The sequence below is a fragment of the Mixophyes fleayi genome, chromosome 1 (genome assembly GCF_038048845.1).
Source record: "Mixophyes fleayi isolate aMixFle1 chromosome 1, aMixFle1.hap1, whole genome shotgun sequence".
NCBI classification, from domain to species: domain Eukaryota; kingdom Metazoa; phylum Chordata; class Amphibia; order Anura; family Limnodynastidae; genus Mixophyes; species Mixophyes fleayi.
The window spans coordinates 211,083,548-211,155,636 of NC_134402.1; the positions used below are offsets into that span (position 1 = coordinate 211,083,548).

General features: G+C 41.9%; 1 protein-coding gene across 4 annotated transcripts; it reads right to left on the reverse strand.

The window, feature by feature from the left end:
- Nucleotides 1–5,541: 5,541 nt before the first annotated feature.
- Nucleotides 5,542–29,071, reverse strand: MAP2K2 (mitogen-activated protein kinase kinase 2). Of its 4 annotated transcripts, none has more exons than XM_075204855.1 (12): nucleotides 28,791–29,066; nucleotides 25,047–25,107; nucleotides 23,277–23,376; nucleotides 22,061–22,271; nucleotides 19,157–19,303; nucleotides 17,765–17,894; nucleotides 17,503–17,627; nucleotides 17,008–17,221; nucleotides 16,830–16,894; nucleotides 6,908–6,969; nucleotides 6,503–6,548; nucleotides 5,542–6,234 (listed from the first exon to the last, which is right to left on the reverse strand). In XM_075204855.1, exons 2-12 carry the CDS (start codon nucleotides 25,060–25,062, stop codon nucleotides 6,124–6,126), a joined length of 1,227 nt encoding a protein of 408 aa, XP_075060956.1. In that variant the 5' UTR covers nucleotides 25,063–25,107; nucleotides 28,791–29,066; the 3' UTR covers nucleotides 5,542–6,123. The 4 variants fall into 4 exon arrangements, 3 of the variants coding, with proteins under 3 accessions (XP_075060956.1, XP_075060957.1, XP_075060958.1); XR_012690863.1 differs by having other exon boundaries at nucleotides 6,220–6,234; nucleotides 6,879–6,969; nucleotides 28,791–29,071; XM_075204856.1 differs by lacking the exon at nucleotides 25,047–25,107 and having other exon boundaries at nucleotides 28,791–29,062.
- Between the last annotated feature and the right edge of the window lie 43,018 nt (nucleotides 29,072–72,089).

The following is a 72,089-nucleotide window of genomic DNA, read 5'->3' on the forward strand; positions in this document are numbered from 1 at the left end:
TTTACATGACATTTTGAACATGTGAAATATTTTGCCATTGGGCCCTTTCCCTTGTCTGACATTTCTAATAAAGGAAGGCACACCAAACACACAGACTAGAGAGAGAGATATAAATGTGTGGAGAGAAAAGAGTAAACTACAAGAAACAACTGATCTAAATATAAAAGTTGTACTTGTAATATTTTACACAAAATAATACTTAAGCAGGTAGGAGAACTATAAAATAAATCTACTTCCTAGCAAAAATGATTCCCGGGGTCTCAGATCTATATGCTGGAGATGTCAGGGAGCTTTGGACACTCCATTACATACCTGGTGGGATTGCCCGGCAATCAGACCCTTTTGGGATACGGTTATTCTCATCTCCAAAACGATTGTGGGAACTGAATTACCACATTGCCCAAGGTTCTGGCTACTTAACGACACGAATATGCCAGTCTACAAATATAAAAAGTCCTTGGTAAAGTATATTAATGGCGCTGCAAAGGCGGTGATACCGGTACACTGGAGGTCACCGCTGGTCCCTACCATAAAAGAATGGTTTACACGGATAGATTTCTATATGGTAATGGATGAAATAATTTATGCGGCAGAGGACAAAAATAGAGCATTTTACATACTGTGGTCGGAATGGATTGAGTTTAAAAATAAAGTGTTGCTTATCACATACCCCCTCTCTCTCCCATAACCACCCTCCCCCCGCTCTCCTTCTACCTCTTCACCCCCTTTTTGCACAATTATTTCACCCTATTTTATTGTATTTTCTCCTTTGAGAAAAATTAAGCAAATGTACCTCACCATGGGTGAAAACGCAACTGCTGAAGTGCAATGTAAAGTTTGAAGTATTGGAATTTTGAGTTAACGTTATTGCATATACTTGTATACGATGTTAAACTTCAATAAAAACAGATTATATAAAAAAAATAAAAATCTACTAGCCCACTTGTACACAGCAATATCAGAAAATGTTTAAATAAAATCAGATACTCAGCCCATAGTCCAAACAGGGGAGAAGTTCAACAGCAGTATCCTGGTGCCTGCTCCCTCAGCTCTGTTCTCTCTTCCCGGGTTTCTCCTTGGCGCCAGAAGACTGGGACAGACCATCTCTCTCTCTGGAAGGAGGGGGAGCTCTATGTGTTAACTACCCCCTTTAGCAATGCTGCTTCTGCAGCGACTCCAAAATAGAAAGAAAGTAAAAAGTATTCTGTGGCAGAGTAGTGGAGACCTCCATGGGAGGTCTCAGCAGCGGAAGATACCCGATGCCCACTCCTATGCATGAGGGGGGATCCAGGTATAGCCCCCTTCTTTTGCCTGCAGCGCCTCTGTGCCCTTCTGAAAATCCAAAATGGCCACCGCCATATGAAACATCCAATAACCGGCACTCTATGCCTGCAGTGGCAGCGCCGGTTATCGGGGAGGCTCCAGAAGCGACAGCGGTCCTGTGAGACCGCTTGTCACAACCAATTCAGACACCCGATCTTCCTGTCCCTGTCAGTGAGATCCGCTGGCTCCCAACTGACAGGGGAGTGTCTGCGCTGCTACTGCTGCGAGTGTGTTCTCTATAGTAGAACACTCCAGCACTGCCGCCTGTAAAAGGAATAAAAACGAAGAGAATGAAATAAAAATGAATAAAATTATACTAAAGCACTAAAAAACACTGCCCAACTCCGCGGGCACCTAAAAAAACCTGAACAAGAGGGGGCAGGGGGATTGTAGAGGGGAGGGGTCTGTCGGCAGTACTAAAAGTGAACTAGTTAGGTGCCAAATCCCCAAGTTCCCTCCACAACCCATGGTAAGCAGTGTCCCCCAGACTGGATGAAAGAGAAACACAGATCAGCAACATAATCAAGAATTTATTAATTGGCTGTATGGAGAACATGTCTTACAAACAGAGTCAATAGAGGACAAGACATCCAGATGATGACTAAAGAGAGATATACCCCAGGTTAAATGCCCATGCAACTGTCAGAGCATCTATTCCAATCTGTACCGGGATTCTTTTGCCAAGAGAAAAACCGGGGTACATTGGTATTTTTGCTTGTTGCCATAAGGTATATTTGAGGAAGCAAGAATTTTGCTATTAGTAGCTGGAACACTTCCTGAAGTCCACTCCCCTGAAAAAAAACTTTTTGGACTAAAGGTAATCAGCTATTATGCTGAAAGTGCTGAATTGTCTCTCACACTGCTGATTTCTAAAACAATTTTATGAAGATATTTCTCGTTTCATGACTATGCCTATTTGTGTCATCTATTTTCAAAGGTGGGCTCCCCAGCCTGTGTCACTGGATTCTATTTTGAGTATTACCCACTCTCGTTATAAAAGGGACTTTAATTTTGGGATTTGCAACCAATTAAGATACCTCCCGGTGGTTCTTGACAGTGTGACTGAGAAATCTGCTTGTGATCACATTGGGCTATCAGTTCCAGCTGGAGTTTTTGTTTGTGCCATCTTGGCGAGGAAATGATCTTATGGTGGTGGAAACCAATCCCTTCCTTACCGATAGTTGGTGACAAGGCTGTAGCTGATGTCCCAGGAACTGAATCTTGATACAGTTGTCCCCTAACCGTTTATTCTGTCTGGTGTTTATCTGTACCCCTAGAAACTATTTATTTGTTGTGATGGGATAATTTAACTTTTGTTCTGTTCACAATCCAGCAATGTTCCTGCAGAAAGGCCATCACTATCCTGCTGTTGACAAAGTGCTCAGAACTGACGGTAAGTAAACTGAAAGTGCTGACCTGTGAACTGAGGAATTTCCTGTTATGAACCATAACAGATATGAAAATAGGCATTCTGAAGGTCTATGGATGTGAGAAAATGCCCTTCACTAATGCCTGGTACAGACAAACTTGTTGAGCTTCTTCAAATACAACACATTGCAAAATGCTCCTGATCATTTTCTGACAAGGAAGAGTCTGGAATAAAAATCTGCACCTGGCTGGTCTGAGCAAGATAAAATTACATGAGCCTTTCTTAAGGTTGCAGACTGTTTTGCAAGGCATCCAACTCTATTAGGGTTGGCAGAGTCCTGAATATACAAAGAAATTACCAGAGAAACTTATGAAACGCTATCTTTTACCCATGTCTTACAATGTCCAAAACCCCTGGGTCTTTGATATAGTGGGTCCCTACTGGTGTTAAGGAGTAGAATTGCTATACCGGCAATAGTCATTGTGGAGTCCTCCGATTTATCCACTCTTTTTTTAAGCAAAAATATTTTGGCTAGTGCAGTGGTTCCCAAACTTTTGCAGTTCACGGCACCCTTAGAGTCTCCCAAATTTTTTCAAGGCACCCCTCCAAAATAATTATTGAGCAGTCCTGTTTTAGAATTAGTTGGGTCAAAAAAAGTATTTAGGTCAGGACAGAAATACTTATTTAGTTGTATGCAAAAATGCCCCCTCTGCATCCAGACACTCTGCCCACAGGCACTCTGCCCACTCTGCATCCAGACACACTGCCCTCTCTCACACTGCCCCCTCTGCCCTCTGACGATGTGTCCCCCTCCACTGCCCCTCTCATGCTGTGTCCCCCTCCACTGCCCCTCTCACGCTGTGTCCCTTCTCCACTGCCCCTCTCACGCTGTGTCCCTTCTCCACTGCCCCTCTCACGCTGTGTGCCCCCGCTGTCTCACTCTCACGCTGTGTGCCCCCGCTGTCTCACTCTCACGCTGTGTGCCCCCGCTGTCTCACTCTCACGCTGTGTGCCCCCGCTGTCTCACTCTCACTCTGGCCCCGATACCTGTCACTCCTCTGCCGCGGGCCAGACACAGTAAAAAAAAAACACAGAAACTTACCAATCCTCCTATCCCCGCAGCTTGTTACCGACGTCGATTTTGTGACAGCTGCTGCGGGGAGAGGAGGCTGATGGGTCCCGGCGCCCGGCGGATTGGTAAGTTTCTGTGTTTTTTTTTTACCATGTCTGGCCCGCGGCACCCCCAGTGACAGCGCCGCGGCACCCCTGGGAGCCGCGGCGCACACTTTGGGAACTGCCGGTCTAGTGTATATTCCTGGCGTATAACTTTACTGAAGTGCTGATAAGACGGGGAAGAGTAGAGGTATTTTGACCTTCTGTCCTATGGCAAGTGGTTAGATTTAACAGCAGAGAACTTTGTATCATGGTGTCTAATTTTAACCTGAAAATCAGAGATCCTTAAAATGGGAGATTGGGTAATTATATTTTGATTGAGCATTTGCTGCCCAGTGGTGCAACCAGAGCAAACTCCTAGCCACTGCTGCTGAAGTCATCAACCTTGCTGAAAAAGCAATGGTGTCCAAAGATGCTTTGCTTAAAAATTCTATGCCTCACTGTATAACTTCAATGTATTGTCTGTTCAATTTATCTTGGACATCTCACTTTAAGCCTTGCATACCACACAGAACTTCCTTGGTCACAAAATGGCTCCCCTCATCCAGACGATAATTACTGTCCAGGGAGCTTCCTTTTTTCCTGGCTTGAGAACTACATATTGTCAAAAATCCAAAATTATAGCCCCCCTTCCCCCCCAAAGAAAAATAAAAATACCCTTCAGACTCATTTGTAAAAGGCTGATCATAGGCTCAACATACTCTATGCTATTGTGCTTTGCTCTCTCCAGTCTCTACAAGAGTACTGAAGGACAGTGTACTACTAACTAAACTGAATGCATGAAAAGAAAAAGCACCCCTCCCTTCAGCGTTTACCTAGAGTGGGTGCCCTTCACCTCTTTGGGTATTTACAGAGGCTCCAATCTGCTACAGATCTCAGGTTGCTGCAGTGACAAACTGGGAGGGATCCTTTACTTCTCAGACAGGGAACACTTCAGATTCGTTCAGAGTCCTCATTTAGCCTGAACTCCATCTTAGTTCCCAATTACATAATTTAAATCACTACACCAGACCTGTTAGAAGAAAGCAGGCTTTGTTCCCTTGGTATCCAGCGCAGTACTCAGTTTACACTACCAATGATGCAATGCCGGGCCACAGAGAAGGTGAGCCCTTGCACTTCAGAAAAGAAAACACTACCAGACATCCCTAAACTAGAGACAGGAAAATATGTAGAACAAGTGGAGGAGTTACCTTATATACAGTCTGGGGCATTTTTACTGCACCTGTATACAAGTATCTATCAAGAATTTTACTCACTTCAATGCTAGAACTATAAAGTCCCTTATAGAAAGTTATATCTGTTTGCAAATACATATTTTACAGAGGACATTGCTTTGCATGTTATTTACAGGCCACATTTTGTCTGCACAACATGGGAAAAAAAAACAAAAAAAAAACCTTAACGACTAATATATCTGTCATTATTTGGGGGCTAAAAATAATTTTTTATAGGTGAATAAATTTATTTGGCTCGGTCAGCAATGTTTCTACAGACAAATCCTGAAAATATGATCTGTTGGTAGCTTCTGAGGACTGTGTTCGAGCATCTCAGCTGTAAAGTAATAAGTGTAGTTCAGAAAAGCAAGTATTCAGTTGTACGGCAATATCAAAATTAAAGATTTTAGACATGAATCATAATGGATTTTAAAAGGTATTCACATCAATAAACACATCAAATTGTATTATTAAATTTATTTGTTATTTGGACAACCATTGAATTAAACAGATATGTACCTGCATTGAAGTAGGGAGAAGTCTTGAGAGCTCCTAGATGCACTTTGCAGATGTTAAGTTTTTATGAAGTTTCTTTTAACTTCATGACATTTAAGAAACTTTTGAAGCAACATATGACATTCTTCTCTTCCTGTGGATTCGGACTACTCTCTTGAAGTAGCTGTGGTGGTAGGGATAAACACAACAGGCAGCATAATTGCTCAGAGACCAACTTCTAGGGTCATAATCCTGATCTAGTAACAGACTGCTTAACGTTGATCCACATTTGCTGAAAGTCATGGTGTGCACAGGAGATGGTGATTGGCAGATGTGGAAAGATATACACAAGCATACAGAGCTGGTTTGCTAAAAGCAGAGCAATGTGTGAAAAAGGTGTCCAATGCTCCACATTCCCCCTTCATAATCACTTTAGCTCTTAAAATCCCCCTAAAGAATGAGCAAATAAAGAATAGAGGGGAGGGGTAGGGGGGGGGGAAAGTGGTCAGACAGATGAATAAATGAATGGCAAATGTCATAAAAGGAACATTAGTTGGTGGTGCGGGTTGGAGTACTTGGCTGACGCAGACCTAAAGTTTTGCACAACCAGCCGGCAAAGTCAACTTCCTGGATTTCAGCACGTTTAATAAATGTATGGGTCTGTGGGAAAATAAAAACAAAACAAAACAAAAAAACTATTGATTTGTGCTAAAAGGCATTACAACAGTTATTCCACATCTAGAATATAAAAGAACAGTTTAGAGCTACTGCTTAAAGTATAGCTGTTATGTCATATCTCAAGACAGCTTTCTGTAATCCACCAGGACAATTTTTATTTATTTTAAAGTAAGCATGTATTTATAATATTCTAGCAAAACAATTGGACAGCACTATTACACTGTTCACAAACAGATTAAACATAACTCACCATTAGCATCTTCAGGTCTGCTCGTTCAGCTGGATTCTTTATCAGACTAGAGAAAAGAGCAGTTGTTAATTGGGGAACAGATATGGCACCTAAAACCTTAGTCCTTAATACTAACATATACTGTATTGAGCAAATGCATTTGTAACATCAGGAGTACAGAGATGGATAGTTATTCATGTTAATAAATTATATCCTAAACTGAACACAATAATCCATAAAAATCAGTTTTGTAGTGTTGATCAACTCAACTGATGACATCAGTACTCATGACTTCAAAACCTCTGTTGTGGATCTGTAAGAAATGCATGTTCTATTTTTAAGACACTCTATAGGAACCCCGTTACATCAACATGCAAGTCATGAACAACCAAGTTACCTATTAAACAGGAAATACTCTTATTTTACCATTTATGTACAAACTCTTGGAAATCTGGTGTGAAGACTCCAGATGGGAGCTTAGGAGGAGGCTGCAAAAAAGAAGAAAGACAGATCCAACATAAGTAAACTGTAGAGTGGGAATATATAGATAAAATAATATATAAGATATTAATTACAGTAGGATGCTTGCGCTCTATGAAACACGGTACATTTGCAGTATTCCATTTGAGTTCTCTACTTCTATCTTGTATAGTAAATTGTGTATGCATTAATAAGGAATTCATCTTTTTGGACATTACAAAAGAAGGGGTGAAAGGCTTTGAAAAATAATAAATTCCAGCACTCCAGATTTGATGTTCCTTTATAATGGAGGTTTACATACACAAATAAATCACACACAGTATACATGTGTGAGTGTCATATACTTAACTCCAAATTTGCCTACTGTGAACTTTTTGAAGGGAGGCGATTACTGTATCTTCCGGATTCCAATAATTCATGAAAGCACTGGAAAAAAGTGAATTTCAAGGAAGCAGTGTGCAACTGTGTGGTGATTAATAAGCTGCACCTGGAAAAGGGATGTCAATTCTTTCTATCCTTGGGTAAGACAGGGAACAGAGAAAAATTGTTTACGCTATTGTTTTAACTAGAACAGGCTGGTGTAAAAACTGTTCTTCTGTTTTGAAAGAACCTTCCCCAAAATGTTGCCACAAAGTTGGATGCACAAAATTTTCTAGAATATCATTTGTATGCATTAAGGTTTTGATTTCCCTTCACTGGAGAAAAGGGGCCCAGGCTAGATGATAAATAACTGCCCCAAGACCATTATTTCTCCTACACCATGGTGAAGCGATTCCACTGCTCCAGAGTCCAATGGCTGTATGCTTTACACCACTCCAGTCAAAGTTTGACATTGTAGATGGTGATCTGAGGCTTGTCTACGGCCGCTCTGCTATGGAAACCAAATCTATGAAGTTCCCAGGAAGGACAGTTCGGAACTCTGTAGTGAGTGTTGCAACCAAGAACAGACTATTTTTACACGCTACAGCATTCGGCTGTCCCAGTCTGCAAGCTTATGTAACCTACTGCTCCTGTTCTTGCTCTTAGATTTTTTAACTTAACAGATGGGTAGACTGTGGCCACAAAAGGATGCACATGGTTGGTAACCATACTCCGGTAGGCTGTGGTATTTAAACAATGCTCAAAATGCAAGTTGCAGCAGAAACAGAGATTCATCAGACCACGCAATGTTTTTCCAATCTTCAACTGCTCAAGTTTGGTGAGCCTGTGCCCACTGTAGCCTCAGTTTCCTGTTATTAGCTGACAGGAGTTGAATCCATTGGGGTCTTCTGCTGCTTTAGCCCATTTACTTCAAAGTTTGATGTGTTCAGAGATGCTTGTCAGCATGCCATTGCTACGCACTGGATTATTTTTGGTCTGCGCAACATTCTCTGTAAAGTCTACAGACGGTTGTGTGTAAAAATACCAGTTCCAGGAGATTGGCAATTTCTTAGGTACTCATACCACCCAGTATGGGACCAACAATCACTCCACAAAGTCACTCAGATCACAATTCTCTCCCATTCTGTTCTTTGGAATAGACAATAAGTGAAACTCTTGACCATGTATGCATGCTTTTATGCATGGAGTTGCTGCCACATGATTGGTTGATTAAATATTACATGAACAATTAGGTGTGCCATATAAAGTGTCAAATTACCGATTGGTAAAAACTGAAATCTATGGCAGGCCAAGCAACAATTGATTCTATCAACAGTCCATGACCTAGACTACAACAATCTGTTCAGAAATGCATGAACCACACACTACCTACATTTTTTATTTAATTTAATGTTCTTCAATGTACGCAGTAACAAAAATGGCAGTAGACTGCGCCTATCAACCTAGACAAAAATTACCACTGAAGAACCCCACTATAGTCTGAGGGTAACAGTATATCCCTACTGTGACAGGATATACCACCTATGCCACCATCTGTTGTTGCTAGGAACCAACTAGGCTTACTTTACCTCCGTTCCCTTTCATTATCCCAAATGCGCCCTCTCATCGCAGTAGGAGGGGCTTACAAATGCAATTTCATCTGGATAACTGACGCTGCTAGTGTACCCAGTGCTACTGGTGTACCTGGGATGGTACTCCTGACCTCTTCCTATGTATCAGGTTTGCGGTGTATGGATCCCTCATGGTCTATCACACTGGCCAGAGCTGCTGGGTAGTGGGCAGAGCGGTGGCACTGGATGCTGGGTCCAAACCTCATAAACAGCCGGGAACTAAATAGATTTTGGGTCTAATCTGTAGGTCAAAGGAATAAAGAAGTTGCCAAACAGGTCTTTCAAGCAAGTGATGTTTATTTTATCACCCTGTTTGAAGGTACCGGGGACCACGGCAGATGGAATGAGCAGAACAATTTTCAATACAAGACAGTGCCTTTTATACAGATTTGAACACAGCCTCACAGGTAAGCCAGCCCACTGAGGTCTGAGCTATTTTTAGAATCAAGATGCAATTTGTTTACCCAAACATGGATTTGCAATGTAAAGCTAACAATATTTACAGTTATCTGTGATATCCTAAACTTGCTGTGATTTCCTGCATCTTGTGCTGTGTACAATGTTCAGTCAGGTTCTAACACACTAGACAAAAGGCCACACAATGACGACCGCCTACTGGGCCTTCGGCCAGAGCAGGCATTTGACACTTCATCTCAAAATACTTAGTTAGCATTTCCTTCTTTCAGACTGTGACTACGCTCCTTCTGGGTTACTGTCGCTGCTAGTGTACTCCTGTGCCGATAGACTTGGGCTGGCACCCCTGACTGCTTACTATGGATCAGGATGCGGTGGATGAATCCCCACTGGCCTATCACACTGGCCAAAGCTGCTGGGTAGCAGCAGAGCGGGGTACTGGAGAGCTGGGTCCAAACCTCAGAAACAGCCAGAGAACGGATTAGATTTAGGGTCTAAGCTGCAGGTCACAGGATTACAGCAAAATTGAAGAAATTGTCAAGCAGGGTCTTGAAGCAAAGAATGATGTTTATTTCGCTCAGATGCCCGGACAAGGAAAGTTCCCCTGATTAAAGGCATCAGTGGTCAGGTCAGATGGAACATCAGAATGATACATTTCAGTTTACAAAGGCTCCCTTTTTATACTATTTTAGACACAGCCTTACAGGCTATTTTTAGAATCTGGATGTAACCCGTTTACCAAAACATAGATTTAGATGCATTGCAAAGCTAACAATATTTACACTTATCGATATCTTAAAACCTTGCTGTGATATTCTGCATCTTAATTTGGTCACAGTGGACATCTGACAGCAAGTCTAATTACATCTTCCTAAATGGGGATAGAGGTAGAGAGAGATGATTGCAAATGCACTTATTTTTTTTATATTGTGTATATTTTAGCAAGAGAAATCTTTATTTCTGAGAATAGGGAAGAAAGAGGATTTTTGTACTTACGTTAAATCCGTTTCTCTGATTCCGTCTGGGGGACACTGCTTACCATGGGGTTGTGGAGGGGAGCATGGGAGTTGGCACCTAGCTAGTTAAGTTTAGCACTGATGACAGACCCCTCCCCTCTACAATCCCCCTGCCTCTTCCTCTTCAGTTAATTAAAAAGCCAATCAACCAAGAGCACACAGAGAAAAAAGCAAAAGGGAGGGATCGCAGTGTCCCCCAGACGAAATTAGACGGATTTAACGTAAGTACAAAAATCCTCTTTTCTCTTTCATCCAGTCTGGGGGACACTGCTTACCATGGGGACGTTCTAAAGCAGCCCCTTAAGGGTGGGACCGCTCTGAAAGCCCCATTCGTAGAGCAGTACGAGTGAGATTTGCATCCGCGGACACATACATTAAACTGATAAAATTTGGTAAAGGTGTGGACAGAACACCGGGTGGCTGCCCTGCAAAGCTGGTCCGCAGAAGCCCCATTTCTCGCTGCCCACGACGCCCCTACCGATCTGGTGGAATGGGCCGTAAGTCTCTCTGGCACAGGACGGTTAGCCCTTATGTAAGTCTGCTTAATGATTGCCGTGATCCATCTCGCAATGGACTGTTTTGAGGCTGGCCAGCCTCTTTTGTTAGAATCATAAAGGACAAACAGAGAATCTGTGCGTCTAACCTGAGAAGTTCTTTTGACATAAATACGGAGTGCCCTAACCACGTCTAACTTTTCCATAGACTGCAGATCAGAATGAGAAGTCGATGAAAAGACCGGAACCACTATTTCCTGGTTCAAATGGAAAGCCGAAACTACTTTTGGAACAAAAGAAGGGAGAGTTCTTAATACCGCTCTGTCCTCGTGAAAAAACAGATATGGTTCCCGGCAAGACAGAGCTCCTAATTCTGAAACTCTACGTGCAAATGCAATAGCTAAAAGAAAGACGACCTTCCAGGTCAGACACCTAAAATCTGCCGCAAGTAAGGGCTCAAAAGGAGGTCCTTTAAGCATATCTAGTACCAGGTTAAGATCCCATTGTGCTGTAGGCGGAACGTAGGGAGGCTGAATATGTAAGACTCCCTGAAGAAAAGTCTTGGCATCTGGGAAATCCGCTAACTTCAGGTGAAAGAAAACTAAAAGCGCCGATACCTGAACTCTTAAGGAACCTAAACGGAGCCCTGCTTCCAGCCCATCCTGAAGAAATGCCAATAAGCGAGGGAGACGAAAGGAAGACGTGTGACAGGACTTATTTTCGCACCATCTGATATAGACTCGCCAAATACGGTGATAGATGCGAGCTGAAACCGGTTATCGAGCTCGCAGCAGAGTATTTACTACACTGGGGGAAAAACCCCTAGCCTTCCAGAGCCTGGCTTCAACAGCCATGCCATTAAACTGAGCTGAGGAAAGTTCTGGTGACGAAAGGGACCTTGCAGAAGAAGGTCGTCCCGCGATGGAAGACGATCTCCTTGTCCTACCGCCATGGAGATTATGTCCGCGTACCACACTCGACGCGGCCATGCAGGTGCTATCAGAATTACCGGCAGACCGCCCTGCCTCACTCGTCTGAGTACGCGAGGAATCATGGGAATTGGGTGGGGGGGGGAAGAGAACAGATACCCCAACCTGAAGTCCCATGACATGGTCATAACGTCCACCGCTACCGCTAAGGGGTCTCTTGCCCTTGAGAACCATTTTGTTGTGTCTGGAGGCCATGAGATCTATATCTGGAAGGCCCCACCTCTGAATTAGACTTCAGATACTTCCGGATGGAGGGACTACTCCCCCGGCATCATCGCATTGCAACTGAGGTAATCAGCCTCCCAATTTTTTATTCCTGGAATGAATACTGCCGAAATTGCTGGAACATACTGTTCTGCCCAAAGAAATATCTGAGCTGCAACTCGCATTGCAGCTGCACTCCTGGTTCCTCCCTGTCTGTTGACATATGCCACAGACGTGGCATTGTCGGACTGACTTCTGACAGGGTGGCCCCGAAGAGCTAAAAGAATTGCCTTCAACTCAAACGTGTTGATTGACAAGACTGATTCCTGAACTGACCAGAGCCCCTGGAGCCGGAGATGCAGGACTACCGCCCCCCAACCTGTCAGGCTGGCGTCCGCTGTGGCCATGATCCATGACCATGGAGCAAAAGACCTGCCCACCGACATGTGATCCGGAGCCAGCCACCTCTGAAGCGATTCTCTCGCCCCCGGGGACAGCGAGATCCTCTGGAGATCCAAACGTAGGTGGGATCCTGACCATTTTGTCAACAGATCCCACTGGAAGCATCGAGAATGAGCCCGAACGAAGGGGATCGTCTTGAAGGAGGCCACATTCTTTCCAAGCAGCCGCATGCACAAATGAATTGAGGGACTGGGAGAGGACAAGACCTGAGATGTTCTACTCCGAATTGAACTGATCTTCTCCGCAGGCAGGAACACCTTCTGCTGACTGGTGTCCATGAGGAGTCCTAGGAAGACCATGCGTTGGCACGGAACCACCTGGGATTTCTTTAAGTTTATCAGCCACCCATGGCTCTCGAGGACCGCTATGGTGAGGGACAAGTGCTGATGTAAGCAAATCTCTGAGGAGGATTTGATGAGCAGATCGTCTAGGTAGGGCACGACCTGAACTCCCTTTAAGTGAAGACACGCTGCCATCACCGACATGATCTTTGTGAAGACCCTTGGAGCTGTGGAGAGGCCGAAGGGAAGGGCCCGAAACGGATAGTGGGAGGCCCCCACTGTGAATCTTAGGAGGGACTGATGACCGCTCCAAATGGGAACGTAGAGGTATGCGTCCTTTATGTCTATGGACGCCATAAACTGATCCTTCTCTAAACCGTTTATTACCGACCTCAGGGAGTCCATCCGAAATTTGTCCACCCGTAAGTGCACATTGAGGTTCTTTAGGTTTAGAATGGGTCGAAAGGACCCGTCCGGTTTCTTGACCAGAAAAAGATTTGAATAAAATCCCTTTCCTTTCTGGTTGTCTGGTACCCTACAAATGACTCTTTGCGAAAGAAGAGAGGCGACACAGGCCTGTATTGCCTGTCTTCTTTGTGGATCTCAGGGTAGCGGGGTTACAAAGAAACAATGTGGTACTGGACCCAGCAGGTCTATCCTGTACCCCCTTGATATAATGCACAGAATCCAAGGGTCTTGGGATGACGCTGCCCACTGCTCCTGAAAGAGACAGACGTCCCCCCACTTGCGCCACCTCCTAGAGAATAGAGTGGCAGTCAGGACGCAGGCTTCTACTGAGTCTTGGAGGCCTGGATGCAAACGAGGACCTGCCTCTGACAGAGGAGCCTCGAGCATTCGGTTGTCTACCTCTAAATGACTGTCCCCTAGGCAAGAAGGTCCCCTGAAAGGGCTGGCGAAAGGAGCTAAACCGCGGGGCCCGGCCCCTACTTGTGTGTAACGGCAAAGAAGTGCTTTTGCCCCCCGTTGCCTGTGAAATATTATCTAATTCCGGGCCGAACAAACCTGCTGCTGAAAAAGGAATGGATTCAAAAGATTTTTTTGATTTTGAATCCCCCTCCCAGGATTTCAGCCATAACGTTCTTCTTGCTGAAATTGACGCAGCTTGAATAGAAGAGGACACAGATGCTGTGCTCTGAGCCGCCTCATAAAGGTACCCCGATGCCTCTTTCAAATGTAAAGCTAGGGGGAAGTAATTCTGAGTCCTGTAAGGTCTCTGCTAGTTGTTCTGACCATGCTTCCATGGCTTTAGCAACCCAAGCTGAAGCAAATGTGGGTCTGAAGGAAGACCCCGCTGCTCGGAAAATAGATTTTAACTGAGAGTTCACTCTGTGGTCAGTGGTATCTTGTAGAGTAGCTGTGCCCGGGACTGGTAGGAGAGTGTGTCGGGCCAAACGGGCTACTGAAGTATCTACTTTAGGGATTCCCTCCCAGCGAGTCACATCCTCTTCCTGCAAAGGATACAGGGAAGAGAATCTCCTTGGAACAGAGAACTTTTTATCAGCTGTTTTCAGGCTCCTTCTGCAATATCTCCGAGTTCTACCGAAGGGGGAACCGAATAACCTTCCTTTTGGCCTTCTTAAAAAGACTTCTGTCTCTGGGACTAGGATCCTCCATTTCTGGGAGGTCCAATGCCTGTCTCACTGCTAAAACCAAATCATCAATAAACTGATATTTAGTGAGTTCTTCCTGTTCCAATGGTTGAACCTGGTCAGGATCAACATTTGTTTTTCCTTGTTATTCTGAAAATCCCTCAGAATCTGAAAGGACAATAAAAGGATTAGCAGATCTAATCCGCTTTCTTTTAGCAGGGGGCAAATCTGGGGATTCAAGTAACTGGGTTTAGTCTGTCCAAACCCTTTATAAATGCTGAGGACCATGCAGGTTCTGTGGGAACAGGGGCCTGGTCCGTAAGCATAGAGGTAGGTCCTGCTATAGCCGTTCCAGTAGAAACTGTGGCAGCAGGGAGCCCCAAGGGTGTAACAGCATTATTAGATACCGCAGAGGCTGCTACACTTGTCAGTAACTGAGTAGATTGAGAGATCATCTGTGCTAAAGAGGAAACCGACTGTGTCAGGGAAGCCACCCAGGCCGGTTCCTCAGTCAGTGGGGCTGCAATGGACTGGGTTTGCGCAGAGGGGGCCCCTCCTTCGCAGTCAGAGCAGAGCGCCAACGGGTCCTTCTGGCCATTTGGCAATTTAACCTTACATCTAGCACATGTAAACTATTTAGCCATAGGGCCTTTTCTCATATCTGACATTTTACAAAGGAAAAGCACACTAACCACACTAGATAAAGAGAGATTGAGAGAGACAGAGCAAGCAACAAGTAATCAACTAATCTGCAATAAAAGTTGTACTTGTATGTGGTTAATAGACAGTGTGATATTTGGGCAAGTAAGAGAACCAAAAAATAACCCTTACTAGCCTCCCTCTTTAAACCACAAAATACAGTTTACTTGTAAATGGTTAAAGAAATGTTTTGGTACTTAGCCAAAAGGGCCACACAGGGGAGAAGTCCAACAGCAGTGTCCTGGTGCCTGCTCCCTCCAAGATAAGTTCCTTCCCAGGCTTCTCTGGTGCCAGAAGACCGGACTGTACCACTTGTGCTGAAGAGCAGGGGAGCTCTGTGTACTAGTTCCCCCTCTTCCGGCATTCTTGTCTTTTTTTTTTTTAAAAGGGAACTTATCTTCTCGGCAGAGTTATGGAGACCTTTTAAAAAGGAGGTCTCCTGCAGCGTTAGGTACCCCGATACCCCCTCCTTTCTTTCTGAGGGGGGATCTTGGTATGGCCCCCGTATCTCTCCTCCTCCTTGTATTCCTCCACGGACCGATGATTCATTCAAACATGGCCGCCAGCATTGTTCCGATAACCGGCACTCTATGCCTGCAGTGGCAGCGCCGGTTATCAGGGGAGCCTACGAGAGTGACAGCGGTCCGTGAGACCGCTTGTCACCCTGCAATCTGACCGCCAATGCTCTGCCATTGAGAGCAGTCTGCTCCCTCTGACAGAGCCCGGTCATTGCTGCCTCGTTTTCTGGGAGTGTGCTCTCTATAATAGAACACACTCCTAGCTCTGCCCCAAAAACCTATCTAATGTTATAAAATAAAACAATTATAAAATTAAAGTTAAAGAAAATTAATAAAATAAAAAACCTGCCCAACTACTTTGGGCACCTAGAATAAACTGAAGAGGAAGAGGCAGGGGGATTGTAGAGGGGAAGGGTCTGTCAGCAGTGCTAAATTTAACTAGCTAGGTGCCAACTCCAGTGTTCCCCTCCACAACCCCATTGTAAGCAGTGTCCCCCAGACTGGATGAAAGAGAAATCTTGTTTGTTTTAACCTTGCTAGAGAAAATGCATTATTTATGATGTATATATTCGAAACAATAAGTCTTTATTCAGGAAGTATTTTGATTATCTTTGTGTAAGGAAACGCCTTATTTGGGATTTTGCAACTTTTCTTGGAGAATTGTTTTCTTTGGAGGAAATGTGTACACTGCAACTTTTTGAAGAAAGGACCCAAGCTTATTAGACCTTTTAAAGTGCGAGAGTCTAGCATCTGAAGGCATAGGAAGATGCAATTAGACTTGCTGTCAGATGTCCACTGTGTCCAAATTAAGATGCAGGATATCACAGCAAGGTTTTAAGATTGCACAGATAAGCGTGAATATTGTTAGCTTTGCAATGCATGTAAATCCACTGCACTAGGATATTCTCAACATGTGATGTGAAATCAGTGCAGGATAATACTTGGTAGCTTGTGAGCAGATTGCAATGTTATGACAGAGTGTTAAACGCCACATTTTCTCAGGTGTTTACACACATGGATAAACCAGGAAGACATTTGCATTAGTATATGTATGTAGTAACCATAGGAAACAGGCTCACACAGAGTTGCTTACTTAGCTGTAACCCTTTCAATAACAATTTCCCACAGAGTAACGACCAGGCTAGACACATAAAACAATAGGAGGAAGAGGAAAGTAAAACGTAACTTGCCTCATTTACAATATAATCCAACAGTTCGAATATAGCCATAGCCGGACGGCTGTCCATACAATGACCTGCAAGAAAAAGAATAAATGAATTATTATATGCAGGGGTCATGTGAAAATAGGGTATAGAGAGTTCATGGTGAATAAAATTGAAAATTAAAAACTGGTATAAGTTTCCCTACCACTGATAGGTCTTCCTGGAGGTCTTAGACGAGGAGAGATACCGTGAGGTTCTCCCTCAGCTCCATCCAGTACAGGTCGTCCAAATATGGCTTCCAGTTCCTTGCCATCAGGTGGTGGAATAGGGTATCTTCCAATGGAAAGTTCTACCAATGACAGACCCATGCTCCAGATGTCAGACTGTACAGAGTAATGTGTGCCTTGCAATCGTTCTGGCTGAGTGAAGGATAAAATCAAACATTTCAATAAAGACCAGTTAGAGGGAATCAATGTGAAGGTACATCCTTGTCTCATATTTATAGATTTGTTTACACATTCAATGCACTTCTAACTGCTACAAGTCTGGTTGAGCTTGTTTTGTGGTCAACTTTCGTTCCCTAAAAGAAATGTATGCTTTACATGCAAGGCATACATTACATTTGGTTTTTCTCATGTGCCAACAGTGCATTTTAATTTTCTACACACATCATTATTTTCAAACAATCTCACAAACTTACAGACATATAGGACCTAGTCCCAACAAAGGAGTTGGCCATCGAGTCAATGAGCTGCCCACTGACACCAAAGTCACACAATTTGATCTCTCCCCGAGAATTCACTAGAATGTTGGAGGGTTTCACATCTACAGAAACAAAGCAAAACATAAAATTAGGCTAAGAGTTGATAATTTGTTTAAACAGATTTTAATTTAACCCCTTCAGTACATTTCTTTGTCTGCACTCTACTTCTCTGAATACTCCCTTTTAACCATTTAATTACCTCTGTGCATGATCTGGTGTTTCTCTCTCAGGTATGCCAGACCCCGAAGCACTGCAATGCTGACTTTGCCTAGAATATCCTCCGGTATACGACGAGCTTCTTTAAGGACTTGGTCCAGAGATCCACCGTCCTGTTGGCACACAGATTTATTTATTTTTATCCACTAGAAACAGACTGTTGAAGGCAGTTAAAACCAATTGGCTCTCGTCCGCCCATTTTAGTATCAGTTCATTCAAACAGTACGCTTTGCTTATCCAAAGTATGTTTAATGTATGCACTTACAAACGTTCAGCAAGTGTTACTGAAAAAACAGTAACAGACATAGTAGATTTTATAAAACATATAAACTACACACACACACACCACTTTGATGTTCTGCTGCTCTAGAATTTAAATTTATTTTGGAGACTATGTCCGTCCTGAACCTTGCTGACCTCATTATAAACCTAAATGTTTCAATCATGTCCCCATTTTCATTCTTCTTTTTAGCTCTACATACCAGGCTGCAAGTCTTTCATGGTAAGCTTTGCATTTAAAATTATGCACCATTTTCATTTCTCTACTTTGGACCTCCTCTTCTTTCACCCCTCTAAAAGACAAGGGGCCTGATTCATTAAGTAAAGTTAAGCAAGAAATTGAGTGCTGCAATGCAAGGGGTTCAAATTAGTTTATTATTTTGCTGTCTATTTTCATGTAGCACACATATACTTGATAGCCTATTTGTACACGGAAATTTAAAGTTGATCTAGAAAAAAAAGCCAGTATTTTCCTTACTTGCAAGATAATAAACCAATATGCATCCCTTGCATTGTAATATGGTTTTGTCCAGGAAAAAACTTAAGTAAAAAAATGAGTACTTTCCTTAATGAATCAGGACCAAGGTCTCCAAAACTAAACACACTACACTGTGTCCAACTAAAGCTGTGTATAATAGTATCAAGACTGCTCTTCTTTTATTGCAAATCTATTTGTCTATGCAGTCAAATTAACTTGGAAGGAATAGATCCATGATACTGAAGCACACAAGTAGCTTTATTTGCTGAAATACAAGAAAAGATTCACACTTGCGGATGTGGCTGTTTTCAGCACCATTTGGAGCAGGTTGTTCTTATCCTGTCCACTTCATATCTTGCTTGTCTGTGTGTGCCCAGTATTTAAAAAATAATGGCAATAGATGCTCTGATCACAGTTAACTGCACATAAAAAAAAGCATAAAACAGATTTTGTTTTCCTTTAACATTTTGTCTGTAATTTTCCTTAAAAAAAATATTTTGCGTACAGCTTGAAAACAATAAGTATTGTTAAACCAGTTCATAAATTCTCTAGATAAGAGATCATGCAATTTTTACTGGCGATTTAGTGCAAGCAATGGGGAAAGTTAATTTCTCTTACCATATGCTCCATGCAGATACTTATCTCTCCATCACTGTAAAAAGCACCATAAAAGCCAACTATATAAGGTGAGTTACACTCATGTAGGACTTGTAATTCTCTAATAATCTGATTCCGGATTGCGGGCTTAATCTCTAGGTGAATCAGCTGTAAGGAAAAAGTTGGAAATTTGGTATGAAAAAGATTTAAAGGAAATACAAATTCTCTAGCGAAAAACAAACAAGGAAAAAACCATCACAAAATAGACAGATGATAAATATGAATAAAATTAGAAATCAATGTGAAAAAGAAGGAGGTGGATTAGATACATTAGATTGCACAGTCATGGCCAAAGGTTTTTAGACTGACAAGTATTTTTCACAAAGTTTGCTGCCTTAGTTTTTATTATGGCAATTCCCATATACTCCAGAATGTTATGAAGAGTGATCAGATGAATTGCAATTAATTTCAAAGTCCCTCTTTGCCATGACAATGAACTTTATCCCAAAAACATTTCCACTGCATTTCAGCCCTGCCACAAAAGGACCAGTTGACATCAGGTCAGTGATTCTCTTGTTAACACAGGTAAGAGTGTTGACAAGGACAAGGTTCGAGATCAGCATAACAGACTGGAAGCTTTAAAAGTATGGTGAGGCTTGAAATCATTGTTATTCCTCTGTTAACCATGATTATCTGCAAGGAAACACGTGCAGTCATCATTGCTTTGCACAAAAATGGCTTCACAGGCAAGGATATTGCTGCTAGTAAGATTGCACCTTAATCAACCATTTATCGGATCATGAAGAACTTCAAGGAGAGAGGTTCAATAGTTGTGAAGAAGGCTTCAGGGCGCCCAAGAACGTCCAGCAAGCACCAGGACCATCACCTAAAGTTGATTCAGCTGCGGGACCGGGACACCACCAGTGCAGAGCTTGCTCAGAAATGGCAGCAGGCAGGTGTGATTACATCAACATGCACAGTGAGGCTAAGACTTCTGGAGGATGGCCTGGTGTCAAGAAGGCCAGCAAAGAAGCCACTTCTCTTCAGGAAAAACATCAGGGACAGACTGATATTCTGCAAAAGGTACAGATATTGGACTTCTTAGGACCAGGGCAAAGTCATTTTTTCTGATGAATCCCCTTTCAGATTGTTTGGGGCATCTGGCAAAAATGCTTGTCCGGAGAAGGTAAGGTGAGCGCTACTGTGACAGGATGGACCGCCTATGCCACACTGTCTGTTGTTGCTGGTAAACAGCTAGGCTTACTTTGCCACAGTTCCCTTTCGTTATTCCGAATACGCCTTTCCTGCCGCAGTAGGAGGAGCCTGCTACCACCACTGGGCTCCTGCTCCTTTATGACACCCAGAACCACGTTCCTTCTGGGTAACTGTCACTGCTAGTTTACTCCCGTGCTGGTACACTTGGGCTGGTACCCCTGATTGCTTACTATGGATTAGGGTGCTATGGATGGATCCCCACTGGCCTATCACACTGGCCAGAACTGCTGGGTAGCAGCAGAGCGGTGGTACTGAAGAGCTGGGTGCAACCTCAGAAACAGCCGGAGAACGGATTAGATTTAGGGTCTAATCTGCAGGTCACAGAAATATTAAAGATGTTTTCAAGCAGGTATTTGAAGCAAGTGATGTTTATTTGCTCTGATTGAAGGTACCAGTGATCAGAATAGATGAAACAAGAAGAACATTTCAGTGTACAAGACAGTCCTTATTATACCAATTTGGACACAGGCTATTTTTAGAATCAGGATGCAATGTGGTTGCACAAACATGGATTTACATGCATTGCAAAGCTAACAATATTTACACTTATCTATGAAATTCGAGAAATGCTGTGATGTCCTGCCTTCAATGTTGGACCTTCACACATCAAAAGATCTAACATATGGGGCATTTCTTCAGACAGTTCAGAATACACATTCCCAAAGAACGTCACAAACACCAAACAAGCCATTTCCCCAAATCACAATACACAAAAGACTTCAATCCATAAAAGACTTATTGTATCAGATATATACCTTAACAAATAATACATTTCCTCTAGAAAGGTTAAAACAGAAAAAAAAAATTTTTCTCCCCCTGGTCTCAGAAATTAAAGATTTTCTTTACCAAAATATACACAATATCAAAAATAAGTGCATGTGCACTTATATAAATAAGCGGCCTGCGCTATTTTCTTATAAATAACTTATGGTATAAATTTATTTAAAGTGATCCAGTCACAGCTACCATCAGTCCTGTGCCCTGCCAACAGTAGACCATCCCGAGACCATTCATGTGTGGGGCTGCTTCTCGGCCAAGGGAGAGAGCTCACTCACAATTTTGCCTAAGAACACAGCCATGAATAAAGAATGGTACCAAAACATCCTCCAAGAGCAACTTCTCCCAACCATCCAAGAACAGTTTGGTGACGACAATGCCTTTTTTCCAGCATGATGGAGCACCTTGCCATAAGGCAAAAATGATAACCAAGTGGCTCGGGGATCAAAAACTCAAAATGTTGGGGCCATGACCACGAAACTCTCCAGACCTTAATCCCATTAAGAACTTGTGGTCAATCCTCAAGAAGCGGGTGGACAAACAAAAACCCACAAATTCTGACAAACTCCAAGCATTTATTAAGCAAGAATGGGCGACCATCAGTCAGTATGTGGCCCAGAAGTTGACTGACAGAATGCCAGGACGAATTGCAGAGGTCTTCAAAAAGGGTCAACACTGCAAATATTGACTTTGCATAAACTTATTGTAATTGTTAATAAAAGCCATTGACACTTATGAAATGCTTTTAATTTTACTTCAGCATACCATAGCAACATCTGACAAAAAGGTCTAAAAACACAGAAGCAGCAAAGTTTGTGAAAAACAATACTTGTGTCATTCTCAAAACGTTTGACCATGACTGCAGAGATTTACCTTGCGTGCCATGATGAGACCAGAGGGTCGATGCCGAACTTTGGTGACTACACCTCCATTTCCAGCCCCAAGTTCACAGATTCGTTCAAAATCATCATCTTTGAGTTCTCCCACTTTTGCCTTTTGCGTAAGAAATGCTTCCAGACGCTTTTTTTGTTGATCATCCAGGTCTAACTCCTCTAATTTCTTTTGAAGGTCTACAAGGTTGGCCCTGTACCAGGAAGTAATAACAACTTCAAAGGGCAGTAATAAATATTTCACATAAGGTAAGAATGGTTACAAAAGGAGTAGAATAACATGGCAATTGAATGCTTTGATGACTTCTAATATTGGATACAGTAGGACTCACTGAAAATTGTTTTTGGTAGACAAAAGACAAAATATGTGCACTTGCATTTCTGGGCTGCCAGAAAATCTGTTCTCTATAGAAATATTTAAAGTTAACGTAACCAGGTCTCTTGGATTAACTATATACAATTTCTCTTTTAACTTAATATATCTCACATTTTAAAGGAAAGCATTATCATAAGATTGTTGTTATGCTACATTCACATTGGAGGTTCATCAAGCACTTCCCAAGTAGCAAATATTGACATAAGTCAGTGTTAATTGGCAAGCTATTTTTGAATTGCATTAAAAAACAAAAAAGATGGGGTTTAAACATATTTTAATTCCATATTTTACATTCCACTTTAAATGAAGTAACTTTTAAACAACATTGGAAAATACATTTTTGCTAGAACTTTTCTTCTGTTACAGCTGGTGTGGGGCACTCCTTTTTTCTTCTTTCATGTTAGAGGTTAACAGTAAAAACTGTCCACAGTGCTGGCCAGACTGAAACGCTCTCCCTCCCAGTATCATAGTGCTAATGGAAAATATCATCATGTTAACGAACAGCAAGTGGCAAATTCAATTAGGTCCAGAGATCTTGGTTATGCTTCGGGTCAACCGAAGAAGGTACTACGCAGTACTGCAAGAGCACCAATTTCCCTTCACCCCCCAATAGAGTTGTGGAGGGAAATTCGCGTTGTTGTGGTACCATATTACCTTATGTAATGCACAGCCGTCACGCAACGCAAACTGCAGATCTAATTGAATATGCCAAAGTTTATAAAGCTGCTGGCTAGTTTGCAATTGATTCTACTGCATCATATTTTATGCTTATGGTCGGTACTCTGGAGGTTTTCTTCTACAGGTCCGTTTTAAGTGCACTTACTCAGATGACCCATCATTCATTTGTGAAGGACCTTCAGCAATTGTTGGTGCTATGTTCAGGGCAGGTAGAACTGGTTTCCTCTTTGCTGGCATCTTATCATCTGCAGGGAGAGAAAAGTCCCAATTTAGAGCCTAAACGTAACAGATACCAAATAGTATTCGCTTCTTACAATTTGCTAAACCCAATTCAGTTTTTAGAAAATAAACACAGTGAAGAAAGCACATAATTTTTCAAATCTGTATTTTTACATATCGGGACATCATTTTCAATCTAGTCCTTACCAAGTCATAAAATTTGATAAATATCTCATAATATTTTAATTTGTCATTATCTGCTCATCCAAAAAAAATAAGCCAACATGAAGCCATGTGCGAAAAGTACTGCTTCCATATCAATAAAGAAGGTAATCTGAGCCAGATGCTGCTAATCAAGTGCACTACTATATGATCCTCATGAAGAGTATATCACATCTAAATACAAACAGAACCTTTGGCAGTTCAGTCACGGCCACTGAGGTTTGTGTTAACATCATTCAAGAAGAAAAGGTCATCTGCAATTTATCTCTGGGATGCAATCAGGTAGTGGACAAAAAGAAATAAGATTAAATAATTAAACAACAATATAAAAAGTTACTTAATAGAGCATTAAACCATGACATGTACGCGCCATGGTATAGAGTCCACCAATGTCTGGAACTGCAAATACAAAAAACAAACCTCAGAACGAAAACATCAGATCCTGAACCTATGGCAGAACTGGAACAACACACACATTTGGAATTTCTGGGATTGATAGAATTGTGATATAAGTGTGTAATGAGAACAACTATGGAAAGTAACCCTCCCCCCATTTTGTTCCGTATGTAATGCCCATAACATTAAATATTTACTCAACTACGCTACAAAGAAACCCTAAATATGCCTTCATTTTATTCCATACCCCAAAATTGGAAAATCAGAAAAAATAAAGTGTGATGCCCATTAGTTATAGTAACATATAGTAGTGCTTATAACAATCTGTGACCAGATGGGTTTACTACCGCACGCGTTGTGTTTTGGATGTGGAAGGAGGGGGGTGGGGGTGAAGGGATGTTCTTCCTGCACAGTTTATCTGGGTTTCTCTCTCACCATCAGTAAATCGACTGGTATTGACCACTCCTACTGGAGTCACCTTGCCACCAGACACTCGGCGACTGCGAATGCCAACTGTTCAATAGTTGTAGGAGAATGCGGCTGCCACCAGTGGCACTGGGAAGCTGGCATAGCTGCTGCAGCCTCTTTGCCGTAGACTGGCTGGTACCCTCTTGTCCACTTACTGTGGCTCAGGATTGTTGGATAGCGGGCAAAGTGTTGACAGACACTGGATTCAACACAGGACAGCCAGGGAACAAATGAGAGTACACTCTTATCTGTTGGTCACAGGATACAGCAGGTAATAGGCCTCAGGCAGAGTCTTCAAGCAGTGATGTTTTATTGGTCAACAGTCCTGACATGGATCTTTCCACACTAGTTTAGTGGAACCAGTGATCATCCAGAAGTACAGATGGAATACTATATTACATGGTCATGGTACTATATTACATGGTCAAACAGGGCTCTTTTTATACAGTTTATAACACACATGTTGGCAGGGGGTAACCCAGCCCCTTGATCCTAGCTGGCACCATGAAGTTTTGAGATATTACATTCAATGTTTACCGACAGGATTTAATATATTCTCTAATCTTGAATTTAACACAATTTACAATCTGTTATTTCCTAAATTACTTGCTTGTTGCATTATCCATGTAGCTCTGTAGTCGAAGGTAATGACCCCCTGCTGTGTCTTCAGGCTAAAAAAAGAGGTGTAGGTCACTTACACAAAAAAGACCTAACTAGCATGTGACCTACATGGCATAGTCTCAGAAAGCAGTACATTTACAATAAGAAAATATATACACATGTGTATTAATCGTTTGTGGTATTTTTTATCTGGAAAGGCAAAGACAATTGAAAGTAATTGATTTCTTCTGTTTAGTAATAAATGTTCTACACTGAAGAGCAGTGCTAAAACAGTGTCACGCATGAGAAACTGTCTGTACCCAGACTGGGTTGTGACTCTGGAGTTAGGCTGGTAACTATGTATACAAAGCTGGGTAGCCTGATTATGTTCTTTTGCATGTAGGTGAAAGAACAGGAACAGGTGGTGATAAAACTAGCAGAGCAGACCAGAGAGGAACTGAATTGCTGAACCCGGAATACTGGATGACTTAACCGGTAATGCTGGAACCGGAACAGAGCTGGAATGCAGACTGCACTGTCTGAACTGGAACAACAGAAAGGATGGGAACCAGTTGGAAATAACGTTGCACTGGCAACAGGTAAAAAGGCTCCAGGAAGTACTTTTATAGTAGTTGATGATTCCTTATTGAAGACTGCGGTCAAAAGCAGCACTCTCAGTTGCTGAGATGGATCAGTTGACCGTATGCAAGATGGCAGCTCCCAGGAGCTGGTTCTGGAGGGAAACCTGGAGTGGAGGCGGCTATCCCCTATTTGGCTGGGAGAAATCATGTGACCAAATTAAAGATGGCAGCACTCATAGCCCGATTCTGGAGGGATCTCTGGAGTGTAGACAGACTGGGCAGCATCTTTCAGAGATATCTGAAACCAGCAGAGCCTGAGGACCGCAGGAACAGCTTAGAAAACCAGCGAAGAGGTAAGTGACAGGACCTGAGAGCCTCGTGTGTGACAAACAGGAGGCTAGTGCCAGGGCTACTGTGGGGAAAGACAGAGCTGATGCGTTAGGCATGGTATTCCAGATTACATTAAGTATGGATTACACTTACCTGTAACTGTTTCCATGAATCCCCACTGATAGAAAGGCCTGCCTAATAATTAAGAACTGTTAAAATGTTAACAACCTGTCCCTACATCTAGTTACCAGTAAAGTACAAGTGAGCATGCAAGCAACCCATAAGCCATATGCAATAACAAAGTGTATTTATTAAGGATACCATTGTGGAAGATCCATAGAATTTGAATTGCAGTTAAGGATAATCTAGAGTTTCCATTACATGCCTATGAGAGAATAAATGAAAGCTATCCAAAGACAATTGTGTCCGAATGGCAGATCCTGACTGGTCAAAGCATCTAACTGGCAATACTTGGTGAAAGTGTGAACTCTAGTCCAGCTAGCTACTTTGCAGATTTTTTTCAAAGAGTGGATACAGCTCTGGTGGAATGGAACTCTATGTTCTAGAGAAGTTTTCATAACTGATGTACAATGCCTGCTTTATATTAAATTAAATCCAAGATTAAAACAATATTCAGAGAATCAAGAAGGTTTATTTTAACCTTTCTACACAACAGAATACTTTCATGTCCTATTATAAATCTTAGATATTAAAACCTTCCTTTGCTCTTTAACAGTGCAGGAATAACGGTGTCCGATAAACCCTTCATTAGTAAGTTTCATTCAACCTCCAGGAATTCAATTTCAACTTCTGAACTTTCAGATTGAATACTAGAAATGATAAACCATGGACATTGTAGAATCAAAGGTTGGAACTCTGATACTTAGAGAGATACAGTTCCTCTTTGGCCAGAATCAGTATATTACAATGATTCTTGCTCTGTCCTTTATTAATTCCTCTAAACAGCCTTGTTTAAGAGACAGAGCATAGATAAGCAAATGCTCCCATTTATTGGAGAAGGCTTCTACTGGCCTCATGACATATTTTTTTCTAATTCAGGGAGCAAAATATTGGTACTTTCTGTTATTCCTGGTAGTAAACAAATTGATCTAGGGATTTTTGCACTTTTCCATAATTTACACAGTTGTTTAAAAAAAACCAAAAAAAAAACCCCCAAAACACTCCCCCGGGCAAGAGATGGTTGACTCAAACGCTTCAGTGTTGTCAATACTACCCTTTAGGTGAAATGCAGAACAGAGGAAAGGAAAAGATATTTTCTTGAGCACAAATTAACATTTTTTGCTACCAGCTTCTGATGACTCCCTGTTCTTTTAAGCTATGCCACATTCATAACACTGCCGGATAGATTTCAAATATTTCTCTTCAACTCATTATCTTTAAAACAAAACCTCAGAACGCCAGTTCTCTGTAGTTTGAAGAAAATTTCTACTCATCCCCTTTGTCCATTGAAATCAGAACACTTCCTGATGCTTTCCCCACCGTTGTAATCACTGTGGGACCTAGAGCTATTTTGCAAGCATAGCACTTAAATCTTTTTTGCACATGGTCCTCAGGCTAGTTACCCACTGGTGTGTGTAACCAAACAAAGGTGATCGTGTTTGACATGTGGTGTGTAACCATAGCTTACACATGTGGGGGGGAATTGGGGTACTGGTGAGAGGACAATGAAGACCTCTACTTCAGTAAGCGCAAGTAACTGTAGTGCTGCACCCATTCACAAGCAAAAAAATGGACACATTTATTGGAGGAAATAGGTTTAGTCTCCATTTGCACTCTTTTACTGGCATTACAAAATGCTAGTAAAAGCATGTGTTCCAATGCAAGTGGGTAACTGACATTAGCCATTTTTTTTAAATTAAGTGAATAAAAATTAAAATTGTGTATGTATCTGGATAGTTGTTTTTTTTGCATCTGAAAATTAATGACACCAGCAGATTGCAAACAGTAAACACCATTCAATGAACAAGCCCTTAAAGGAATGCTGACAGGTAGGCAAGTAGGAGGTTTTCAATGAGCAGGTTGAAAACCAGGTGACAATAAAGAAGGTCCAGGAGTATGAGAAATATAAGAAAAAGTTAAAGGCACAACAACGGTGTTAAAGGACAACATTGCAAGACAAAGGTTTTATGCTGTGAAGGGAGACTAATAGAATGAAGCACTAGTAATTCACAGGGGCAATAGATTAAGAAGCATTGGGGGGAGAAATGTGAATGGATTGTCATCAGGCACCAAATAGCAAAGTTACATTTTATTGATTAAACAATTGACAATAAAAAATGTGAAAGACAGAAAGTAACAGCAGAGGTCCAGTGGAAAATAAGTAAAGGTAAATGGTAGACAAGCAGTGCAGACAGGAGACATACCCAAAATAAATATATAATATATAATTATATATATATATATATATATATATATATACACACACACACACACACACACACACACACACACACATATACACGAAAGAAACAAAATTAAGGCAGATTTTAAACGAGGTGGTAAAGGAGTGGTCTATCAGCAAAATTATTAAAATCATTATTTTGCACAAAAGCAAAACATTCATACCATTTTGAAAGACCATTCATATATCGAGTGTAGTCCATGGTTTTGCGGCCATTTGAACACAAAATGCTCCAGATTTGTCTTAAGGAACATATAGGTTATGATCCAGGTAAGCTCTACATTTACAATGTATGTGATTAGCCACCCGCAGATAATGTAGTGCATTCTCTTTAACTACAGTATTCACTTGTGTCCCGATAGATCCCTACACTCAAATACTGTGTAGAAATGAAACAACACGAATCCACAAGACCTCATACCTGGACTGTTTCTACTTCCGTGTCAAGCCGAGTCCATAATCTGCTGACCAGATCAGACCGCAACTCCAGGCCGCGGCTCCTAGGCCTGGTAGGTCCGGACAAAACCAGTGTAGAGCCAAAGTTGGTTACCTGACGATATAGATGTGTGTTACCATCCCATTCGTGGACGCGCACGCACTGTCAATAGAATGGCTGCTCCTTCCGGCTGGTGGGTCCTAATGCACGTATCAGTATGTGCCCTCATTGATTCAGTGGCTGTGCAGACTGATTGGCGCAAGGCGTACAATTTGCTTTGACCGTTACCCCAAAGTTCTCTGTTCATGTGATACTCTATATGCATGTCAGGAATTGTGGCAGGCACTGTTTATGCATCTTTATTTTTATATTAACCAAACAACAGAGTATCGTTGCTCTTGTTCTGTATGTTAGGTACAGTCCCATGCTTCCAAATATTTTAATTTGCATTCCCAAGCAACATTCAGCAGCTGTGCTGTATAAGGCATGCGTACAGAAATGAAGTGGATCATCAAGGTAAGGCATTTAAAATGGGGCATAGATACGCATTCTGCATTGAAATGAATTCAGCACTGCTCACCTGTTGTGACCAGTCATCTGATCTCGTTGCAGTGCAGCCGTGCAATATGTGTGTTTTATATGCTCTATTTTAAATGAGTTACCTGACAACTCTTCCCTTAAGCACTGTAATGCACGCAATTTGCCATTTGTCACAAATTTCCAGGTGCAGCTGCAACTATACAGTCCCAAAACATATATTATTTTTCTTTATTTTGTATGATTTTAATTATATTTAGAGTATATGTACAAATGAGCATTTAGTACTCTAGGGAAAGCATCAAGATATGATTTAGACCATATCTTTATTTTTTTTAATACAAGAGACAGAAAAACAAAAACATTAGTGACTACTGCAGGTTGGTGCTGATACCGAGGGTAGCTAGAAATGCCTGCTACATGTGTGTTTGTGAAGTTCAATTTTGCATGTAACTTGCTATATCTTGTTTCCTGTCATTTCTGCCACAGTCTATAATATTTAATCAGTCAAGTGTTGGACACTGGCAGAAAAATGAGTGACAGTGCCTTTTATTGCATTACCACTTCAGATCACTGAATTTCAAAGTCCCAGCACCAATAGTTCTTTCATTTTGACATTGAAACGTGTCAGCGACCTTTAACAGTATGATGGCAAGGCAAGACACGCCAACTCAGCACACTGATATGGCCTACTTGCTAATTGGCGCTGTTTTATTTATGAAGATAGGATTTTAAGACAGATGGGGGAGGGGCTAAGGTGTGAGAGGAATGACTTTAAGGGGCATATTCAATTAGCTTTCCGAGCGTTACCGCGAAAAGTGCGCCTTCTTGCCAGTAATACGGTACCGCATTAACGCGGATTTTCGTACGCAACCCTATGGGCTGCGAACGAAAATCCACGTTATTGCGGTAACGTGTATTACGTTTCGCGGCTGTTCCGGCGCGTTACCGCGATTTTAAAAGCTAATTGAATATGCCCCTAAAACTGGCAGTTGGAGTGCAGCAGTTGAAAGAGGAGATGGGGTATGGAAGAGAGCAAGAAAAAGCAGCTGACTGAGAAGAGAGTGTACCCCTGTACTATTGCTTGGGAGCAAAACAGAGGGAGCAGAGAGGCAGGACAGAGACTCTGTGAGAGTACCAGAAATCTGAGAAGAGGGAGCAGTATCTATTAGACCCCTGTATACAGAGGAGCTATATTGGTAAATAGGAGCTGTTGGTGAGGGGAGTACACCCCTGTCAGTTGTTTAAACTAAAAGTGTAATAAAGAAAATAACCCAGAGAGATATAGAGAGAGACACAGTGAGAAGAAGGAAAATATATTTTTAAAAGAGAGAAACAACTGGAGTCCTGACTGGAAAAAGCCATCTCATCAATGGGCTCATCGTTATGCTTGGCCATCCTGGAACCTAGAGATACTGTGTTATAAAGGAAAGGAAAGCACTACCAATATGGCTAATGTGAACTGTGCACAACCATGTCACAATGCAAAAGAGTGGCCATAAATTGTAATTCCAACATTAAACCCAAAAATTCCAAATCACATTGACCAGGCCAAGCACTCCACCAAAATGTGTACAGTACTAACCTTACTATAAATCTTCAAACCATTCCCTAAGGATATGGTAGAGACACTGCAACTGCTGCAAAATATGTCTGTATTTAGAAGCTAAGTCACAGTATGACTCTTTCCACAATCCACTAAATGTCTCTGGCATTTACAAGACACAATTTTCTAATAAAGCACACTGCGGCCCTGATTCGTTAAGGAACTTAGTCCAGACATTTCTAACTTAAGTCTCCTGGACCAAACCATGTTAAAAAGAAAGGGGAGATAATTATTTTGCTATGTTGTACAACAGTTAAATACTGGCTGCTTTTTCATGTAGGCCACAAATAGTTGATAGTTCATTTGGACACTCACATTTATATCTATATATATATATATATTAGTCACAAGAGCCCGCTACTGCTGAAGCACACGCGAACAACTTCTTCCTTTTTTATGTAGTTTTATTGTCAGGGTGGTAAATGTTTTGACACCGTACAGATTTCACAGCAATTCTTGGAGACCTTAAACGCTAGCTAGACATAGCTCAGCTCTCTCAAGACCAGCCAGCTTCCCCAGCGTTGGTCTCAGTGCACAAATTATACAAACAAGCTTTTATACCTGATACTCCTCCCCCAGCCTTAGCTTGATGGACAGGTGACACACCCACCTTCTCTTTAAGAGGAAACGCTCATCCCTGGCTCTGTTTGCACTAACAGACACACCCTGTCTGTTTGCTGAGAGGAAGGATTTCAAATCATGTAAGTTTAACCAAACTTAAACTATTGCTTTTTCATACATAAGTCTTTACATTCAATCTTTACTCTACTTCCCTGCTTTCTCTGCATATTGCCAGCTAAATGCCTCCTTTTGTTACAATATATATATATATATATATATATATATATATGGAAGACAAAAATAATAGAAGCTCCACACATAGTGTATTATATGAGAGATAAACAAATCTCAATATAAAGGTGCAGATACAATAGCCTTGTACCAAAGATCAAATAGAAAACAGCTTATCTGGTATGGTTTCCCAAGTGTCCATATGATATGAATCCTCTCATATGATTTCCTTTTAGTCCTCTGGTATAAACTGAAAGCTCAATGAGAGAACTATTATGGTGCAGTAAATCTGTATATATAATCACCAAATTGATCACACTGATAGGTACCATAATGAACTTGTCCACAAGTAAATATCATATTAAAAGGTTTAATAGCAAAAGTTAAAAAAAATGCCCGTACATAGTATAAGACATATTGGAGCTTATCTGTGAGTTTCCGGATGGTAATAACTGGATCCTAAATCCACCTGGCCAGGGTAAGTATGGCAATCCACGAGGAAACCAACACAGGAAGAAACTATCCCTCTCAACGCGTTTCGTCTGGATGACTTTATCAAGAGATCAGGGATATGTGGTAAAGGGGAGATAATTATTTTGCTATGTTGTACAACAGTTAAATACTGGCTGCTTTTTCATGTAGGCCACAAATAGTTGATAGTTCATTTGGACACTCACATTTTTATATATATATATATATATATATGTGAGTATATTATTATATTTGATATTTGTGTGCTACATGAGAAACAGACAGTGTTTAACTTAGGTGCAAAATAGGAAACTAATTTTAGAACTTTGCAATTTAACCTAGTTTTGTCCAGGATCCTTACGTCAGAAATGTCTTCACTAAGTTCCTTAAGGAATCAGGCCCTACCAGGAAAACTTTTTCGGCCTAAGTGCCTAATGGATTAATTTTCAAAGTACTACAATATGGACCTAAGGGTGAAAATTAAACATGTTCATGCAACACAGAGCACAGGACAATGAAACCTTAGCTTGCACTACAGTCATGGAGTACACAAATCTCGAGACAGACAGATCTAAATGTGTTGATATTGGTCTGAAATGTGTAAATTAAGCAGCCATGTTACTCACTTTTAAATGTTGTAGTGTACTCTGACATTACACACTTGTCCCTGTGGATCAAACTATTTAAGTGTCCTAAAGTATGGCTCGTAGTTTACTCTGTACCTTGGAGTTTGAGGATATTGTCTTGTTGTGGGTGAATGCTTGGGTATGTGTATTATATCCCTCCACCCAAACTTTGGCCAAATTAGATATAGGATTAGCGTTTGTAAACACTTTCCATGGCCATTTTGAACTGAAATGTATTGTAAGACACTATTAAATTATTGCTTGAAGGGATGTAGACTCAGTGTTCTGATGTAACAATGTACTCACACTCGCAAATATGTATGAATTTGTCCAGAAAGACTAATATGTCTACAATAACCAACAACCAAACAGTTATAAATGGAAATGTAATTTAATTTTCATTACACTTCTTTTACCAGGTTAAACAATAATACATTTACTAAAACAAAATAAATATTTTTTTTTCCTTTTGGACCCCTGCTGTTGTGCCTGGCTTCGAGTTACCCGTGATGTGGACGGCTCAGACAAAGCTTCCAAACTCTCTTGGTCTGCAGGTTGTGACCGAGGGTGTGATTTGCATTGGGATCGTACGGAAGATGGCGAGGGGGATAGTACAGGAGATGGCGAGTGCGATAGTACGGGAGATGGCGAGGGCGATAGTACGGGAGATGGCGAGGGCGATGGTACAGTGGATAGTCCTGGGCATGGGGATAGTTCTGGGCATGGGGATGTGCATGGGAGGCAGAAACTGAAGGGGCAGGAGCCGGAGACTTTGAAAGAGCGGAAATCTCATGAGGGTGCTGGTGGTCTGTGGGGGACAAGGAAGTGAATATGGAATGGATTGCAATGGGTGAAGGAGTGACAGTTGGTGCAGGGCATGGGGAGTGGTCAGTATAAATTTGTTGCAAAAGGGTGGCAATAATGGAGAGTGTCGTATTTAATGTGGACATGTGGGTGCCAAAATTTGAAAGGGTATTATTTAACATTGTGAGTTGATGGTCAAATTTGTGCTCCATACGGGTGGGGGTGTTTGAAATTGCAGCTAAATGTGTCTCTTGTGCTTCTGTGGCGGACTCATAATGTTGTCTGATGTGCGCCAGTGACTGCAGCGTCAAGAGTTGGGCACCGTCCATCTGAGTGACATTCACATCATGGGCAGGCACCCCCACTTCAGGACTGGCCTCAGCCCCCTCCTCTGCCTCATGCCCTTCAGCAGTCTCCCGTTCTGTATATAGAGCAAAAGAAAATAGCAAAAATTAGCTTCTAAACTCAACGATACATATTTAGGCTTAGATTTAGATATGAACAACATATTTACACATGTTAAAAACACTGTGGACATTTCATTCCCTATTATGTGGTTCACAGACAGATGAGTATGACTGGAAAGGTTGCATTATGGCACATGCTGATAGAGGTGCCACATGTTTCCAAACACAACATAAACATTAACAGACAGATATATGAAATATTAATAATGTACCTAGGGGAGATAGCGGCCGTGTTAGGGGTGGGTAATAGCCTGTATCAATGCGGCCCACCCCAGCAACTTTCACCTCCAAAATCACCACACTTGCACGCTCCTCTAGGGCTGTGAGGTGGAGCTCTTGGGGAGGCCCCCCGCAAGTTTCTTGAGCATGCCTCCTTGCCGCCGCTAGTTATTTTCTCAGGCGTTGTTTATAGTCTACCCATCTGTCGAAATGTGAAATAAAAATATGCGTTTAAATGCTTTTGTCAGAGATGACCTAAATGGGTCCTTTCTCCTGAACTCCGGCTGCTATGTCTTGTGGGTATCGATCGATAGAGAGACAGACAAGTTCAGATATCAGGCTGAAGCTCCATCTGGTTCTGACCAGCCCTTAGTCAGAGTAGCTCTATTTATACATAGAAAAACAGAAAAAGGGGATAAGAGTACAAAGTCTGTGAAAGCAGCTTGTACATATCAGCAGTTTTGTGGTCATGACAAAGCAGATGTCCTTATCTCAGTCACGTAAGCCTCAGGTGGGGGTTTGTGGGGTCCTGGAACAGAAGTTGCTTGATGTGCACATTTTCTTAAGAATAAACATGTTGAAAGAAGCAGAAGATAAGATAGCATAAGTCATATGATGTCTGAAATAGCCTGCAGCTCTGCAGACTATTTTACACACATACTTAAATTTGTCAATTATACAAAATGCATTATTCAAAAGCTCATAGCATTGATGTCTCTCACACTTTGAGAGCCAAAAACATGCAACATAAAAGTGTCCATTTTCTATTTACATACAAAATGACACTACAACTAGTGAAATGTGTGTGGCTTTTCAAGGGTGGAAAATGGAGTAAACGTGACCTTTTAAATTGTCTAAGTGCACTTGGAGGCAACCATAAACAGACAAATTACTTACACAGACACAATATGTGTCAAGCTCACAGTCATCAGACTTGTACTATGTTTTGAGTCATCAAACAGAAATTGTGGTTTTTAACAAACATTTTCATTGTAACGTTCTTGCACTTCATTCGTCAGACGCCGACAGGGAGCGATCGCGTTTATTTTTTGAGTGATAGCCTCCCATCGGTTAGCTTTTTCTAAGGCGCTCATCCGTCGGATCCCGGAATTCAAGTTTGCGTTGACCTCTTCAACTAAAACTTCCAATTCTGCGTCAGAAAAATTTAATCTGCAGCGGGTTCGCACCCCCGTCCAGGCCTCCAAGCTTGGCCCGGCATCAGACTTAGTTATCTAGAATAGAAATGGAGTGTGATCATTGAAAAATGAAAAAGTCATGTTAAAGTTTGCTAATGTGAAAACCCCACCCCCTTAATTGACTTTATATCATGCTTAAACTAAAGAATGCATTCCACAGACTCCGACCTAGTTTGCAAGCACATTGTCACTCACCGGACCGTGAGTGCCTCTGCTCTCATGCGTGGTTCTCTCTCTTTCCTGCCGGCGCCTGTCCTGAGCCGCGGCCGTCCGCCATCTTGATAGGACTGCGCATGTGCAGGATCCCTGGACTCTTATGACTCTTATGAACTTAATTGGTGGATCAATCACCTCTCCCTATTTAAGGCACCTGTGGCCTTTGTATCGTTGCCTGATCTTCATTCTCACTCCCTGTGAGTCTCTGAAGGTGTTCCCTGTGTCCTGCTCGTGTCTTCGTGTTTCCTGCTGGATTACCTGCTCTGCTCATCGGTGGTTCCCATACCCGCTGCAGACTCCTAGCTCTCCTGCTCGTGTCTTCTGTTTCCTGCTGGATTACCTGCTCTGCTCATCGGCGGTTCCCATACCCGCTACAGCCTCCCAGCTCTCCTGCTGTGTCTGCACCAGGACAAGCCTCTCTACTCAGCAGCGGTATACATACCCGATATAGACTATTAGCTGTTATCCTGCATATCTGCTTTGGACAAGCCTCTCTACTCAGCGGCGGTATGCATACTTGTTATTGACTATTAACTGTTATCCTGCATATTTGCCTTGGACAAGTTTCTTTACTCAGCAGCGGTATACATACCCGCTATAGACTATTAGCTGTTATCCTGCATATCTGCTTTGGACAAGTCTGTCTACTCAGCAGCGGTATACATACCCGCTATAGACTATTAGCTGTTACCCTGCATATCTGTTTGGACAAGCTTCTCTGCTCTCCAGCTGTATACATACAGCCATAGACTATTACTATTACTCTACTTATCCGCACCTGGACAAGTCCTCACCTCCTCGCAGTGGTACAACTTGCTATCCGCAGACCACTGACTTCCCCGCTACCTACCTGCACCTGGACAAGTCTTCTCATCACAGCAGTGGTACAACTTGCTATCCGCAGACCACTGACTCTCCCGCTACCTACCTGCACCTAGACAAGTCTTCCCATCACAGCAGTGGTACAACTTGCTATCCGCAGACCACTGACTTCCCCGCTACCTACCTGCACCTGGACATGTCTTCCCATCACAGCAGTGGTACAACTTGCTATCCGCAGACCACTGACTCTCCCGTTACCTTCCTTTACCTATTCACGTCCACCCGGCTCTTCTTGGTTGATACCTGCCTCTGCACTATAGTTGCAAGTCGCTGACTTTCCTACCATTATAGCTGCGAGTCGCTGACTCCTATCTACTCCATTGACATTCTCTCTCCACCTGCTGTTGTATAACGTTCCTACTATTCACCCTACTGCCCAGAGGATCGCTGTGTAAACCCCGCCCCTCTGGTAAGCATTATCATCTGGTGAATCGTGGGTAGAACTCCTAGTGCCCGTGACACACATGCACCTTAATGTATAAATGCTTGTGATTTCTCAATATACACCTGTAACTTATTAAACTGGTCAAAAAAGTGGTTAATGTAAAGTCAACGAATCATCATTTGCAAAATACTTCCACTAAGTTTTGACTTCATTACATTGTTATTCCCCTGCTAGGTTTTTCAAGCAACTAATTTGAAAAATGGACAAATGCAACACCAGAAAAGATAAAGGAGAGGGTAACAAAAACACCAGCAGTTTACAAGTCCACACATTAAACTTTTTAAACTTTATAGATCCAGGTGTCTGTAATATACATTATCAGCAGACACTTCACAAACAAGTGTAATGGCCCTCCACCCCCTTCTGAGGCCCTGAAAAATGAAGGACAATTGGTCAGTTTCCATTCTTATAACTATGTAATCAGCAGTGTTTGAAGCACAGAGAACTCATCTATCTCCAAGTCAGATTCCGAAGTAGAGTAAATCCAACCAATTTGTTTGGAAATCTAAGGTGAGGTCAAAATAGAGGCATAAGGATGATTGAGAGTGTAGACAATGTTGTACATAAATGGTTTTTGAACACCAAAGATAGTGACAAGATATATTTCAATTAATCTGACCAACAATGCTATAGTCTGCTTTGCCTGTGCATTTTGAGCCCAAGCCCACTTTTTGAAAGTTGCAAGCACAGTAACATTGCTTTATGCCTAACAAGTTTGGTTCCTATTCTTAAGCAAACATGTTGTATCTATTAAAACATAGCACATGAAATAGTACTTACTGTAATAATGTTTGTGAATTCACAGGATTTAACAATATTATTCACTAAAAAGATTTCATATAAACCAGAGGCTGCCTGCCAAATTCGCAAATGAGCAGGAGTGAAGGAAGAGGCCAGGTGGGTTTAAATGCCTGATTTACTTGCTAGCCCAGGTGTACGCTAATGTCTTCCTCATTGCAAAGCACAAAGTACTCGTCTCATCCGCGCCAGACGCCATGTTGTTGGATCTACAGGCAGCCATTTTACACACAGGTGCAGGAAAGATCCGCGTGAGACGTTAGCGCGCCCATTCGTCCTCAGATAACCAATCAGAGTGCAGAGTACTGCAGAGTAGGTTTTGGAGATTTAAAATGAGGACTGCAGTGTTTGCTAGGAGAGAACTGCGGGCTCTGACCGAGGGCATAGACAACATACCTTCGGGCAGATACATCTCCAACGAGGTGAAATTGCGGGCCTATCAAAGGGTCCACAGATACCTCCGCCTGAGATACAACAAGCGCAGGTCTGTTGTACAATTACAGAGACTCTGGAGCGACCTTCGCCGGCGTCAACCACAGCTGCTGAGGGAGTTACGGGAGGAGATAATAAGAAGTGAGTTCTCTATTAGTAGCCGAAAAACGTGTCTAAATTTATTTATTTGGTATACTGTTCAAAATACGTTAACCCAAATCACATGACATGGCCTACCACTACATATCAATCTTCCTCCACACTAGACAGGTAACTCCTTCTCCAATCCAACCTGCTTTGTTGCCTGTCTCCTAATTTTTGGGGCTGAACATTTACTTTCCTCAATGATTGAGGGTCCAACTCCAGAACATTAAAGCAGGTTTTGGATTCTCCAACTCTTGACCCCAGTGCTGTGATGCAGAAATGCTACCCACTAAGGCAACTTGATGACCTTACCTTAAAATCATTTTGCAGATTACAGTGGCAGATGTGTTTTTGTTATTGAAAAAAGATTTGAACGCCATCTTTGAAAACCATGTCCACACTCACAGTTGCCCTTAGCTGAGTTTCACATATTTATAAGGACAAATATTGATAAGGTCACATAAGGTCAAACAAAAACACCTACTATATATATATATACCTAATCAGTCATTCATTATCTGGCTGTTTGAATTGTGATGGGGCCCCAACAAAGAACTATTTCAACATTATTATCATCCTCATCATCACTTCTCTATATAGCGCCCCTAATTCAGCAGAGCTGTACAGAGAATTCATTCACATCAGTCCCTGCCTCATTGGAGTTACATTACAGTCTAAATTCCCTAGCATATGTACAAACACACACACAGACAGAGAGAGACAAAATTACCTAACATATACACACAGACTAGAGTAAATTTTTATAGCAGCCAATTAAACTCCCAGTATATTTTGGGAGGAAACGGAAGCACCCATTGGAAACACACGCAAACAGAGAGAACATACAGATAACTCCACACAGATAAGGCCATGTTCAGGAATTTTACTCATGACCCCAGTGCTGTGAGGCAGAAGTGCTAACCACTAGGCCACTGTGAGATAGTCCACATCCCTAAACCAAAAGAAATCATTTGTTATACGCCATGTGAAGTGGATTCTGTCTGTTACGTTTATATCCTTTGGGAGAACTTAATATTTATCTGTGGTGGTAATTAAAAGGTTCACAATGTCTGATCACATGATTATCGGACTACATCTATATTAAGCAGGTGAATATTTGAACAATACACTAATATTGTTTATTTATTCAAACAGACCATAGACTTCGGCAACAACGCCAGGCCCAGGAGGAGGAGGAGCAAGAGGTGGAGGCGGAGTCCAACTCGGAGGGCGAAGCCAAGGGTGATGCCGAGGCTGAGCCCCAGTCCGAGGCTGAGCCAGAGGCCCAGCTGGTTGGCCAAGTAGAGCCAATGACGGTGCACCAGAAGGAGGAGGTGGTGCCTCAAGTTGCCAAGGCCTTGGGATAGTAAGTATTTTCATTAAAGCATTTACATATTTTTAGATCATTTAGATGTCCATCATACTGGTAATAAATCCACAATGTCACACATGTTCAATCAAAGTTGACATAAATGTCACAGGTTTCCATCATTATAGGCTTACAAAGTATTTTTGGAAAATACACTCTCAACCCCCCCCCTCCCCTGGCCACAACAGAATTGTATATTGTAACAAAGGGAGGCATTTATCTGACAAGAGGCAGAGAAAGAATACAAACAGAATAAAACGTTGGCACAGTTATGCACCTTGGTTGAGGTTAAACCAGGTAAAAACATATGTGTAGTTTAAAGTTTGCTAACTTACATGATTTCCTCTCAGGAAACAGACAGGGTGTGTCTGATTAGTCCAAACAGAGGCAGTGATGGGCGTTTCCTTATAAAGAGAAGGTGGGTGTGTCACCTGCCCATCAAGCTAAGGCTGGGGGAGGAGTATCATGTTTAAAAGCTTGACTGTGTTACTTGTTCAGTGAGACCAACGCTGGGGTAGCTGGCTGGTCCTGAGAGAGAGCTGGTGTATGTATAGCTAGCGTTTAGGGTCTCCAAGTATTGCTGTGAAATCTGTACGGTGTCAAAACATTTACCATCCTGACAATAAAACTACATAAAAAGGAAGAAGTTGTTCGCGTGTGCTTCTGCAGTAGCGGGCTCTTGCCACAAGTGGTGTCAGGAGTGGGATACTCTGGGAAGCAAGTTTCCGCTACCCAACCCGCGCAGACGTCAACATGGAGGAAGTACTGAGAACCCTCGTGAATGTGGCTGCTGCGCAGCAACAGCAGCAAGCTCAGATGCTACGAGTTGCCGAAGCACAGGTGGAAAACACAAGGCTCTTAAGAGAAGAGTTAAGCCAGGTGAGACATCACAGAAATGAACCACTTGGTCCTGTTCTCCAGAAAATGTCGCCAGGTGATGACATAGAAGCTGTCACGAACTAAGTAATTGGAAGGCCTTACCTGCTGATATTAGCGCTGCTACGCAAGGAGGTGCGGAGTCTAACCACGCCCCAGGTCTTCACCAGGGAACCCCGCAAGGAGTTTTGGGCTTAGCTGCTGAGACGTGTCGGTCGCGGTTCTCCCAGGTAGCCACCAGCGAGGTAACGTGAACAAACGTAGTGAACAGTCCGAGGTCAAATCCGTGCAGGCAACGAAGTACAGAAGGATGGGGCAGAAGAATCGTCAGGAAGCCGAGGGTCAGAACCAGGAGATCCAAACAGGAACCAGGGAGAATCCGAAGAGAAGTCAAACAGGCAAAGGTCAAATTCGGGGAATGCAGGCAGGAGAGATATGAAGTAACAGGGGAGCCTAGAGACAAGGTAAGAGACTAGATACTTTGGCACCCTAGTGATGCCAGAGTCTAGTTTCAATAGAAGCGCCAGTCTTGCCATTGGTGGAGTGGAGGTCGGTGGTCAGCTGATCTGACCGCCGACAGGAACTGCTGCTAAGTGTCTCAGTTGCCTAGCAATGAGACGCGATGTACGGGTGAAGCTCAGCGAGCATATATGGATCTAGATGAGGAACGGGCCTCTGATTATTTGTGCCTAAAGTGACGTCCCGTTGCCTAGCAATGGGACGAGCGGGGATTGAGAAGGCGTCCGTCCCGGCACCAGGTAAGAGCGCGGGACGGTGCCTGACAGTACCCCCCCCTCTCTCCGTCGAAGAGGTGCAGGCCTCAAGGATAGCTTCTTGATGAATTTAGCCAGGAGACGAGGGGCATGAAGATCCTCCTTAAATACCCACGACCGTTCCTCGGGCCTGAAACCCTTCCAGTGGACCAGGTACTGGGGGCGTCCATGGAAGTTACGGGTATCCAGAATGTGGCTGATCTCATACTTGTCACCGCTGGTAGTAACAAGAGGTTGAGGAGAAGAGGTCTTGTGGGAGAATCTGTTGAGCACCAAAGGTTTTAGTAGAGAAACATGGAAGGAATTGTGGATTCTCAGAGAGGGGGGAAGGATTAATTTGTAGGTTACTGGGTTGATGACTTGTGTAACCGGAAATGGCCCAATGAATCGTGGAGAAAGTTTCATCGAGGGTACCCGAAGTCTAAGGTTCCGTGTAGAGAGCCATACTTTGTCGCCAATATGGAGAATGGGAACACATCTACGGTGGCGATCGGCCGTTAGTTTATATCGTCGAGTTGCTTTCAACAAGTTTTCCTTAGTAGATGTCCAGATGTGGGCCAGATCCTTAACCAGAGAATGGGCTGCCGGAACCGAAGGTGCTGAGGAACGGGAGAAATCAGGGAGGATGGGATGGGCACCAAAGACAATAAAAAAGGGAGAGGAGTCCGTGGAGTCGTGTATATGATTGTTGTGTGTGAACTCTGCCCATGGGAGCAAATTATACCAGTCGTCTTGATTACCGGAGGAGAAGCAGCGGATGAACATCTCAAGATCCTGGTTAACACGCTCTGTCTGGCCATTCGTCTGGGGGTGATAACCCGAGGAAAACTTTAGGTTAATTCCAAGAATTGTCAGGAAGCCGAGGGTCAGAACCAGGAGATCCAAACAGGAACCAGGGAGAATCCGAAGAGAAGTCAAACAGGCAAAGGTCAAATCCGGGGAATGCAGGCAGGAGAGATATGAAGTAACAGGGGAGCCTAGAGACAAGGTAAGAGACTAGATACTCTGGCACCCTAGTGATGCCAGAGTCTAGTTTAAATAGAAACGCCAGTCTTGCCATTGGTGGAGTGGAGGTCGGCGGTCAGCTGATCTGACCGCCGTCAGGAACTGCTGCTAAGTGTCTCCGTTGCCTAGCAACGAGACGCGATGTTCGGGTGAAGCTCAGCGAGCATATATGGATCTAGATGAGGAACGGGCCTCTGATTATTTGAGCATAAAGAGATATTGGCTCGCATTGGAGCTTCCGGGCCAGGCCGAGCCCAGCACTATCACCAATGGCGCTATGATAAAGAAAAACCGGTCAGAACGCAAGTCTTGATAGATCACTGCATCCGGGGGCTGAACCGCGATTTGCAAAGGTGGGTTCTGCAATCAGACCCACAAACTTATGAAGAGCTTGCCACCGCAGTAGAAAGGTTTTGTGCGCTACAACAAATGACTAAAGAACCTGCATTTGTGCCAAAGCCGCTGCCACGCCAAAAGCCAGGTTTGACAATTCGTGCTACAGGGCCCAATGGCAAAATGGCTAGGGACAGAGGGCCAGGTGCAAAGCCGTCTATTCTGAAGTGTTTTGAATGGGGTGAGCCAGGCCACTTTAAGGCAGAGTGTCCTAAACTACCGGAACCCATGGACTGTTCCGTGGCACATATTGGGCCTGCTTTTCCAAGCTGTTTTACCATGAGTCCCACATCAGGAAGTCCTTGTTTGTTCCGGGTGACTGTGCTAATCAACCAAAACCTTGTTCTGGCCTTGGTTGACTCGGGGAGTGAAATCTCATTGGTTTCCAGCTCTGCCTTACCCGAAACCATAACTTCTCGGTTGCCCAAGGTGAAGGTTCTTTGCATACATGGCACGACAGAAGAGTATGAAAGAACAATACTACCAGTCACACTCAAAGACAAAACTGGTATGGTGGTAGCTGCCATAGCACCTAAACTCCCATATCCACTCATTTTGGGGCGAGACTTCCCACTGTTTAATGATGTCCTCGGTGAGCGGATCCGGCCGGACATGCCGGCAACTGATGCAATGGTCGGAAGCCCGGTCTTAAAGGAGCCGCCTAAGAATCCACAACATCTGGACATCGATCTTTGGGAACCGCCAAACCAGAATGCCATCCTGGAAGTCACAGCAGGCGTTCCACAAAAGCATCCACCTGCGGGGAAACATGGACAGTCCAAACTAGCATTGGTCGGTGATGTCGCAGATGAGCCCACCCCGCCTGTCAGTGAGAATAAGGACTGGTCCGCAATACCAATTTTGTTCCCTCTGCAGGACTTTGCTCGAGACCAACTTAATGATGCCACTTTGGAACATGCCTTTAAAAGTGTGACTGAAGTAAATGGGGTAGCGAAAGCCGCCCAGCCTGCAGAAGGTATACCATATTTTATTGTTAAAAATAATTTCCTATATAGAGTTGCTAAGGTGCAGGGAGAAAAAGTAGAACAATTAATGGTTCCTCAGGTCCATGTAACCCTAGTGTTAAAAGCAGTACACACACATGTCTGTGGGGGACACCTAGGGGAGGATAAAACATGGGAACGAGTTCTGCTTAGGTTTTACTGGCCCGGGGTACACATGGCAGTGAAAAAGTATTGCCGGTCCTGTCCCATTTGTCAGAGAACCTTCCCAAACCCATGTACAGGGCACCTCTCATTCCAATACCAATAGTACAAGTTCCCTTTGAACAGATAGCTATGGACCTTGTGGGGCCACTGGAAAAATCTGCACGTGGGCACCAATATATACTAGTTGTGCTTGACTATGCAACCAGGTATCCAGAGGCAGTTCCCCTACGAAACATAAAGTCCAGCACCATAGCTAAGGAACATGTATTGATGTTTACACGTTTGGGAATACCCAAAGAAGTTCTCACAGATCAGGGTACTCCATTTATGTCTAAACTGATGAAGGACATTTGCCAGTTGCTAGGGGTTACGGTGCTTCACACCTCTGTATACCATCCACAAACAGATGGCATGGTGGAACGCTTTAACCGCACATTAAAGCACATGCTCAGGAAAGCAGTGGCTCAAGAGAAAAAAGATTGGGACACTCTTATTCCCTATTTGATGTTTGCCATCCGTGAGGTACCTCAAACTTCAACAGGGTTTAGTCCCTTTGAGTTATTGTTTGGGAGACAGCCCAGAGGTATTTTGGATATGTTAAAAGAAGGGTGGGAGCAGCAAGGGCCCAGGGAGCCAAATCTGGTCCAATTTGTGTCCCAAATGTATGAGAGGCTAGGAAAGATAGGGCCCATTGTGCAGCAACATGTAAAAGAGGCTCAGGAACGACAGAGAAAAAGTAATGATAAAAGTGCTGTTGTTCGATCTTTCAAGCCTGGGGACAAGGTCCTAGTCCTGGTTCCCACCCAGGAAAGCAAACTTTTCGCCCATTGGCAGGGTCCATATGAAGTTCTAGAGGCTGTCGGTCCTGTCAATTACAGAGTCCGCCAGTTAGGTAAGAGAAGGGAGGAGCAAATATATCATGTTAACTTCCTTAAACCTTGGCATGAGGAGGAAACCTCTCCTCGGGTAGTGAGTACTGCCTTTGAAAAGTCTGAAGTGCCCATAGAGCCAGCTTTGTCCATTCAGCAGAGACAACAGACTGAAGAAATGATTCGCCGGAACAGGGATGTCTTCTCTTCCATTCCTGGGCGCACTACCTTAATCGAACACGACATTGTCCCTGCGCCAGGAGTCATTGTAAAGCAGAAGCCGTATCGGATTCCAGAAGCTAGACGGGTGGATGTGAGAAAGGAGGTCGAGAAGATGCTCCAGTTAGATGTAATTGAAGAGTCCACTAGCGAGTGGAATAGTCCCATTGTGCTTGTCCCGAAACCCAATGGGACAATTAGGTTCTGCAATGACTTTAGGCGCCTAAACAGTATGTCGCAGTTTGATGCCTATCCGATGCCACGTGTGGATGAACTAGTGGAAAATCTTGCTGGTAGCAATTATTTAACAACCCTTGATCTAACAAAGGGTTATTGGCAAGTTCCCCTGACTTCCACGGCCAAGCCAAAGACTGCATTTTCCGCCCCTGATGGTCTCTATCAATATAAAGTCTTACCCTTTGGGTTGCATGGGGCACCTGCCACCTTCCAAAGGGCCATGAATAAATTGCTACGACCTCACACAGCTTATGCAGCCGCTTACCTGGACGATATTGTGATTTATACCCCAGACTGGGGATCACATTTAGCCAAAGTTGAGGCAGTCTTAGCTTCATTAAGGTCAGCAGGGTTAACAGCTAACCCAGAGAAATGTGCCATAGCCATGAGAGAAGCCAAATATTTGGGGATAGTTGTTGGTCGAGGGCGTGTGAAACCCCAGCTAGATAAAGTGGAGGCAGTCAAAAATTGGGCAAGACCAGAAAAAAAGTCACAGTTAAGAACCTTTTTAGGCTTAGTAGGTTAGTACAGGCGGTTTGTAAGCCACTTCGCCACTAGAGCTGCTCCACTAACGGACATGTTAAAAAAAAGTTGTCCAGATAGATTAACCTGGTCTAACTCTGCAGAAACCGCCTGGTCTGATCTTCAGTTAGCTCTTTGCTTCTCCCCAGTTCTACAAGCACCGGATTTTACCCGGAGGTTCTTCCTCCAAACTGATGCTTCTGGTGTTGGCTTAGGTGCAGTCTTGTCACAGGAGAAGAATGGAGTAGAAAATCGTAAATTTCTTCCAAGGGAACAAAAATATGCCACTGTGGAGAAAGAATGTCTCGCCATAAAATGGGCTACAGAAGCTCTGCGCTATTATCTCCTAGGCAGAGAGTTCACCTTAATAACAGACCATGCACCATTGAGATGGATGCAGAACAACTGGGAGGTAAATGCCAAGGTAACCCGCTGGTTCTTGGCACTGCAACCGTTCAAGTTCTCAGTAGAACATAGACCTGGGATTCTGCACAAGAATGCAGATGCATTGTCATGAAAATATGCGCTCCTCGCGAAGCCCGCGTCCCCCTACTTGGAGACGCTAGTGGGAGGGATATGTAACAAAGGGAGGCATTTATCTGACAAGAGGCAGAGAAAGTATACAAACAGAATAAAACATTGGCACAGTTATGCACCTAGGTTGAGGTTAAACCAGGTAAAAACATATGTGTAGTTTAAAGTTTGCTAACTTACATGATTTCCTCTCAGCAAACAGACAGGGTGTGTCTGATTAGTCCAAACAGAGGCAGTGATGGGCGTTTCCTTATAAAGAGAAGGTGGGTGTGTCACCTGCCCATCAAGCTAAGGCTGGGGGAGGAGTATCATGTATAAAAGCTTGACTGTGTTACTTGTTCTGTGAGACCAACGCTGGGGTAGCTGGCTGGTCCTGAGAGAGAGCTGGTCTATGTATAGCTAGCGTTTAGGGTCTCCAAGTATTGCTGTGAAATCTGTACGGTGTCAAAACATTTACCATCCTGACAATAAAACTACATAAAAAGGAAGAAGTTGTTCGCGTGTGCTTCTGCAGTAGCGGGCTCTTGCCACAATATATATACAGGGTGATTCAAAAGTCGCAGTACACCCTTTTATTTCAAAAACTCTACAGGAAATTGGGAAACCTGAATACTCCAGTAAGTTATGGGTGACGTTGTCTATCTTTTACGGTATGTACCAAACATGGGCGCCATCTTGAAATCGGCCAATCGGCCCAATTCCTGTAGAGTTTTTGAAATAAAAGGTTGTACTGCGACTTTTGAATCACCCTGTATATATAATACTGCCAGACAAAAGCCTTACGCCTCTTGCTCCAACTGTATTTGGATTACTATTAGACATTACTGTCATTTTAAAGTAACATAACAGTACACTTCTCTGGTAACGCCTGTCTGTTTTCACAATAAGGTTGCCAGGGATTTATTGTCTGGTTTTTTTTCTTTTCCAACTCACGATGATGCCTTTCAGTGGCCCAGCCCCCCTGATCGTTGCCCGAAATTCGGGGCAAAATTATTTATTATAAAAATAAAATTAAAAAATATACCAAAAAATTAGAGAAGGAAACCCAATTATAGGCACATTTTTATTATTATTTTTTTTTGTATCGCTTATGGAAGAGTACGCTATGCATTTTTAAATAACGGTCGAGATAGAATTATGAAACAGAATACATTTTTACCAATTAATTATGCATATTTCTTTAGGCGAGCGAATTACATGCATTTTCCATGATATACGCCCAGTTCAACTCAAACACAAACAAACCTATTATACGATCTTTCTTTCATGTAGCAGAGTGTGGATTTAGCTCATTAAACACAATCCTAAGTCATTGTTTTAAGTTTACAAAATATGTAAAACCTGATAAGGAATAAAGAGGTTACAACATTCCTGCATAAATACCCACTGGATTGTGTTTTAACATTTGTAAACAAACTCGTCGGACCTCCCACATTTGGTGTGATGTATACATTTCTTATCTTAACGTAGCAAAAGTGAACGTAGAGGAACTTGTAAATTGACTAAATTGCTTAGGATCCATTGCATATTATATTCCGTTGCCTAAAGGACCGCAGATGGGTGTGTTTTTCGACTTTGCGTTGCTTTTTTGAGTTGCGATTTTCCTGTTTTTACTTAAAGTACTCTACGCAACTTACAATGAGGAAAGTTCCTTAATGAATCAGACCCTACCTCACTATTTTTTCAGTCACATACAAAAGAAATTCACAAACCTGTGGTGTGAGGAGCCTACGATATTGAAGTGACTATATGGTCATGTCTAAGAGATAGATGGTGAAATGTAAGTGTAAACATATGTCTATTTATGCTGCTGAACTTATTTCATGTTATTTGTTTGATATTAGGGTTATTCCACATCAGATCACCCCAAAAAACATGAAATGTCCACCACCCATCTCAGGTTTTTTAAAAAAAAATTAGTTAAGAGAGGAGGTCAAAACAACTATTTCTGCCAAATATCTTGACTGTCTGGCAACTAGTTGATTAAATATTGATTTTTCAATTTATTAAATAATTTACTAATCGCGGCTTCTTTATCCAGTTTATTTGAAGCACTGCGGGTGTTTATTAAGGAATCACCACAAAATTTGAACCCTTAAGGTAACTCTTCCTCCCGAATCCAAAAACCCGAACCAAATTACTTTATCTGCCTCATGTTTTGCGTTACGGCAAGAACGCACGCTTTTCAAATAGAATAAAAAACGCTAGGTTCAATTGACATTAGGGATCCCATTTTTTTGGGGCTGTTTAAAAAAGGTATACATTAATACTACGAAAAAAATCAGCTGGGTACTCTATTTCATAGTGGAGAAAAAAAATAATGACGTTGATGTTCCATTACTGTTGTACTGCATACATACTTAACACAAGAAACTATGACATTTAAAACCTTTAACATAACTTAAGTCCTTAACTGAAGTTGAGTCAACAATCTCATTATTTTTCCCTTGTTTGGAACTTGTTGTAACGGTCTGTAATTTTCCTTAAAGTGTCAGCAGAAGTGTATACTGCCTTCCAGTTCTTCCGTTACACAGAGGACGTGAATAAAAGGAACAAAACACTTATTTCTTGAAGGCCAGGACAGCACATTTGTTGATTGGTTTAGTTGCATGAAGTGTACCAGCACATCTTGTTCCTCCTCATTACATTGAATGATATACCCAATGTACCAGATGTTATCATACACTTCTGCTATGTATGTTCCAGGTTGCAGATTACTTTTGTCCACATTTTTTGTGACTGTGGTCATAGTGACACTAACTTTGGTTCCTCCTGTCTTTATGTCGTCAGATGACAATCGATATATGTGTAGCTCATCATTATTAATAGGCCGAAATCTGTGATGAGTACGTGTTCCTGCCACAGTGTTTGCTGTTTCTAGACGACTATGCAGCTTGATTTTGCAGTCTTGTATTTTGTTTTGTGACATGTAAAAAAAACTTCATGCCATGTACATTTTCATTTGCCCAGGTCCAAAGGTGTCAAGATGTGATGGGTTTCCACTGCTTGCAGACTGGTGCGTGTGGCTAGACATTTAACTGTCCCTCCAATGCCATCACATGGACTCTTACCATGAGATGTGGCAAAAAATTTCATTCTGCTTGAAAGTTGAAGTCATCCTTATGGAAGCATAAGTTAAATTTTTTTTGCAGTTCTTGTATTGTGCACTAGCACCATCACTAAAGTAGTAAACATACGCCAATAGTTTCACTAAGTGTTTCATAACTACCATAATAAAGGGATGCACAGTTATAGCTACATGGTCATGGGTATAATAACGCACAGGCTCACACAGTTTGAAGTGTCACAATCATCTTGCCTAAAATATACAACAAGCTGACAGTCACCATGTTCTTTGGTCCACTTCAGTGACATAACTTTTAAGATTTTTCTGGCTCCTTTTTTGCATGTTTTCTGAAATTCTTCATATCTTAGCAGAAGATGGTAGCAGACTGGGGTTTCAGGATCATTGGTTACTTCATTTGAAACTTCAGTTATCAGAATCAAAAGTTCTTTTTCTTTATCTGTAAAGTGGTTCCAGCTATGTACTTCAATGGTTTTTGAGTAGATAGTAATATGGCAGTAAGTATTTAAAAGACTAAATGAGCAGCTGCCATGATTGATTCTTTCTGTGTCTCCCTCTCTCTTTCTCTGGAAAGTTTCAAATTTGGTCTCTCTAAAGGGAATCCCCTTCCCATCAGTTTCTGTTTTCATTTCCTGTATGGGAGTTTTATCCCATTGCCTCAGTTTAGTTCACTTTTTTGGTATGGTTTTTAACAATGTGTAAATTATAGAGAACCACAAGAAAAGACTTGGGGTAATCCCCAGGCGCCTGTAGTGATGGACCAATAAAGGAATATGTAATAGATGTTTATTTGAAATAAAGATGTGTATTGTATCTCACAATGTTTCACTGATAATAAAACAACAAGCACATATCAATCATGCTGACATATGTAATGCTGAATGGACACCCATTCTGCTCAGTAGGTTTGTTGGCAGCAATGGTAGCAAAGTCCAATGTATTGGTGCAATCACCATAAAAACAAGGCCCCAAACAATAGTGGGTGATGAGTCACATGTGCTGCAAAGAGTTTCCGTGCTGATTGCACAAAAAACAGTCAAATAGTAAAATGGATATAAAAGTCAGTGTACAATGATCTTGTGATAGCAGCTCCGGTACATCACAGGAGGGGAAAAGAGATGGTAGACTCACCCCGCTCCTAGAAGATCCACTTCTCAGATGTCCGTTCGGGGAAGCCGCTGTAGAAGCCTTGTTCCACGCTGCTTGGCATCCAGCTGCCAAAGTGAAAGTCCGTAGTTCACGCATGCGCATGCGGTGAAGTATGTCCGGTCCGTGCAGCCGGCTTGAAAGTGTAAAGTTGAAGATGCTAGTGAATGTTGGTTAATCCGTTTGGGATCGATATCCTACGCGTTTCACCCAATGATGGGCTTCCTCAGGGATGTGTAGAGGGCTAGAGCCACTATGCCTCTTTTTGTAGTTGTTTTAAAACGGATGGACCAATGAAAGCCATTTTATGACCAGATGTGCCAATTAAGGCTATACAGGTTGCAGCAGTTTTTACTGAATCTGTTTGAGTGTATATGCTGTTCCTTATGGGGGACGAAGAATGTTATAAATCGCAGGAAGAACCTTATATTGAATTAATAACCATCTGAATCAGAAAAAAAGGGAAAATTTAGTATGTTACAGAAAACTATTAAGTTCAAAGTCGATGTTTAGACCTCGCGGTGTTAGTGTCTTCAAAGTGTAGATCCATTTGCTTTCTTCACGTGACATGGATCGAATGAAATCTCCCCCTCTCCATGATTTCTTCCCTTTGCAAATGCCCAAAAACTTTAGCAATGAAGGATCTTTATTATGGAAGAGAGAGAAGTGGTTTGAGACACTGTGTGCCTCAAACCCCTTTTTTATATTCCTATGATGTTCACTAATGCGGATGTGTAGTTCTCTTGCAGTCCTTCCCACGTACTGCTTTCCACAAGGACACTCTATCAAATATATCACCCCCTTCATGTCACAGGTGATTTTTTCTCTGATTGTGTGGGTGGCACCAGTAACAGTAGAGGTGAATGTGCTGATGGGCTTAGTGCCCCTCATATGGCTAATCTTACAGGCATGACATCTTGTACAATGAAAAAACCCTTTTTTGGCCTCTCCTAACCATGTAGTACTAGGCGTTGGTACAGTGGTTGGAATACTACTTGTCACAAGGGCATTCTTTAAGTTGTTGGCTTTTTTGTAAATGAACCTTGGTTTGTTAGGTAAGATCTCCCTCTAAAAAGACAACCTTCTCTTTACTAAAGTTGGCTGTAAACCTCATATTGAGGTCATTGGTATTGATGTACAGTAGAAATTCCTCTAGCTTTTCTATAGTCCCTGTCCATATGCACAGGACATCATCTATGAACCTGTACCATTTGTGTACATATTCTGCAAATGGATTGTTATTCCATATATTTAGATTCTCCCAGTGGGCCACAAACAAATTCGCATAACTGGGCGCGAATTTCGCGCCCATAGCTGTCCCGCGAATCTGTCTGTAGTACCCACTGTTAGCCCAAAAATAGTTATGGTGCAGGACAAATTTTATACTCTGCAGAAGAAATTCTATCTGTTCCATTTGGAGGTGAGATTCCTCTCTCAGAATGGAGCTCACATGGTGGCACCCCTTATCGTGATCAATTATCGTATAAAGTGAGGTTACATCACATGTGAGAAGGATAAAGCCCTCTTCCCACTGAACCTCCTGTAGGATCTCCAATGCATGGCTAGTATCCCTTAAATAGCTTTTTTGTTGAGTAACAAGTGGCTGCAAGAAAAAGTCTATGTAGCTTGACAGGTTGGTAGTAAGGGAATTTATCCCAGAAACAATAGGTCTCCCTGGTGGGTTGGTACGGGACTTGTGCACTTTTGGGAGATGGTATATAACCGGTAATCTAGGGTCCTTGATTTTAAGAAACTCTAGTTCCGCTTTGTTAAGTATCCCTTCTTCTGATGCACTTTTAAGTAATTTAACTAAGTCCCGTTGATAATTGGTCAGGGGATCGCTCTTAAGGTGCTCATAGGTGTTGGAGTCCTTTAATTGCCTCTCTAGCTCTATTAGATAATCAGTGGTATTCAGGACAGTGATTCCCCCTCCTTTATCCGCTGGTTTTATAACAATTTCACGATTGCTTTTGAGTTCTCTGATGGCTTTCATTTCTGCCTTACTAATGTTACATTGAGTACCTTTTTTCTCTATTTTTAGATGTTCTAGGTCATTCTCAACTAGTTTCTGGAATGTAGTCAAGAAGGATCCTTTCATACAGTTAGGGTAGAAAGGAGACTTATTTTTTAAAGTTGTATGGGTATATTTGTCTGAACGCCCTCTCTCAATCTCGCTAGTTGGAGTGGAGGCAATGTCTCTTTGATCTTTAATGAAATATCTTTTCAGGGTAAGTTTACGAATGAACCTATGAATGTCTATGTAAGTTTCAAATTTGTCCATTGATGTATTAGGAGCAAACTTTAGTCCTCTTCCCAAAACCTCATTTTGGGCCTTGGTAAGGTGGATGTTACTGAGATTGAAGATTCCTTCATTAGTAGACTGGCTTACTTTTTTATTTTGGGCCTTGCTCCTGCATATTCTTCCTCCTGAAGAATATGCAGGAGCCAGGCCCAAAATAAAAAAGTAAGCCAGTCTGCAAAGAGGCTACGATAGCACCTCTGTAGAAAGAGCCCTTGTAGAGGTCAGAAAAGAAGACAGAGAAAATCTCTTAACTAAGAAAGCAACAAAGTCCTTTGAACAGTTTGATGCCCCCTCTTTCATCACCAGATATAGTAGGGATTCCAAAAAGATAGAGAAAATCATCTGCAAACATTGGAACATCCTTTTGGGAGATGAGAGATTGAGGGAGATCTTACCTAACAAACCAAGGTTCATTTACAAAAAAGCCAACAACTTAAAGAATGCCCTTGTGACAAGTAGTATTCCAACCACTGTACCAACGCCTAGTACTACATGGTTAGGAGAGGCCAAAAAAGGGTTTTTTCATTGTACAAGATGTCATGCCTGTAAGATTAGCCATATGAGGGGCACTAAGCCCATCAGCACATTCACCTCTACTGTTACTGGTGCCACCCACACAATCAGAGAAAAAATCACCTGTGACATGAAGGGGGTGATATATTTGATAGAGTGTCCTTGTGGAAAGCAGTACGTGGGAAGGACTGCAAGAGAACTACACATCCGCATTAGTGAACATCATAGGAATATAAAAAAGGGGTTTGAGGCACACAGTGTCTCAAACCACTTCTCTCTCTTCCATAATAAAGATCCTTCATTGCTAAAGTTTTTGGGCATTTGCAAAGGGAAGAAATCATGGAGAGGGGGAGATTTCATTCGATCCATGTCACGTGAAGAAAGCAAATGGATCTACACTTTGAAGACACTAACACCGCGAGGTCTAAACATCGACTTTGAACTTAATAGTTTTCTGTAACATACTAAATTTTCCCTTTTTTTCTGATTCAGATGGTTATTAATTCAATATAAGGTTCTTCCTGCGATTTATAACATTCTTCGTCCCCCATAAGGAACAGCATATACACTCAAACAGATTCAGTAAAAACTGCTGCAACCTGTATAGCCTTAATTGGCACATCTGGTCATAAAATGGCTTTCATTGGTCCATCCGTTTTAAAACAACTACAAAAAGAGGCATAGTGGCTCTAGCCCTCTACACATCCCTGAGGAAGCCCATCATTGGGTGAAACGCGTAGGATATCGATCCCAAACGGATTAACCAACATTCACTAGCATCTTCAACTTTACACTTTCAAGCCGGTTGCACGGACCGGACATACTTCACCGCATGCGCATGCGTGAACTACGGACTTTCACTTTGGCAGCTGGATGCCAAGCAGCGTGGAACAAGGCTTCTACAGCGGCTTCCCCGAACGGACATCTGAGAAGTGGATCTTCTAGGAGCGGGGTGAGTCTACCATCTCTTTTCCCCTCCTGTGATGTACCGGAGCTGCTATCACAAGATCATTGTACACTGACTTTTATATCCATTTTACTATTTGACTGTTTTTTGTGCAATCAGCACGGAAACTCTTTGCAGCACATGTGACTCATCACCCACTATTGTTTGGGGCCTTGTTTTTATGGTGATTGCACCAATACATTGGACTTTGCTACCATTGCTGCCAACAAACCTACTGAGCAGAATGGGTGTCCATTCAGCATTACATATGTCAGCATGATTGATATGTGCTTGTTGTTTTATTATCAGTGAAACATTGTGAGATACAATACACATCTTTATTTCAAATAAACATCTATTACATATTCCTTTATTGGTCCATCACTACAGGCGCCTGGGGATTACCCCAAGTCTTTTCTTGTGGTTCTCTATATTACAACCAGGGGGAGGGGTCCCCCCCTTTACAGTGTCCCCATTTTTGGCAGCCATCTCCTATCTATACTGGTTGTTTGCGCAGGTATTACCCCACAAATAATGTGTAAATTATGTATGCGGAACAACAGTAATCGAACATCAACTTCATTATTTTATTTCTCCACTATGAAACAGAGTACCCAGGTGATTTTTTGTGTGGTAGTAATGTATACCTTTTTAAACACCCCCCAAAAAATGGGATCCCTAATGTTAATTGAACCTAGCATTTTTAATTCTATTCGAAAAACGTGTGTTTTGCCATAACGCAAACACGAGACGGATAAAGTAATTTGGTTTTGATTTTTGGATTCGGGAAGAACAGTTACATTAGGGGTCCAAATTTTGTGGTGATTCCTTATTAAACACCCGCAGTACTTCAAATAAACTGGATAAAGAAGCCGTGATTAGTAAATTATTTAATAAATTGAAAAATCAATATTTAATCAACTAATTGTCACAGTCGAGATATTTGTCAGAAATAGTTGTTTTGACATCCTCTCTTAACTAAAAATTTTTCGTAGAAATCTGAGATGGGTGGTGGACAACCTTAGTTGAACTGACATGGAATGACCCAGAATGTCTCTGCCATTCACAGGAACACAATTTTACATTAAATCACTCTACCAGCCTGATTCGTTAAGTATCTTAGTGCAGACATTTTTAGTCTCCTGGACCAAACCAGGTGTAAATGAAAGGGTTGCCAATTTTTGCCCTATGTTGATAAAAAGGTAACGCATTGCTGCTTTTTCATGTAGGGCACCAATAAAAATTAATTGGTTGTTTATTTATTTGTACACTGAAATTTATAGTGGAGAATTGTGTGCAACATGAAAAACAGACAGTATTGAACTTAGGTGCAAAATTGGTAACTTATTTTAAACCTTTGCATTTTCACATGGTTTAGTCCAGGAGACTTAAGTAAAAAATGTCTTCACTAAATTGCTTAAGGATTCAGGCTCTACCAGGCAAACTTTGTAGGGAGAATTGCCTAATGGATTATGTTTCAAAGTACTAAATTATGGCCATAAAGGTTGAAACTAAACATGTACATGCAACACAGAGCCCAGGAAAATGAAACCTATGCTTGCATTACAGTTAAGTAGTACACACATCGTAGGAACACACAATAAGGGGCAGACAGGTCTAAATGTGTTGATATTGGTCTGAAATGTGTAATCTAAGCAGCCACGATACTCACTTTTTAAATGTTGTAGTCTACTCTGACGTTACACACTTGTTCCTGTGGATCAAACTATTGGAGTGTCCTCAAGTATGGCTCCTACTTAACGCTGTACCTTGGAGTTTGGGGGTATTGGCTTGTTGTGGGTGAATGCTTGGGTATGTGTATTATTTCCCTCCTCCCAAACTTAAGCGAAATTAGACATAGGATTAGAGTTTGCAAACACTTTGGCAGTCCATTTTGAAATGAAATGTATTGTAAGACACTTTTGTCTTGAAGGAATGTAGACTCAGTGTTCTGAGGTAACAATGTCCTTACACTGGCAAATATGTATGAATTTGACCATAAAGACTAATATGTCTACAATTACTAACAACTAGTTACAACTGTAAATGTAATTTTAATAGCATTACGCTCAGTTACAAAAATTGCCAAATAAAACAATTGTTTAAACAACTCAAAAATTATTTTTTCCTTTTTTTTTTGGCCCATGCCACCACGGGCCTGGCTTCTTGTTTGCTGTGATGTGGAGGGCTCAGACCAAGCATCCGAACTCTCGGGGACAGCAGATTGTGACCGACGGCATGATGAAGGTGCAGGGGCCTGGCCAGGGAGATGGGCAGGGAGATGGGCTAGGACCTGGGTGGGGGGAGGGGCAAGGGCCTGAGTACAGAGATGGGCAAGAGCCTGGGTGGGGGGAGTAGCAAGGGCCTGGGTAAGGAGATGGGCAGAGCCTGGGCGGGGGGAGGTGAGATGGGCAAGAGGCTGGGTGGGAGGAGGGGAAGCACACACTGAAGTGATAGGGGCTAGCAAACATGACATAGGAAAATTAATTTGAGACCGCTGGTGTTCTGGGGTGGTGAAGGTAGCAACTGTGGTACGGGCTGAAATGGGTGAAGTTAATGTACCGGAAGTGCGTTGGGAGTGGGCATGCAAGATATCGACCAGGAGTGTTCCAATATTTGTAAGGGTTGAATTTAAAGTGGACAGTTGGGTGGTGATTTGTGTTATTTAAAGTGGTGAGTTTTTGGTCAAATTTGGATTCCATGCAGGTGAGAGTGGTTGCAATGTGGCCAACAGGCATGTCAAGTGCTTCGGTGACGGACTCAAAATGTTGAGAGACAAGTGAGCGTGTCTGCACCCTCGAGAGTTCAGCATGCTCACTCTGAGGCTCCTCCACATCATGGCCAGCCACCTCCTCCACTTGCACAGCATCTAAACAGACATCCTGGTCCTCATGTGTTGTATATAGAGATAAAGAGAAGAGAAAAATTAAAATCCAAAGTTTGGCAAAAAAAAAAAAAAATTAAAAAGGAAAAAAAATTAGGCACAAGCATGATGCAGGATTTTAAAATAATAAGAATCCAGGGAATTTTGCAACAAACAGCCCTTGGCAGTCCAGAAAAGCAGTCATAGGCCCAGGGGAGGGCTGGCAAATTTCAGCCCGGGGGGCAAGACTTGACTCAGCTGCCTGATTTAATGGGACAAAAAATGCACGTGGCCCAGTGAGCCAGCCCAAAGTAGCCCACTATGGGAGCGGCCCGGGGGGCAGATGCCCCCTGCTGCCCAGCCCAGCCTGCCCCTGCATAGGCCCATATTTCGTTTGCACATTGTAATGGGCCAACATATTAAGACATTTTCTGATCAGTGTGGACATTTAATTTCCTATTATGTGATAGCCAAACAGAATTACACAGTAAAGTTTGACATAAGGCACATACTGAGAGTTGCCACATGTGCAGATATAGAACCCAAACATTAACAGACATTAAATAATGAGAATCATCATGTACCTAGGGGAGATAGCCGGCATGTTAGGGGTGGGTCACAATCGGTATCAATGTGGACCACCCGAACAACTTCTGGCGTGGATATTACCGCACTAGCATGCTCCTCTAGTGCTGTTAGTTGGATCTCCAGGGGAGGCCCCCCGCCAGTCCCTTGCACATGGAGGTGCGCTGCCGCCATTTTGCGCTTCACGCGCAGTTTATAGTGAGCCCATCTGTGGAAATGACAAAGAATATGCCGTTAAATGGTTGAATAGTACGAAACATGCAACCTAATAGTGTCCTTTTGATATTAACACACAAAAGAACAAAACAACTACACAGTGAAATGTGTGTGGCTTTTCAAGCTTGGATAATGTAGAAAACGGAACATGTTAATTTGTAGAAGTACCCTGGCCATTTCCTAGTTTAACTAAGGCCTTGACAGACAAATGACTTACACAGAAACAAGATGTGTCAAGCTCACAGTCGTCAAACTAGTACTATGTTTAGAGTCATCCAACCTAAATAGTGCTTTTGATCAAGCATGGGAATTGTACCATTTCTGCACTTTGTGCGTTCTCTGCTGCCACAGTGACTTTTCATTAATTTGGCGGGTTATTTCAGCCCATTTTTGCGCTTTTTCAGCTGCATCAGCCATCTTTCTTCAGTATGGAAATTCAATATAACTTGTTCTACTAGTATTTCAAGCTCGGCCTCTGAAAAATTGTGACAACGCCAGGTTGCCACCCCTGGCGGGCGATAGGAGCTTGGCCCTGCATCAGACATATTTATCTATAAATGAAATGGAGTGTGTTCATTGGCAAATCAAACAGTCAGGTCCAATGTTAAATTGTTACAAAACCCACCTTCTTAAAGAATGCATTCCTCAGACTCCAACCTAGTTAGCAAGCACATGCACCTTAATATCAAAATGCTTGTTCTTTCTATATATAAAATGGTCACTTCTAAAACTGGACCGAAAAGTGAGCTCTGTCAAGTCACTGATTCATCATTTTGCAAATACTTCCACTACTCACTTTTGAATTTATTACATTGTTAAACATGTTTAAAACACAGAGAACTCACCTATCTCCCAGTCCAATTCCTGAGCAGGAACCAAACAATTTGATTTGAAATGTAAGGTGAATGCAAAAGAAAAGCATAAGGATGATTAAGTGTGTAGACTATATTGTCCATGATTGTTTTTGGTGTCACCAAAGAAAGTGCCTAGATACATTTGCATTAATCTGCCCAACAATGCTAGAATCTACTTACTAGTGGGTTTTGTGGGGGAAACCCATTAGCAGAGTGTAGCAGTAAATGTGATACTTTGCCTGTACATTTTGAGGCCACATTTTGAGGTACATTTTGAAAGTTGCAAGCACAGTAACATTGTTTTAGGCCTAACAAGTTTGGGCGCTATTGTGAAACAAACATATTGTATCTATTGAAACATATCACATCAAATAGTACTTACTGTAATGGTTTTGGGTCAAATGTCATGCAAAATCACAATCCAAATGCGAACAATTGCAAAGCTTGCTCTGGCAAATAGAAAATGAGCAGGAGTAATGGAAGATACCTGGTGGATTTAAATGCCTGATTTGATTGATAGGACAGGTGTACACTGTGTTCCTCATTGCAGAGCACAGAGTACTCGTCTCATCCGCGACGGGCGCCATGTTTTTGGATATAGAGGCAACCATTACACACACAGGTGTCGGATAGATCCGCGTAAGACGTGAGCGCTCCCATATGTGCTCAGATAACCGATCGGAGCGCAGAGTACTGCAGTTTGTTGAGGTCAAACATGAGGGCTGCAATCTTCTCTAGAAGAGAGCTGCGGGCAGATATATTTCTAATGAGGTGAAGCTGCGGGCCTATCTAAGGGTCCGCAGATACTTCCACCTGCGGTACAATAAATGCAGGACTATCATCCTACTCCAGCGGCACTGGAGCGACCTCCGCTGGCGTCAGCCACAGCTACTACAGGAGCTACGGGAGGAGATAGTAAGAAGTGAGTTCTCTATTAATTGCCGAATACATGTGTAAACATATTTTCTGGGTATATGGTTGAAAATATGTTCACCCAAATAATCTGGCATGGCCTACCACTACATATTGATCTTCCTCTACACTAGAAAGGTCATTTCTCTTCCAATGCAACCAACCTGCTTTGGCTCCTGTCTCCTAATTTTTGTTGCTGAACATTTACTTTCCTAAATGATTGAGGGACAAACTCCAGAACATTCAAGCAGGGTTTGGATTACAACTCTACAACTCTTGACCCCAGTGCTGTGAAGCAGAAGTGTTAACCACTAAGCCACTGTGAGATAGTCCACATCCCTAAGCGAAAAGCAAACATTTGTCATGTTTATATCCTTTTGGAGTAGTTCATATTTTTCGGTGTTGCAAACTAAAAGTTTCACAATATCTGAGCACATGATTATCGCACCTCATCTAGATTAAGCAGGTGAATCTGTGAACAATACACTATTTTACTTTTGTCATTCAAACAGACCGTAGACGTTTGCAATGACGCCAGGCCGAGCAGGAGGAGGAGGAGCAAGAGGTGCAGCCAGATGGTGAGCCTCAGGCGGAGGTGTACCCAGATGGGGAGGCAGAGGTGGCGGAGGTGGACCCAGATGGGGAGGCAGAGGTGGCGGAGGTAGACCCAGATGGGGAGGCAGAGGTGGCGGAGGTGGACCCAGATGGGGAGGCAGAGGTGGCGGAGGTGGACCCAGATGGGGAGGCAGAGGTGGCGGAGGTGGACCCAGATGGGGAGGCAGAGGTGGCGGAGGTGGACCCAGATGGGGAGGCAGAGGTGGTGGAGGTTGACCCAGATCTGGTGGCGGAGGTGGACCCAGATGGGGTGGCAGAGGTGGAGGATGAGGAGGGGGAGGTGCATGAGGAGGTGCACACAGAGGCAGTTGAGAAAGTGGCAGTGGTGGCGGCCATCCAAAAGGTGGAGGCCTTTGGAGATAATAAGTATTTGCATTAAAGCCTTTATCTAATTTACTAACATTTAGCTGTCCATTATACTGGTAATAAATCCCTGATGTCACACATGTTCAATTAAATTGGACATAAATGTCACAGCTTTCCATCATGATGGAACTACAAAGTATTTTTGGGGGAAAACACTCTCCACGCCCAAAGGCATCTCAACACATGGGCACGCTGTCCAGTTGCCCGGAGGCCCCACGAGCATAGAGGCCCCATAGGCTTGTCCAGTTTTCAGTATATTATTCCATTGATTTTTTACGCCAATGAAAAAACAATTATCTGCCAAGAAATCTGTAAAATGTTTTTGTTGAACACTTGATTAATAATAAATAATTCCTATCAATTTCGGTGAGAATAAAGGAAAATTCATGTAAAATTTATTACAGGTGGCATTTAGTCCCCTCCCGTCTGCATACTATCTTTCCTGCTTCCAGTGATCGATGTTGGAGGGGTTGCGGACTGCGGGGTACCCTGTTGCACGTTTGGTGGAGTTGCCCTAGACTGCAGTCTTACTGGCAGCAAATTCATAAGCTGATTGAATCTGTGACCCAGGTTAAGATGCCTGATTCCCCTCTGTACTCCCTTCTTCCCAGACGGCTCCCTGACGTCACCCGGCCCATACAAAAGCTCATTGGCCATATGGTAAATGCAGCTAAATGTTTGATTGCAGCTCACTGGAAGGATACTGCCCCCCCTTACTCTCAGCTACCATTAGCAAAATTTGATCTATTTACAGAATGGAAAGCATTACAGCCGTCCTTAAAGATAAACCAGAGAATTTCCAAAATACATGGTCTCCTTGGACGAGCCATTTCAATGCTGAACCCCCATTAACAACCATCTGACACCAATCCGCTCTCATAAACTATGATAGTTAGAGGCTTGGAACATCTTATACTTTTAAATGATAGTCATAGACAGTCTGATTACACCTCCTTATAGCCAAGTTTGTCATTATTTTTCCTCTTTACCACTTGATTCAGGGAACAAAAGGTGATAAACTCTTCTCCCCCCCTCCCTCTTCACCCATTGTTTGTCTTCCCCTTTCCCCAAGCAACAAAAATAAGAAAAACAACACTCTCGTTCCTTTACAGTAACATGCCAATTTACTATGTACTGTTTAATGTTTTCTTTTATGTGCATTTCTGTTACTTGAAGTGAAGTGTTTCACATATATGTCATATGATGTCTCACTTTCACGACTATGTTGTTTTGAAAAACTTTAATAAAAATTGACTTTTCAAAAAAATAAAAAAAATAATTCCTATTAATTTGGTACTGTGCCATCTCTCTCTGTATGATTTACCAACTGAGTACCATTATTCATTTGAAATTTGTGATTTACAATTTCAAGGCTCATTTTATATTATCCAAATGTTTTTTTGTTTCTGTAAATAGTTCTTTTTGTAATCCATGTACATAGTTTTAAAGTTTTTTCAAATCTCTAAATAATCATATAATTGTCACTCACCGGACCGTGAGTGCCTCTGCGTTGGTGCGTGGTTCTCTAGCCTTCCTGCCGGCGCCTGTCCTGACCCGCGGCCGTCCGCCATCTTGATGGACTGCGCATGCGCAGCATCCAAGAACTTATGACCTTTGCTTTTAATCTAATTGGTGGATCAGGCACCTCTCCCAATTTAAGACACCTGTGCTCATTACATCGTTGCCTGATATTGAGTCTCATTCCCTGTGAGTCTCTGAGGTGTTTCCTGTGTTCTCCTAGTGTCTTCAGCTTCCTGTTGATTACCTGTGCTACTCATCGGTGGTTTCCATACCCGCTTCAGTCTCCTGTATCCTGTACCCTACTCGTGTCCTCAGCTGGTTTCTGGATTATCTGCTCTGCTCATCAGCGGTTCTCATACCTGCTACAGACTCCTGGATCCTGCTCATGTCCTCAGCTGGCTCCTGATTTCCTGCTCTGCTCACCTGTGGTTCCCATACCCGCTACAGCCGTTCAGCGTCCCTGCTGTGCCTGCATATTCTCGTGAACAAGCTTCTCTACTCATCAGCGGTATGCTTACTTATTATTGACTATCAACTGTTTCCATGCATATCCGCTTAGGACAAGCCTTTCTACTCAGCAGCGGTATCCATACCCGCTATAGACTATTGTTGTTACGCTGCATATCTGTTTGGAACAAGCCACTCTACTCAGCAGTGATATGCACACTTGTGATTGACTATCAGTTATTATCCGCATATCTGCTTGTGCAAGTCCCTCTACTCAGCAGCGGTATCCATACCCGCTATAGTCTATTAGCTGTAACGCTGCATATTTGTTTGGATCAAGTTCCTCTATGCTCTCAGTGTCTTCATACCGTTATTGACTTTTTGCTGTAACGCTGCATATCAGTTTGGATCAAGTTTCCCTGTGCTCTCAGTGTCCTCATACCGTTATTGACTTTTTACATGTTTCCACTCATCCGCACCTGAACTTCTCCTCACTTACTAGCAGTGGTACAACTTTCTGTACGCAGACCACTGACTTCCCCGCTACCTACCTGCACCTGGACAAGTCTTCTCACTATAGCAGTGGTACAACTTGCTGTACGCAGACCACTGACTTCCCCGCTACCAACCTGCACCTGGACAAGTCTTCTCACCATAGCAGTGGTACAACTTGCTGTACGCAGACCACTGACTTCCCTGCTTCCTACCTGCACTTGGACAAGTCTTCTCACCATAGCAGTGGTACAACTTGCTGTACGCAGACCACTGACTCTCCTGTTACCTTCTTTCACCTGCTCACGTCCAACCTGGTCTCCATGGTTCAAACCTGCCTTTCCACTATAGATGCAAGTCGCTGACTCATCTACCAATATAGCTGCAAGTCGCTGACTCATTTACCAAGATAGCTGCAAGTCACTGACTATCTACATTTCCATTGGCATCCTCTCTCCATCTGCTGTTATATACGTTCCTCTATTCACCCTGCTGCCAGCTGTGCAAACTCCGCCTCTCTGGTAAGCTAGTCATCTGGTGAAATCCTGGGCAAGACTCCTAGTGCCCGTGACAATAATAATATAAGGTTAACAAACAGAATCAGTGTGTGTGTCTTTTTTTATATATTTCAAATGCACAACATGTGGGTCTAAGAACAATAAAGAATGGATGTTAAAATCAAGCAATAATAACATTTAAGCTACATAGTTTTGTTACTACTCCATCATCGTTACAACATTTATATAGCCCTACTAATTGTGCCCATCAGCAAATGAAGAAACAAAGTATTTCTGGTATTTTGGAAGGAAATCCACACTAACATGGGAAGAACAGCCATACACATAAGGCAATGGTCAGGAATCAAACTCATGACACCAGCACAGGGAATCTGAGGTGCTAAATACTAAGCCACCATGATGACCTGATGTTGGCTATAGTATTTTGCAAGAGAAGAAGATGGTTAAATAACATACAAGCACAAGTAGTAGCTGATGAAAAAAAGGTTGGTATTTGCTAGTTAGCAAAAGGAACATGTGCCCTCCACCAACAATCCACCCCTCCAAAAGGTAGGCCATCCATAGTAATAGCAAACACATAATTAATATGCCCTGGGGGCAAGATTCATTAAAGAAGGTATATGGCAAATGCCATACCTAATTAACTAGTTCCCCAAATCATGTGAGTGGTAGTCCAAGGTTAATTTAATGCGTCAGAGTAAAGCCAGTCACACATTGAAGAGAACATCTAAACTCCACACAGATCAGTACATGGTTGGGAATTGAACTCATGACCTCAGTGCTGTAAGGCAGAAGTGTAAGCGACGCAAACCACCTTGCTACTCGACTGTGGTCAGCGTTCTGTTTGGGTAAAGCTGAGTACGTAACATAACCTGTAAGCAGTAGATACAGATTAAACTAGGTTTCATGGCAATGTTGCATTTAACTTCAATGAGCCTGTCCCCTCCAAATCCAACCCCTCTACCCCCGTTAGGCCATTCCAGCTGTCGGAATGGAGGGCAGAGTGCATTCCCCATCCATTCCGGCTGCCGGAATGGAGTGTAGAGCGCATTTCACTCCCGGAATGGAGTGCAGGGTGCATTCCCCATCCATTCTGGCTGCCGGAAAGGATGGCAAAGGTATGTGCTAAAACATTCACGTATCTTGAATATGGCCTTTCTCACTTTTACATGGAGTTCTAGCATAGTATATGTTTTGGAAACTTTTGCCTAAACCACTAAATCTGACATTTATACTCAAAGTAAAATGGGTCTTGTATCTACACATCTTTCCAATTGTATGTAAACCAAATTGCTAAAAAACGCTACTCAGATTTATACTCCTACATTGTTACTTTGATCGGCAGAAGTGGCAGAAAATAGAGCTAGCTAACTTTTACAATAGACACACTTTAGATCTTAATACATAGATACGAAGTAGAAAATTAATGATTACACATGCACAAGTGTGTTGGGGAGGAATTGAACTCAGGTTTAGAGTTCTCTAACCGCTACACTAATTAGCAAGCGATCTCAAAATGGTGTAAATTGCATAGAATGAAATACACACCAGCATCCTTAGCTAGGGCCAAGTTTGGGGATTTATAGGTAGGGATAATGGCAATCATTTCACGATAAAAGATTAGAGATGGCACTCCTTTGGATATGCACTGTGTAACGTAGAAAACATAAAATCACACAGGTATTTTAAATGTGGGTAAAACATTTAATTTACCATTTAGGACACTCTTGGGTCAAAGGGGTTTGGGGCTCATTTTGGAAATTACAAAAAACAAAATTCTCTAAGGAATCGCCCTCGGCGCTAGCGGACCAGAATATATTCTCTATAGTATAAATATCACATGGAAAACCCTGCAGCTTAAACTACGACTCATCAGATCGTTAAGTGAAGACAATATATACAAAAAATGTCAAGCGCTGGGAAGACCTGTGTTTCTTATTCTCTTCACGCTGAATGTATGTTTTTTCAAATGCAGTATCATGCAATATAATAGGAATAGCCTAATGTAGTAAAAAACACATATAGTAAAAAACACATGTAGTATTTATTAAGGTTACATCACATGGATATATTAAAATATTAAACAAATAACCAGACAGTATTATCCTGATACACAAGAACATGCATGTTCTATCATTGGAGGAAGGGAAGGAAAGAGGGGAAAGAAAAATGCCCGGGCACGAGAGAAAATACTGCTTGCATAGATAGCGCTACACGGAATACATCTATTGGCGTCCCGGTTCCAGTAGAGAAAAATATATATGAAAAAAGCATGCATTAATAATAGAGCTCCATATAAAAATAAAAATAAAAACATAAAAATATATAGGAAAGGTCCTCCGCATATAGTGTAGCTTCGTGGTAAGCAATAGTGCATTAAAAAATCCTCATAAATAAAGGAGAGTTCAAATTCCAAAGGTCACGTATAAGAACTAATAAAGATGGTATATGTAATATCTCAAAAAAAGTTCTTACCACCTTCTTCACGGATTCAAATGATGTCTCTGATAAATCCTCTCCTTGGGGATGGCTTAAAGTCCAGTTGGAATTGGAATAGACCAGAGTGTCTTACCACTGTCTGGACCCTCCGGAGGGATAATGAACGTATACTGATCTCGGCAATGAGCCTAATCGTCCTGCAGGTGCTGCAGCTGTCAGTAGTCGTTTCCACTATAGGTGATCCCACTCAGGCGTCCCTCGGAAACAATTACAAGATAAGGATCATGCCATTCACTTGATGAAAAACGAAGGAGCTAAGGTCACAGTAATATTGTTATGACTCCTTCTCCATATATGACACCAATGTATCCGGACAAAAGTATGAGATATAGCTGACGCGTTTCGTCCTGTAAACTCAGGACTTTCTCAAAGCTAATTCACCAACAGTACTTGCTCCTATTTAAAGAGCCTATGGGCGTGACCATTATTAAAACAGTCTCAGTCTTAAAGTGAACTTTCTCATTTTCTTTGGTTAGATCATCCGTTTCTGTTTACATTTAGGGCTTTGTTTATTTATCTTATTCTCCATTTAGGGCTTTTGTTTCTTTATCGGCTTTTCCATATCGGTATAGTAAAAATCCCAAAGTAATTCTGTTATAGCTTTTCATATATGTCGAATATGAGTATATTTATCTGTATGGGTATATTTAGGTCTCCGTCTCACACACAGATATGATCCACATTGTCTCACATATCAAATCAAAAAAATATATATATATATATATATAAGTTTTCTTTCACCCTTCAGAGCCTAATTGCCTTTTCTAACTCAAAGGTTTAGATAAAGGTGTGTATATATATATACGTATAGATCTCCCAAATATCATATTCAGTAGTAGGGATGGTATATAAATATGACATAATGATCATATTCCATTGAGTTCTATAGGTCTCCGGAATTCAAATATATATATATTTTACGGTTTTCTACTCACATGGAGACAAAAATCAATCAATTCTCCTTCGACTCCCATATTTAGTATTGGAGTCCTCTTATTGACATAGGTGCTTTACCAGTCTGAAAATATTTACAGAAAATACACCTCAAAGGGATCCTAGTGAGAATGCTTGGGGTCTAGAAACTGTCTTCCCCCGCATATATAGGTATGTTTCATGTCTTATAATATAGTGTGGTACTCCACATGTATGTCAAACTCACATCTTGTGGTATGGTATACTGTTTCACATATAGATCGGCCATCTCTATATATGTATATACACACACATATTCTCACCGACATATATAAATAATCCATATACTCCAATAAATCAATATATATATATATATATGCGCAACTTATCCCATTAATATTATAGGGTAAATTCCATTCATCTATATGAGGTCTACTTAAACAAAAAAATATATTATGAAGCATTCTACCTACACATAGGAGATGCGTCCCCATATAAGTATACATGAAAAAAGTCATCGAAAAGGGACTAGATGTTGGATAAATAGTATACAAAAAGTTTAGATAAGTTCATATTCTCCTCTTTAAAGAGAGAGATATTGCACTATTCCATACCATAAAAGTCTAGTGCTTCATTCAAGCCCTTTGGAGAAAGGGTCCCCATTTTGAATATCCATGAGGATTCACAAAGGCACAGTCTCTTGAATCTATCACCTTTCCTCGTAGTCACGGATACATGTTCTAGGCCAACTACCTTAAGGCACTCCGGATCTCTTGCATGAACTTCGGAATAGTGTCTTGAAACACTATGGGTTGAGAGACCGTTAAGTATATTCTGCCTATGCTCACGGAACCTAGTTTTTAGGGGTCTGATGGTACGGCCAACATATTGGAGTTTACAACCACACTCCAACATGTATATGATGTATGAGGTATCACAATTGATGAAAGATTTGATTGAGAATTCTGTTCCACAGGATTCAGATATTACCTTGACTGTTCTATTCATGACATGTCTACATGTTAGACATCGTGATTTCCCACACTTATAGCACCCATTGGGTTTATTAGGGAACCATGTATCCCTCTGATTCTTGTGAGTCTGTTTCAACATACTCGGAGCCAACATTCTTTTCAGATCTAAATTTTTCTTAAATATGACTTGAGGTAAGTCCTCTAAGACACTTTTTAATATATTGTCTTCTTTTAAAATACTAAAATTCTTTTTAACAATATTACGGATCTGCTTAGATTTGATGTTATAAGTGGAAATAAAAGCTGGATCACTTTTTTCAAATACTTTATTTTTCTTTCGTCCATCTGAGGATTTTAACAGGACATTCCTATTTAGGGAGGAAGCATAAGAAGCAGCTTCTTTAAGTAAGTTTTCGGGATAACCCCTTTCCTTAAAATTATTAAGCATCTTATGAGATTGATTCAAGAAATCAGTATCTTCGGAACAATTTCTTCTCAATCTCCCTAGTTGTCCCCTGGGTATATTGTCAACCCATGGACGATGATGTCCACTTTCATAATGTAAATAGTTGCACACATCCACCAATTTGTTATAATTAGAAGTCAGAACTCTATTTCCACAAGCTACTACTGTAACATCTAAAAAGTGAATAGTTTCTCTATTAAAAGTATGGGTGAATTTCAGATTATATGTGTTATTATTCAAAAAACCTACAAATTCCAATACCGAATCCAAACTACCATTCCAAACAAAAAACAAATCATCAATGAATCGGCCGTATAGGACCAGGTTCGCGCTAAAGGGGCCACTCCAAATGAGTTCGTTTTCTAATTGCCCCATGTATATATTGGCAAAACTTGGCGCGAACCTGGTCCCCATCGCCGTACCCAGGGTCTGTAAATAAAACCGGTTTTCAAACAAAAAATAGTTGTGAGTTAAAATAAACTTAATAGAGTCCAAAATAAAAAGACGTCTAGCTGCTGGGATGCTCTCATCTTTATCCAAGATCTCTCTGACAGCTTCTATACCTCCCTGATGAGGTATATTGGTGTATAGCGCCTGGACATCTAGTGTAAGAAAGGCATACTCTGATCTCCATTCTATTTGATTGACAATATTTAAAAATTGAATGGTATCTTTAATGTAAGAAGGCAAACCAGGAATAAATTTCTGCAAATAATGATCAACAAAAAATGAAAGGTTGGAGGTAAGAGAACCAATGCCCGATATAATAGGGCGTCCAGGTGGTGAAACTAAAGTCTTATGAATTTTAGGGAGGTGGTAGAATATTGGGATAACCGGAAATTCTGTATACAGAAAATTATATTCATCTTTTGAGATAACATTATTTACCAAAGCTGTAGATAGTAATTTTTTAAGTTCAATCTGAAATCCTCCAGTCGGATCTCTCTGTAATAATTGATAACACGATGTGTCCTCTAGTTGCCTAAAAGCTTCATTAACATATAACTCCCGGTCCATAACTACCACCCCCCCACCCTTATCAGCTGATCTTATCACTAAAGAGGTATCCCTCTGCAATTCCTTTAGGGCTTGTTTTTCTTTTGGATGTAAGTTGGAATGATATCTATAATTACCTACACGGGTCTCCCCTGTTGTTTTGGCAGTCCCTATTTTCTTGTTTCTACTATTTCCATGACATATAGATGTAAAATCACTCAGAGTCTTATTGTAGAGAATTGTAATAGCTGAGCTTTTCTGATTCAACGGAAAGAAATTGGACTGGCGTTTAAAAATAGAACCAGGAACTCCCTTTAGGGTATCCTTAGGATTATCTCCATTGTTAATGTCAAATATGGGGGTGCAACTGGTATCCTCTATTCCATTCTCCTCCCATAGAGTCTCGAGGATATCCAGACTCCCCTGATCTTCACTATCTAAAATGATGGGGGCTGCATACTCAGAATCTTTTTTTAGGTTTTTCATAGCAAAGTATCTTTTTCTACATAGTGTACGTACATACTTATTGAGATCTATAAATAGGTCAAATAGGTTTGGCTCTTTAGTTGGAGCGAAATTCAAGCCTCTAGATAATAATCTAGTTTGATAAGGGGTGAGTTCTTTTTTAGAGAGGTTAAATATCCCTCTGGGCTCTACCTTACCCTCATCCTTCTTTAATTGTTCTCCCCGTCCTCTCTTTCCTCTGATTCTCTTCTTCTTTTGGGCGTCTTCGGATATAGCGGGTGGTAAGGATTGTGATGCAAACCCACTTTCCATCCCGGACTTTTCTCTAAAAAATCAGTGTTGGTAATATCTCCAGGTTCCTTTTGTTCCGGTCTGGCTCCTAAATCATACCACCGACCCAGATCATTTCTACTGTCAATTACCATATCATTCCTACGGGGAGTCCGATGGTATGGACGTTTAGGACTGTAATTCCTAAACTTGGTTCTACTCTCTCCCCCATATTGATATCTATTTCTTGAGTGGGATTGGAACCTATTTATTTTATTATTGTCCCTCCATGTTTCCTTATATGGCGGTCTACCCACATAGTTAGATTTCCGGACTCTTTTATTATAGGTCCTCACCTGATCCGACTCGTAATCTGTCTTATCCCTCTCAAACTTTCTAGTTTTTTTCTCTACCAGATCTTGTTCGAATCTCTCAATTCTCCTATTGACAGCTGAGTCTCTTTTTTTAAATTCTCTACTATCTTTAAAGGGATCCAGGGATGTTTTTATATTATCAATAAGTTCCGTGGTTTCCCTCACTTTCTCTTCCCTATATTCCACCAATAATTTCATAAGGGATAAAGAACAATTGTCTAAGATCCCATTCCATTTTTCTAAAAGTCCTGGGTTATCATTAATAGAGAGATTTTTCACTATCCTCAGACCTCTCGGGATACGTTTAGCGTCTATATATTTCTGTAATGAAACGCTGTCCCACCAATGTCTCATCTCAACTTTGAGGAGATCTTCTAATTCAAAAAAAGGCCTCGATAGATCGTCTGAATTTCTATCTCTCTCATTCTTAGTATCTATTTTAAAAGATCTCAAATATTGATCTCTCCTATTGATTCTCTCTGTATAACATGTGAACTCGGCCATTTTATCTGGAACCTGCTTCAGCTGCCAGAGGGATGCTGAGCAAAAGGTAACCACAAAAAACAAAATTCTCTAAGGAATCGCCCTCGGCGCTAGCGGACCAGAATATATTCTCTATAGTATAAATATCACATGGAAAACCCTGCAGCTTAAACTACGACTCATCAGATCGTTAAGTGAAGACAATATATACAAAAAATGTCAAGCGCTGGGAAGACCTGTGTTTCTTATTCTCTTCACGCTGAATGTATGTTTTTTCAAATGCAGTATCATGCAATATAATAGGAATAGCCTAATGTAGTAAAAAACACATATAGTAAAAAACACATGTAGTATTTATTAAGGTTACATCACATGGATATATTAAAATATTAAACAAATAACCAGACAGTATTATCCTGATACACAAGAACATGCATGTTCTATCATTGGAGGAAGGGAAGGAAAGAGGGGAAAGAAAAATGCCCGGGCACGAGAGAAAATACTGCTTGCATAGATAGCGCTAGACGGAATACATCTATTGGCGTCCCGGTTCCAGTAGAGAAAAATATATATGAAAAAAGCATGCATTAATAATAGAGCTCCATATAAAAATAAAAATAAAAACATAAAAATATATAGGAAAGGTCCTCCGCATATAGTGTAGCTTCGTGGTAAGCAATAGTGCATTAAAAAATCCTCATAAATAAAGGAGAGTTCAAATTCCAAAGGTCACGTATAAGAACTAATAAAGATGGTATATGTAATATCTCAAAAAAAGTTCTTACCACCTTCTTCACGGATTCAAATGATGTCTCTGATAAATCCTCTCATTTTGGAAATTACAGCACTCTCATTAGTGGATA

What these genes read in the sequence shown, in the direction of transcription:
- MAP2K2 (XM_075204855.1), bottom strand. An exon ending in ACACCAGATCATGCACAGAG is followed by an intron (nt 17,628 to 17,764) that starts GTAATTAAATGG and finishes TTGTTTCTGTAG; the next exon opens with ATGTGAAACCCTCCAACATT. An exon ending in TGGATTATATTGTAAATGAG is followed by an intron (nt 6,970 to 16,829) that starts GCAAGTTACGTT and finishes TCTTTTTTGCAG; the next exon opens with CCTCCTCCTAAGCTCCCATC.